Genomic DNA, 72,089 nt, shown 5'->3' with positions numbered 1-72,089 from the left:
TGCACAGGAAAACAAGCACAAAGGACCGTGCACTGTGCGGAGACACCTAATTTCCATATACTTTGTATTGCTGAATTACTCAGGTGTTTTCTTTATTTTGGCAGTTACCTCTGCTGGCTTCCTTTCAGTGAAGCAGCCTGCCTTGCATTAAAAAGCGTAAACAGAAGTTGGAGAGAGCATGAAAGACGGCTGCCTATTAGAAGCTGTCACTTGGTGAAAAATGATTCATCAGTTTGCTCCCAAATGCACGCACAACAACAGAAATCTAATCATTTCTCTGTTACCTCTCCCTTTCACAAACACCTGGGGAAAAGGCTTTTAACAATTTAACAGTTAAGCATAATAGAAGCCTGGGCACATCTTAAGTGGTGACAGCGTGTCTCAAAAATGCATCTCGAAATGCAGGTGCTGTATTGATTTTTCTTGGATATGCTCTCTAAGCCTGTCTGTTCCACATCTGTGTCTGTCTGAAGCACTGTGTCGGTCCCTTTCATCAGCGATTACACTGATGAAATAACCAATGCTCATATTGTCATATTGAGATCTCACAGAAAAAATGGATCACAGAAAGGTTTTGGGTTTTTTCAGGTCAAGCTTGTTATCTAATTTAAAAAGGTGTTTGAAAAACATATTAGTCTATAATCACAAATTCAGCTTCTCATCTTTCCTAAGCCTGTGTAAAGTTCAGATGTTCACGCCAGACTGGCTTGCAAATTAAGCGAATTATATTGAATAAAAATTATGATTGTCCCTTGTCCATGGTTTCTAAATGCTATGTTATTACAATGCCATTCATCAGAGAACTCCTGAGATGGTCCAGACAAGTGCAATTTGAGAGCTTATTGTATGAGAGAAATTTGGCGCCTTGACTGTGAAAGGTCAGTACGAACCATTTGTTGTAAGTAGCAAATCTCTGTGGAGAATACTTTCTTTAGGGCTTCAGTATTAAGTTAAAGTCCTTGACATTTAGAGAAAAACATTGTCGGCACAGTGTTTACTCCTTTGAAAATTCCACATGATCATGAGGCTTAGCTTTTTACACTTCACAAAGGTTTTGCCTGTTTGTTCATAATATCACAGGATCAAAGCTGTACCACGAGTCTGAGCGTTTTGAGAAGCCAGAGGCAAGTCTTAGGTTTTCTAATAACACTGTGGAGATAGTGGAGATACTTCTAAAATCCAGATTTATTCTTTAAAGAACATTCATTCCACAGTTTAAGTCATTTTTGGGTATAAATGATATTTACCTTTTTCGCAGACTCTGAAAACAAGACTCCATTGTTGCCAATGATTCCGACAGGGTAACCGAATACTCTTGCAAATCCTGAACAGGTGTATATTGAGAGTCAAATGTTAAGGTTGCTAGATTCAATAATAAAAAAAAAAAAAAACATAATAATGAGCATAATTTTTTGGGTTGTAGAAAAAATGTATTTCAAATACCTGTAACAAGTGTGTCTCCATAGAAAGCCTTGAACTCATCAAATTTACTGCCATCTACAATTCTAGCGATGACCTGCAAACAAAGGAATAGAGGGAAGGTGTAAAAGCCAATAACACAAAGCCAAGTAAAGGACAAGAGACAGGAAATGGTTAGACTTGTATTACAAGTTAATGCTGAGTTTTTTTCTGTTAACCTTCAATTATACTATATTTACTGAGCGCTTTACAAATAATAAAATACTGACCGTTTGCTATTTAATAACATTTACGTGTACATTTACTTTGATTACTTAAGTACATTTAATATCACAAAATTACTTCTGATAATGCAGTACAGTACATTTCAGATACTTTAAGTACAACCAAAGTCATATTTTGGTAGAATATCTGTACTTTTACTCAAGTATGGCTTTAAGGTACTTCATCCACCACAGGACATGTTACAGGGTGAAGGCCTTTGCACACTGTGTCTGAATTTTCGTATGTGTGTTTTTGATCTGTTATCAGATAATAATCATTATGCACAAAAACTTTGCACACTGACTGCAATGTGATTTATTGTTTTATTCATTGCCAAAATGTGCAATGTGGGACAAAACGGAGACATCAAGCAGTGAGGATGATTTTGTGATCATCTCTCTTCTTAAAAGTAGAAAAAGAAAATATTGAGATCATCCAATCCTGAGAAAGCATCCAGAGCAAGGAGTTTCACCTGCATATATGTAAAGCACTTAGGGTTGCCTTTGGGTATGAAATGTACTATATTATTATATTTGCCTTGCCATGCCGATAAACAAGCTGCAGAATTATCCCAACCGTCTCCACTTCCATTTCAGGATGTCAGTGATCCAGTTTGATTTGCTGCTTGCAATATACATACACTAAATAACAGACCTCAAGTTTCTGGGAACTAACTGATCCTGAACAGCTGCTGGCATTACGTTTTAGGTCGGGACACACACACAGGCGGATGCGCAAAAATGCAGAAAATAAAACCTGTTCCAAAAACCTTTGTTTCAGTTTTGGTGTGTAAATGTGATTGACACAACATGAGGTTGTGCATATTTCTGAACGTGACCACTTTGAAGGAAAAATGCAGAATTGGCGTGCAAAAGCCTTAAGGCTGGCTGTATTGCATTTTGTTACTGTCAACAAAATCCAAAGCCCCAAATCATTCATTCCTACTGAAGATGCACATTTTTTTTTTAATGAGCCACATACATATAGTTTATTTTTTAGTCATATTCTCAAACAGCTGGGTACTGTAATCTTTCGCAAAAGTTACTAAAGCAGGAGTATATTTGTGTGGGACCATTTTCAGCAACTGATTTGGTGGTACTGAGTATTTCTAACAGCAGGACAGTGTGTGTTCAACTAATTCAAAATAAACTACAACGGCCATGTTCATGGTAATGAAGGAACACGTCATGCAGTGTAACAGTGCTGCTCACTGATGTGTTTATAATAGCTTTTTGGCAACAATGGAGCTCTATGGTACAGAAGAATAAGCTACTCAGATAATACTCATTAGGTTTAAGTCATTGTTGGTTTTGGTCATTTCATAGGAACAGTTAATAACAAGAAAAGTTTACAAAATAACCAAAGTGATACTTTAAACAGCTTTCACTGTGTTGATTTAACTTAAGTGATTTAAGCGTGCCTTGTGTTGAAAAGCCTATTACAGTCGAAAAACTCCAGTAAAGTGGGAACAGCCGCTTGATCTTGTTTCCTAAACGGACTGCCAATACTGTTCTACACTACAAACAGTTTGACATCTCTGGAGTTAGCAGTAATTCTTGCTCCTGGGTCTACATCAAGAATCAAAGGCACAGGCTTCAAACCAAATGAGAACATCTGGCAAGCCCTGCCACAGAGAGCAAAAACCAAGTGATTGATGCCGGCTGTCTTTTATCGACCTAGCTCCTGACAGAGACACCTGACAGCTAAATATTGTTTAGAGTGCATTCTGAACTTGTAACCGTCGGCTTTGTCTGTATTTTTCACAAATCCTTGGTATAAAACAGAAGTGCACAGTGTGTGTATCTACTCTAAAATATTGTTTTCTGGTGGAGCTAAGGAATCATTTTAACAAACAATAATATATTTGTTTATTAAGTGTTTTACAGCTTCAAACATGTCTTAATCCACCAGGAGAAAATAACCTACATGTTTAAAAAACCGCTGTATCAATTGGTTGAAAATAATAAATATTAGAGTGTTTCTTTGTTCAAATAATATGTGAAAATATGAAGGCAGTTCTTCTTGAAGTACAGCTTATAACTTTGTGTTCTTGTCCCTTTGAGACACTGGACAGGAAACTGGTCAAATACCTCTCTGACATCAAAGTTGCGTTTCAAGTTATCTCCGACTATGCCATAGAGTTCATCTGCAGGATACAGCGGGGCTTCAGTAGGTTCGGTGGTGACCTGAAAAGCACAACATACTCCATGTCAACAGAAAGTACAGACAGCGTAAATCGGTAGACGATTAAAGGTGATTGTTGATAATTGTCATAACTGGACTGACCCCAATATTTTTCTTGTAGTTGAGGCTTCTCACCGCCTTTCTTGCTAAATGGAGTGCGTGGTTATCGTCTAAAGCGTAGTGGTCGGTCACACCAGATTTTCTGTTAAATAAGCAACAAATCAATCACTGTGGCATTATTACAGCACATAAATCATTACTTAGAAAATAATAACACTGATGTGTTTCATAAATGTAAACAGCATAATGTCATCATATAACCATGTGACGAAGCAGAGCCAGTCCGGACCTCATAAAGGCCTCAAGCAAAATTCACCTAGGGGGCCCTCCTACCTGACCCCTGAGCCATGTAAACCATTTGCCATTACCACACTGTCACGCTTGACACCCCATTGCTCCCTCTACAATTCTCCCTCCTTTGCAGCTGTTTGCTCAATCTGTTAGTCTAAGAATATTAGATCTATGAAGAACACAATGAGGTATAAAAACAAAATATTTACTGCATTGAATACTCATCCCAGATTCCTTTTACACATTTTTAAATGTAAAATACTATTTATACTGTGGCTTGGCTTTTTTTTTTTTTTTTTTTACAGGAACGCTGCATATTTACCCTCTCCTTCAGATGCCAGCAGAATACCAAGCTAATCAACATTTTACATTCAACATTTAATCAATAGTCAATGTTAAACCATTGCTTTCCATTTCGCATTAGTCTTTTTTTTCTCTTTGTTTTTAAAACACATTAAATTTGTACATGTGGACCTCTGGACTCATCTGACTGTTTTGTTGTGTTATAAAAAATACTGAGCTCTAGGTTGCAAATGATGAGAAGAGTAATGCCTGCACACTGACTCCAAACCACAATTTTATTTAAATGAGCAACGTTTCAATCCCAGTTGGGTCTTCGCATATCAGTAACACTTTGACCTGACAAAAATCCGAGTTTGAATTATTCTTTTCATCAGCTCTGCTTCCCAATAGCTTTTACATGTAATGTGCACATAATTATGCTCGATCCAAAGTGAAACACAAAGCGCACCAACAGTTTTAACTATGACAAACAATTCAATGAGGATCACAACCTACTTTGTGTAAACCCAGCCTGCAAAAGCACCACTGGAAAATGTTTGCAATTTGTCAAAATTGTTATCTAACTTAGATGGTTTTGAGAGTTGAGTCACTGCATTCTTATGGATAACCGCTTAATGTTATTCTAGCGTAGGTGAACAACCTTTCTCTAAAGCCAGGAACATGAGATAAAAAATAAGGCACGCAATGCAATAAAAAATACTGTTATTTCCTACTTGCAGTGAAGATCAGCACCACCAAGGTCCTCTGCAGAAACTTCCTCCCCAGTGGCAGCTTTGACCTATAAATACAAAAGTACAGAGACATATCAACACACGAACAACAAACAAAATACCAGTGAAGTGTTTTTTGAGAAGTGTATGCTCCCTGGGTGCCATTTACTGCACAGCTGTAATAAAATTACAACAAAGACAACATGGAAAAAATTATTATCTCTTGAGCTTAATTTATGACATTGGTAAAACTTATATTTATTATGTAAACCACCAATCGACTGTGAGGATTACAAGTCAACTTGATGCTCGCACTTTCATCCTATTCTTATATCATTTAACAGCTAAATTTGTCCTACCAATGGAGGTCCTCCGAGGAAAATGGTTCCTTGCTTCCGCACAATGATGCTCTCATCTGCCATGGCAGGTACATACGCTCCTCCAGCTGTGCAGGAGCCCATCACAACAGCAATCTGAAAAAGTCAAGAAGAAGTCCAATATTCACACTGGATGTCACGCAAGCTTGACAGGACATAAAAGTTCTGATATCAGACAAATGGCTGATCTCTATAAACAAATATGAATTGCATTTACTCCAAGGAAAACTGAGCTTAAAGAAAGTTTGTGGCTTTAAACCTGATTGTAAGAGTGGGAATTCAGATTCAGTTTCAGTTTATCACTCCACAACAGCCATGTCCTGGCAGGCTTTTTTTAGTGAAGATTAAAATTTTTAGTACCATTAACAACCCTGTTAAGGGCACTGGCAAGTGGACATATAAATTTATATACAGCAATCTAGTGGTAAATGTGGGAGTAATATTAAATTTGGCCATGGAAAAAACTTACGGAAAAGAATGACTGCCACAGAAGGAAAAGCCTAGAGTAAAATATTGTTTAATCAAAGACATTATTGGGATGGATTAATTGGCATTCGGTTTGCTGAAATTGTATAAGCTAGTGTTGTCATGATACTGGAATCTCTAAAAATTGACACTGGGGGCGTAACATTTTAAATTTCCATTAAAATCTAAATATAACAGGTGAATAATATGACAACAGTGACTTCTTTTTTCTTGGTTAGTAGCAGAATGACTTCAGTAAATACTGACAATAAGTCACAGCGAGAAAGCACAGCAGGTACCAGTGTATTGTTACTCCAGAAAAATAGTATTTAAAGTGTTTCAAATATTCAGGTCCATAGATTACTATTTTTGACAACAGTAATATGATAATATCCACTTGTTTTTATAATATCTGGGTCTACTGGAGAGTGCTAAGCGCAAGACCTGAATCCATCACATTCATCAGGTCTTACACAAACCGACTTCTCTTTGTTTTATTTTTAAACACAAGGATGTCTATTTTTCAGTAGTCAATAGCAAGATGGATTTCAGTTGTCTCCAGACAATGAAGAGATGAATAACCTACAGTCGTGCAGATCATTTAAATTGACCACCTCGGCTCTTTTTCATATAATTTTTCAGACAACTCTGTCTGCTTCTCCGAACGGATGCATTAATCAATGCAGTTATTTCAAAAACAACAAATATACCATCCAAGACAACAACAATAGGCTGCAGTAAAACACAGAGACCAAAGGGAGATGAGGAAATTCTAAGGTCACGGTAAAGTCTCAGCTGCTTTATACGTTATTGGTTATCAAGCATCACCTGCGCTATTCCCTCTGAAGACAGTCTGGCCTGGTTGAAGAAAATGCGTCCAAAGTGATCTCTGTCAGGAAAGACTTCAGCCTGTCTGGGAAGATTGGCACCGCCTGAATCCACTAAAGGAGTCAAGAACATTAGAACATTAAGAAAACTTGATGATTAGAATTAAGATCTGGCTCTCGCTCTATTCCAGACACACAGTCTGTATTATAAGGTAAATAACAAAAAGACAAAAAAACATTACAGAGTTTTCCCAAAAGGCGTTTAAACATCTGCAGATGAGACCTGGCTGATGAAATTACTGAATTTAATATTTCATAAATCACAGCAAAAATACAACTGCTAAAATGCTTACTATATAGAGTTACTGATACATATTTTTCTTTTTCTCCAGCGTGACTTTTATATCTGTAAGTTTAATTCTTGTGGTGAATGCCTATTTTCCTCCTTTTTTATGTCAAACTACCAAACTCTTACAAACACAGAAAAACTCACCTAAGTAAATGCATGGCAAGTGGTTCTGCTGTGCTATCTCTTGTGCACGAAGGTGTTTCTTCACTGTAACTGGGAAGTATGTTCCACCTTTGACAGTAGCATCATTTGCAACAATAACACATTCCACCCTGTGTGAAAAAAAGACAACTGAAATTTGCACCTGGAGCACTCAAGGGAAATCAAATTAAACAAAAAAACTAATTGCAAGTCAGAGAGAGAAAATTAACACCCCATGCAATTATCATAGACTTTTAAATTTGAATATTTTACATCTAGTTTAGGAACTTAGGATACAAAGAGGAAGAGACAGTGACTTTAAACTTTATTTTGTAGTCTGTTTTAAATATCTGCTTATTCATGGCACTTACCCTGAAACCCGGCCAATCCCAGTAAGTATACCGCCAGCTGGGACTTCCTCTTTTCCATACAATTCATATGCTGCAAACTGAGAGAATTCCAAGAAAGGAGTCCTGCAAGACAACCAAAAAAACATGTAATACAGGCTTGCAATTTAAAATAAACCATCTACATCGAGATCTTCAAAATTTTTATGCATGAAACTGTGCTGTCTGTTAGGATGGTTGTTTATTTTAGTAGTTCACAACTAGCAGTGAGATGAGAGAAAAGCAATCCTCCTCACTTTGTTCTCTGAAGTGTGTACGGCTATAACTACCTGCAGCATGGTTTGCGTAATGACGTCAAACCAGAGCACTACAAATGTTTTGCATCTGGTCTTCTGGGTGTAAACAGCCATTATTTTGTATCAAAGATGTAAGAAAATGATACTGTACCCTGGATCCAGCAGTCGGTCTATACGTTCTCTAGGCAGGAGTTTCCCTCGAGAAGTGTGAAGTCTTCTGGCTTTTTCTCCCCCACCTGGATGATTAAAATAAACAGCATGCTAACAAAAAATTTGGCAACACTTTGGATAACCCAGTGTTGACTTTCAAGTGATTGGCAGTAGCCAAAGTGAGGATTCTAACTCAAACTGTCAACATATAACCTACATACTCAAAACTAAAATAAACATTTAGTATGTGTGGACACCTTTTCACAATATGTATCAAATGTCATGAAACATATTACAATTACACACTGTAATCTACTCAAAGTTAGATGAGTATCAGCACTGAAATATAGGCAAATAAACTTGTGACTGGCAATATTTGCACATTAGAAGAGATAAGAGCTTTTTACCTTTTATAATTTAAACGTTCGTATCCAGACCCTGAGCAGTTTTATCAGAACAGATAGAGGTAGCTAAAAGGTGTTCAACACTTTAAGCACTCAGATTGCCTCAACTTGGACACAAATTCCACTGTTGGAATAAAAACAAAAGTAATGACTCTAAGTTAGCTGTACTGTGTAATTCATCATGAACTCACACCTACCCAATTTAATCTTCTCCGTCCGGCACTTAAGTTCATCAACAAGAGCTTGCATCCGCTCATAATTCTCCTGAAAAACAAGAAGAGTATAAACAGACATTTGTTTATTCATCCTGTACAATGATTTCTACTGTAGGCAATGTTCTTCCCATTACAAACAGGAGAAGTTATGACTGTGGAGCTGATTAAATTGCTCAAGTCAACACATAAGTTTAATTCCCCGTCAACACAAAATGCATTTGCCAGGAGTAATAAAAAAGTTAAAGAACATAGCTTCAATAACAATGATTTAATGTGGGACAGGATCACTTAATAGATGAGTTTATGTTAATGTGTTTTAAACAAGTTTTTCTCCAAGTTGGAAATGTGAGTAAAATGTGCCTGTGGTGCCATCAAGTGAGATTTTTTGGTTTTGCATCAGTGAGAATGAATGGGGACACTGTGTAACAATAGTTACACTCCAGGGAGAAGATTTCATTTCAACATTATTCAACATACAACACATAATTCTCTGTGTTCATTCTGTGCAATAACCATAACAAAAGCCATTCTGTGTGATAACCAGATTTACACAGTTTAAAGTATTTAATAGCCTTTCATTTATTGTATGTGTACCTCATATTTAATTAGTTTTTGTCATTGTTTATAGTTTTAATACTTGCACTGTTTCAGAAGACGCACTTTCAGATTTCTTTGTACTTGTACAAAAACAATAAAGGCTTTGTATTCTATATTAAACAGTGTATATGGAGTTCCTCAAAAAAAATTGGAGAATCAACCAATTAATTACATGCATTCTGATCATTTTTTATACACCATTTTTTTGCATCAATTTATGGTATAAATGTTTTTTTTTTGTTTAGGTTAAAGGTGACAAATGCACAAGTTCTCAGTGCTGACAGGGATGTGTCCCCTGCATAACCTTAAAATGTATGCCTATGGTTAAACTGATACACCTCATGGTTAGAATTATTATTAAGTTATAACTGCAATTGCTGAAAAGCCCCAAAACCTTTTTAGAGTGGAACACATGGAAGACAATGAACGTATTATATTATTATGAGCTTGTATCTGGTTTTGCCAACAGAAGAAGGAAATATCTGGAATTTCTAGCAATTTTTCTTGGCAATCTTGTGTTTCTCACTCTGCAAGTGAGACTTTACTATTTGGATTTTTTAACACAAAATTAGTGCTACCAGTTATTTTGAAATTTTACAACACAGTGTCATAAAAGTTATAAGGTCATAAAGTCTTATTTCAATATCCATTAAGGCCTTGTTTTAAGATTAATGAAACCATTGCCTTTTAAGACTTTTTCAGGATCCTTAGGAATCATGTAAAACCATAAACATGTAAAAAAAAAAAAAGGTATTCCTAACTTTTTTTATTTCTAGTATACGTTGCTGGTACAGGGTCGTAGATTTTGCTCTTTATGTATTTCACTTTTTTACTTATTATTTTTACTCTTGGGCAGATGTTCTCAACCCAACTGGTTATCACTTTAGCGAGCTATTTTTCTATCTCGGATGCGCTGTGCACCGTCCTAGTTGTGAAAAACGCAACTGTAAAAAATGAGGATTAGCCTACTTGAGAAACACAGAAAGTAACCATATTGGGGGACTAAAAAAACAGCATGACTACGTTTCTATACCATGGCTGAGAGTTACCAATTGACATGTTATGACATGTTGATAAAATGAAGGGTCTAACTGCTGAAAAGCATTAAAAACGTAAAAATGTCAGACAGCAGAAATGTAGCTGTGTGGCTAGTGTGATGATGCTAAGACCTTAGCTGAGCACCATGGGGTCTCAAGGTTCTGACCTCTTCCAGCCAGTTAACAAGCTAAAAGTAGCTTCTGCGTAATTAAGACGCAAAATAATATATACTCTTAATAGTCGTCAACATTATATTTGACCTTAGCGTGGTTCTGCCAGCTGTGTAACAGAACAGTAACCGTTGACATTAGCAGAAAGCTCTGTTACACTTTGGCTAGCTGACGTTAGCAACATGCTAACCTACCTGATACTCAGAAGATTGTTTATCCGGCTGAGACCCGAGTCGGGCGACTTTGTCGGCGTAGTAAGACCGTGTGCAAGCCGAGGGTAAACCCCTGCAACGAAACAACCACGGCCTGACCGTCTGGAGAAGCATGTTGGTGCTCACGTTTATCGAAACGTTCAGTTGTAAAGGACTAGCTTGCTAGCTAAACTAGCAGCGATCTTCTTCTGTGGTTAATGTTTGTAGGCGTAAAGCTCCACATCGCCACCTGCTGTTTATGGAAACTGTCTACATGTGCTCAATATAATACCAAATGTATCAATATAATTAAAATATTTGACAAAATATAGGTATTTTTATATTTGCTGTTTTATTGCTTTTTTTGCTGTTATTTTAATATATATTTAATATATTTCTCATTCAGCTTGCAGACTTGTTATTCATTTGTTTTTTATTTCAATTTTTTTTGTCGCTTAACAGTTTTTACTGCTTTTTATCATTGTTGACAGAGATCAGAGCTAGTATTTACTATTTATTATGATTTATTTTCATCATTTTGTTGTGGTTATTAATAGAAATTATATGTCCTTCTTGCCTGTATGAATATGACTTCAGGCATTGCTGTAAAAGAGCTTAATACTCTAAGTTTTCCCTGAATAAATAAGGGTTGATTATTCTTAACTCTTAAGTCCATTTACAAGCTTTTTATGAAGCTTCAATCTGCATCTCATGAATGGAGACCATAATGTGCTGCTGAAGTTTTTTTTTTAAAAAAAAAGGGGGAAAAAAAGCTAGTAAGTGGACCTTGAGTTCAGAATATTTTGTAACAATATTATTCCCAAGGTAAAAAATGAACCCACTTCAAAAAATGAAAACATATTGTCCCTTGTGGAAAAAAACACATTTAAATATAAATTTATCCATAGCATGTATACCAAAATATGGTTTCTGAAATAAAATGTATATACTTTATAGATCAATTAAAACTTAATGTTTTTAAAGCATTTAACCTTTAAATATGGTTAATTTTATGCAAACACAAACACACACAAAGAAGATGTGGAACCAAAAGGAGAGACACCATTATTTAGATTCATGCTGCCATCATGTGGATTTTTACAAGTATTACAGTGCCAAAATCAGTGCATCATCTCTGTCTTTGTGATGAAGCTTTTACTTTGGCAAGAGTGCTTTTTTGTCAAACTCTACAAAAGAAATGTAGAAAAAATGCATTTGATGAATTTGAAGGCAAAGAGTTTATTCTTCGATTCTTTTCACTATTTGCCTTAGTAATAAAGCCATGCAATAGGAATCAAATACAAGTGCCTCGAAAAGGAATGAAGAACATTTCTATTTCACTGCAACATGTTACAGAAACACTTAAAGAGATGCAGAGATAAGGCCTTGTCTCGTTTAGAAATGGGAACTAAAGTTGGTTTTAAGTGGGAATCAGAGTTAGCCTAAAAGCTTCACAACACATCCCTTCTGACCTGAGTGCTTTATTCGAGCTAGAGTACATTTGGCAGAGTATGGGCTGAAGAGCATTCAAACCAAGAGCTTTTAGTTCATTTAGTTTTAAGAGGCCTTTCTCCTCCAACGCTTCCACCTATTCCATCGGCATGCATAGAAATGTCCATGACCTCCACTCAAATGGCTGCTCCTGTTTTCTTAGGAAATATACAATCCTCCACTCTCTCTGCGAACTTAAACCCTCTCACTCACCCAGCTCTCTCTACTTTGCTGTGGCCCCTGAACCCTTCTCACTGCTGCAGCACTGAAGTGACAGAATAGATGTAGAGGCATGAAAAGCCTCTTAAAAGTAAAAAAAAAAATTAATAAATAACATATTTTGATGACTGTGAGTGGAGTGCAGAAAAGTGGTTGAAAAGCACACGGGTTGGATGAAAAAGAAAAAAGAACAGGGTATCATTTAGTCAGGGAATTTGGCGAAAATCATAGGGTTAAGTTGCTAGGCCACTTTACAGAAATATACAGGAATGTGTTTTAGGGTTGTTGGTTTTTTTATATAGTATTTTATTAGTATTTATTAGTCAGTTTTATACCACAGAGAAGCTTCTATGTTTTCTTGATTTGAAGCTAGAGCTGATACTTATTTTTCATGCTCATGGCTGGAATAAGGGCATGTTTCAAACCTCAGTACTTTTTAGGTATGTACTGAAATGTGTCTGTTGCAAAATAAATGAAAGGTGGTGTTTTTTAATGTCTGGTATCATTTGCATTTTTGCTCACTAATTTCTTTTATTTAGATGACTCCTGATTTAAATCCAGATTATCTGCCAGCGTATAATAACACCACAACTGATTCTCCCGGGCCATGCTTTCAGCTGATACCTTCCAGAGGGGTATCATGCGGATGCAAAGGTGACTTTTGGTGTTTGGATCTTTCGCCCAAAGCACAGACACACTGACTTTTTGCGACTATTTGACGACTTTGGAATGAGAATGGGCTGGGGTTTTTTTTTTTTGGGTCTTGACCCTTGCTATGGACTAAAAGTCAAGAAATCTCAGCCACTGGCAAGTCTTCAAAGTTTATGGAAGTGCTATAGAAAAATAATGGAATGCCCCTTTAATCCAATTTCAAAAGATTAATCAAGAGCCAGTGCATCCCTTTTATTTAATTAACCTTTTTGAAATGGAACCTGTTTCAACAGCAGTAATTGCTGTTTGGGGTGAACTGTACAAAGAAAAGCTGCTTCTTCCATCCTTGCAATGCAAGGCAATGTTTAAGTGTCACACACACGCACACACACACACACACACACACACACACACACACACAACACACACACACACACACACACACACACACACACACACACAGGTCTAACAGTGACAGATTCCTCCCCTGTCTTTATACAAGCTGAGCTGAAATCTCTCATCCTTCCCTTTTTGAAAAGAGATAATGATGCTCGTTTCACAGCTCAAAGAAGTCATTAATGTGTGACACAGCCTTGAATGTAGGATATCAAAGCACTGCAGAGTGTGGCCCCCTCCCGCCCACTAACGGACACAACCTCGTTAAGACGGCAGAGACATGAATTAATCATTAGTCCACCCTGTAATAGGGCAGGAAATTGTAAGCAGCAGCATCAGTTGTGAGAAATGCCCCTTTGAATTGCTCGAAACGTATAAAGCGCCTCACAAATCTTTCATCTCATTACAGGATCACCATCGAATTTACTCCACCAGATAAGCTGATGGAAGCGCTCCCTCCTATCCTACCATCACCCAATCTCTCTCACAGATGAAATGAGAATGGCAAGGTGAGAAATGGGAGGAGAAATTAGTAAGTCAGATACGACAAGGACAGATTTGTGTGAGTTCAAACGCAATACAAGGCTGTAAAAGAGAATACTGTGAGCTGTATAGCTGATATAATCCTCAAAAAAAGTACGTCCTGAATACATAACATAAACTGTCCCTGCACCAAAGAAACAAATCTCTTTTCATAGATCTCCTCCTCCCAGTGTAGTAAAAACACATCTTTGCAGCACTGCGAGCATCGGGTTTTTTTAATATTTTTTATATTTTTAGTGGGGGCAGGGAGTGACAGAAATGAACTTTCATCCTAGCGTTCCACTAATGTGAAAAGGTGGGCTGAAATGGTAGCACTGTGACAAAGTGTTCTTTTCTAATGCCATGCTATAAAATGCCACGCTGAGTTATTGTCCCGCACATTAGTTGCTTCTGCTGAAAAATCCTGCAGGTGCACATTAGCCTCAGGTTTCTGTTACTTTATTCATGTCTGAGAGCAGAGTTTGTCTGATCCTGGGTTATAAGGTAAAGTATTGTACTTGGCAAATACACAGCTAATACTTACTAGTACTCACTCGCCATATCACCGCCACCATCACCTGTGGTCAGATGCTACAGCAATTCATCTATGCTCAATATTAAAGTGGAAAAAAAACAAACTGACAGTTTCAGAATAATTGTCCTTTTTGTGCAGACTGTGTCTTCTACAGGGAATAAAAGAGTAAAGATACACAGCGGCGTATCCACAGCTGTCTCCTGTGTAACCCATCACAAGAATGACCAATGTTCAGCTGAGGTTTTATGATCAAAGCAGAGTAACTACTGAAAAGGGATGGTGTTGTTCACTAACCTCCCCAATCCTGTTATCAGGTGTTAAGGTTTTGTTAAAAAAAAAAAAATCTCCTAGCAACCAGGATGGTTACTGTGCCAAAAGAAAGAGCGCTTTTATAGAGCGGTTTAATCTGCCCTGAGAGGGCAAATAAGCTCTGCTGATGTAGTAATTGATCTGGAAATCATTTTTGATTGAACATTAACTGGTGATGAAACAGCATCTGATGTGGGTTACATTGAATGCTGCTGTAATTTGTGGTTTATTTTACTGATTAGCTCTCACTAAAATCAGCTTGTATTGCATTTGGTTTGTTTTAATGGCAACTCTGCCTATAATGACATAATTCTGAGCTTCTTCTTTTTTACATTTGCAAAAAAAAAAAAAAAAAGGTTTAGCAGTTACCTGTGAAAGAGAGCTTTGTGTTCTTTGATTTTAGCTACGTTAGCTCTGGTCTTAAGGATGACAATATCTACCTGGCAGTCTGTTTGAAATATGTCAGCAACTGATGGATCACAGATAAATTTGTACAGACCAAGAGGCAACCAGCAAAGCTGAAAAATGAAGTCAATGTGGAAGTGCTATAAAACTGCAGTTCCTTGAATGGCCACTTGAGGCTGGCTCCAAAAAGCGAGTAAATCCCCATTGATATCCATATTAATAATGCCCAACAACAGACTACAAGTCTGATCCAAAGAAATTGTTTTTGTCTCTATAGCTAATTTCAACATCCATGACAACTGTACGGGGGGATTTTTATATAACTGGCTCGTTTAAATGTTTTTGGGCGTTAAAGTTAAACATAATTCAAGTGGTGGCCACATTAAGTGACTTCAGTCTTTCAGTCAAGTCCACCCTTTGCTCCTCCACAGCTCCACTCTCTTATTCAAATATAGTCACTTCTGGCTTGTTTTTACATCCAGTTCTTTAGTTTATAGAGACGGTGCACAACATGTCATAAGCCTACCATGAAAATCACACCCACCAGGGGGGAAAACAGACCCCAAGCAGATTTGGTCCCCCCTAATGTTGACTCCATGGTTACGGACGAAGCTGAATCATTACAGCTTCACAAAGCCATTGAAACAATTGCAGACTCGTTTAATGCTTTTTCAGTGAACTGTGCTCTAAAGGACAGCATTTCATAGGCCTACTTTGTTTTGAACTGCAGAAAATATTCACTCTATTGCATCTATGGCCCTCTTCAGGAGACTCCAAAGTGTGCTGTCAGTGCTCTTAAAGTGAATTCATTAACAGCGATTCTCACAGTGCTCTGAAGTTAGCAGAGTAGTATTGTAATGGTTTTGTAAAGTGGCACTTTGCAAACATTATCCTAGCAGACTGTGAGGTCACTAACATGGTCATGACAGTTTTTGGAAAAACAACAAACAAGACAGCGGTGGTCACTAACATACATACTTATAACATCCAAGTGTGCCATCTCATTAGAAAGTAAGTCATATCTTTGCACCTTTATGAGCCAAATCTGCCAGCAAGGTGATGCAACACAAGATAGCTAAAGCCATCTTGCTATTGTGTGGCCTGTTTGTTTAATCCAACTTCTATGTCTGTCAGGAAAGTGGGCAATTTGCAAACTGCAAGTGCTCTTGATATAAAATGTTGAAGTAGGGTTGGCTCATTCCCACATTGCATCCCCACCTTTCCTCCTTCTCTCCCACTTTTGCTTGTTTGAAGTGCCGATTGGAGAGCTGTAACACGAGTATCATTCACTGTAATGGTGGAGCGTCCTCCTCCACAGCCCTCACTTAGATCACTTAATCCACTTCAACAGTCCAGCGCTGTGCTCTGCGTGAACACAGCACGTTCACAATAGGAGGTTAGACATGGACTTGCATTGACCTGTCAGCTTGCACTAAAATGCCACACTAAAACACTTGAAACCCTTGTTTCCCAGCTCACTTAATATGGATGTGGAATATGCCTGCCACAAACTCCAAGTTAATATCCAGAGATTTATGGGCAAAAAAGTTTGTCACAATATACTTTAAAGATCCAGTGTGAAGGATTAAGGGAGATATACTGGCAGCAATGGAATATAAGTATTTTTTTTAGTGTATAATCACCTGAAAATAAGAACCATCATGTGTTTGTTGCCTTAGAATGAGGCGTTTACCTCTCCATAGGGAGTGGGTCCTTGTCCACAGAGTCTGCCATGTTGTGCAAATGCAGATGTTTTTACAGTAGCCCAATGGACAAACCAAACACCAGCACTAGACAGGACCATTCCAGTTTCCAGCCACTATAGTTAGCACCCCCTCTCCGACGAGCCAAACATCAGAAAGACTCTCATATTGAATGTCAAACTACTTAATTTAGTGTTTTTATCAGGATAAAACACTGGGTCAATTTACTTTGGAGATGAAGATACCTCATTGGGTAATTCTGCTTCTAATAAAAACCCACCAAATGTATGGATATTAAGTTATCAGAGAAAAAGGTTTAGCACACCTTAGCAGGTGTGCAAACTTCAGAGAAACACAAATTTGTAACGTTAGACTTCTTATCCAATGTATTTGCTGGTTTTAATCATGTGGTCAGTTTGTTTGGGATAAGAGGAGACCTCTGTAGGTAATTCGGCTCCTGATAAAAAATCCTTGTGAACAATGAACACTGAAGGAACTCTAAACAGGAGTTACCGCTTAGCACACTGATGAAGTTTCAGTTGGTTGTAATCTGCGACGTCACCACTAGATGTAAATCCAGCACAGTGGCCCTTTAAATAGAAGAGCTGAGTACTTCTTCCACCACTGTGCATCTTTTCCATTTAAACATCAGGACAATGAATCACTGTTGCAACGCTTCTCAGAAAGCCAAAGACAAAATACTCCACACAGTAATTTAATAAAATCAACCACAGACTAGAAAAAAGAAAGCAAAGGCATTTTGTATTGGAGAAGAAAGAAAAAACTCAACTAGGAACAGGACGTTTCTTTCCACTGTAAGATTGAATAATTACATGTTTACAGTCAGCTTATAACACCTTCATGAGTTTAGTCAAGCTAAATGCTCTAACACATCATTATGTATGCAAGATCATTTCTGCATCGGGTCATATAGCCAGCTAACATAAATGAAATGAGTAACACTGAGGTTTGACTCTTGACATAACCAAAATGTATTTTATATTTTTCCATTATGAATGAGGATGAAGGTTGCACAGTGGCTATTTAGTACAGAAAGTTCAGATTTCATGACTTTAATTCAAGAGCAGAAAACACAGCTGAGCAGTCAGTGACAGTAAGGAGAACGAATCAACATTTTAATTCGAAAGCGTAAAGCTGACTGCAGCAAACACAGAAATGTTTCAGATTTAGAAATAAAGCACAGAATAAGGCAAACACTGTGAAAAACAAACCAATATCATGATCAGTCCTTCAGAATATACAGTGTCACTGTGTGTCTGTCAAAGAAAATACAAAAATATCAGTCATAGCAGTTATATCTTACATAGGGGTCCCTCCTGTATCAAACTCATGAGTTTGAAGTGGCTTTGCTGTGAAATGTCTCTTTGCATTCACACCAGTGCAGGTATTATCAGTAGTTTCTTCAGCTCATAGAGATCTGTCTGTGTCACAGCCACAAAAACTATTAATATTGTAGAGAAAATTATTTTTTTTTAAAAAGAAAGAAAAATAAACGGCAATCCTCAAATGGGCTTCTCCGTGGCATTTAACTGAACAAAAATCTCATTCTTTCCACTGCAATACAGTATCAAGTACGAAGCACATTTAAATTCATCCATTTGATCTTTCATAAGGCAGTCAGTACTGAGAGAGGGTGCCCTTGTGAAAGGTAAGTGAAAGGAAAGACTGAATTGAACCAGATAAATAGGTTTTAGGCTATATGACACCAATGATACTAACATTTAATTAACATGTTCTAGCACATATGAAACGCGCCTTCTTATTATTCTGATCTTATTTTAGTTCCATTAATCTAAAAACCTTTCTCTGTTCTTTGCCAACTTCTTGATTTTTATGTTAAAAATGTATTTTTACACTCAAAGGGTTTAGAAGTGGAAGATGAAGCTATAATGTGCAACTCCTGGGATTAAAATAACAATACAAGTGATATTTTGTACATTAATAAGTCTCATAATAACCTTGTGGTGATGCAAAATCAAGGAGGCAAGTGAGAAAAAAAAAAAAAAAAATTCAAAATTGTTTTCTCTCCTGACCTTAATGATAGAGTGGGAAAATGTTTTGCCAGAATAATCTTTCAAAGTCCTTTCATTTTTTTTTCATTTCTTTCTCTCCGCAGGTGATTTTTTTTGGTAATACTCATTACAACTACAAGCCGCAGCAGTGCACCACTAACCAATGTTTTCCAGTGTTTAACCAATTTTCTTCCAGGTGAGTATGAGTTTCTCAGTGCACTCAGAGGCAGATTAAGTTATCACATGTGTGAATGTCTGTAAAGTTTTTAAGTGTATGTGAAGCTGAAGATGAATTTCCACTTGAGTGAACAATAAAAATGGCTATTATATTCTACTCTAAACATATGGTACAGATTGTGTGTTAGCAAGTTATGTAACATTACTGCCATGTCTTTCTTTTGGCTATAAATGTATTTTATATGGTGCTAATCTGCTGTTAGCGTAAATTGTACTGATGTTGGCTGTTAGCCTGCTATCTAGTGAATGAAAAACATACTGTTCGAGGCTAACCAATAGCTACAGTTAAGTAGCAGTTAGTCAACTACAGAGCTAACAATAGTTTACTGTAATGTTAGTCATGGTAACAGGGACAATTAAGTCTTTATGGGATGTTTCACCTATAACTTTTTTTTTTTAAGAAATATAATTGCATTAATTAACCCCTTAAGACCTGATTGACATCACTTTGCTTGTATTTAAAAAATATATATGAAAAAAACAGAGGAAACTTTCCAGAAAACCATATTATAATTATCAGAATTATATAGTCAAAATTATGTTACAAAATTATTATAACCTTTTTTGTAGGTTATATCCTTGTTTGGTTTTGACTTCCCTTTTTGTATTTTTTAAGCAAGTGTCTTATCCCTTTTTTTGTAAATTTTTGGGTCATTTCTTCTTAAGTTTCTAATTGTGTTCTTCCTATGTTGAAAAAACAAAAGTAAATATCTGGTTATCCACTTTCTAAGTCCAGTTTAAATTGTTTTCACTTTTCCTTTTTTTCTGTATTTTGCACCTGAGATCCTAGAAAAATGCTCTGTCATTTTCTTTTGCACACAGATGCATTCCAATATAATATTCACTTGGCATTTTTTTTTACAGACAAAACAATATTGTGAAAAGTATGAAATAGAAAAAATGAAAAAAAGGTACTGAGAAAGACTATACTGGCAATGCATCTGTGTGCAAAAGAAAATGACAGAGCATTTTTCTAGGATCTCAGGTGCAAAATACAGAAAAAAAGGAAAAGTGAAAACAATTTAAACTGGACTTAGAAAGTGGATAACCAGATATTTTTTGTATTTTTACTCGCTTGCCTCTCAGGGCCTCCGGACCAAAAAGTAAAGTTCTATAAGTTTGTTTAGGTTAAGATTAGGGGTCGCTGGTGTCAGGTCATGTGTTCAAAAAATCTAGGAACTTGCACCTCTGCCAATAACTAGCCTACTGATGTGTTTACATACAATGTTTTCTTGCAAGTGTCATTTGGGCATGGAGTTGTAAAACGCAATAGCAATGAGAAAAAAGCTTGAAATCAAAAAGAAAAAGGACAGTGAAGAATATTGAAGCCTCAAATATTTCTGGTTAATGGCACCATGCTTTAAACAATCAGACTGACATAGCCATAGCCATGAATTGTGTATTTCACATGCACGTGTTCAGCAAAGCAGGCGACACAAAAAAAAGTTTGGTCCTGATTACTCCAAAATGGATAACAGACAATTGATACAAACTGGACTGGATAATCTGGGTTACCTTTGTGTTCCTTTGCTCATGACTGATCTTTTTCAATAAAATCCATCCTTAACTGTTGCACTCAAAATCTGTAATTTTTAAAAACCATTCCATCAACAGAGTTCACCATGTTTCATATCTCTGTGTAGTTGAACACTCAGCGGGACAAAATGGAGTCAGAAGCGCAGCAGCATAAAGGCACTGTGTTTTTTCTACAAGCCAACAGAAGTAAATCCAAGAGAAATCATGAGCGTATCGCTAACAGCTTGTTTTTCAAAGAAGTGTCCAAAAGGTCCAAATGAAAAGAAGAAAAAAGAAAAATCCAGGCAGGAAATGGAGGGCCGGTTGACCTCCAAACACCAAACAGTTTTACTGAAGTCTGACAGACAGAATCCTGTGAGCATCCAGAGGAGTCTGAACTGAGGGGGCAGAACCAAGTGCAAAGGTAACACAGTAGTGAGGGCACTGAGGGCAATCTTGTTAGTTTGTTTGTTCATCGCCCACAGGGTCAAACACACACACATACACACACACGCACGCACGCACGCACGCACGCACGCACGCACGCACGCACGCACACACACACACACACACACACACACACACACACACACACAGCTCGCGCCTAACTAAATTATGAGTTATGAGAGAGAATAAATAAAAATATTCACTTACACACATACAGAGCTGGTAGAAAATAAATATCAAAGGAAGGCTAATAACCATAATATGCATTTAAAGGGATATTAAACATTTTGGGTAATATGATTGTTTGCCTACAGTTAAATGGGAATATCGATACCACTCTTGTGTCTGAACTGTATAAAGTCACAGCCAGCAGCTATAGTTCCTGCAGGATGTTGTGATGTTGCAATTGCAACAATTAATGCACATTCAGGGTGAATTCTGAACAACCTTGCAATTCTGTCCAATCACTGCAACTTTATTCTACATTTGAGTATTTAAAACTGATAAAGAGAGCTGTGTGCCTGGGACAAAGTTACACACACAGTGACAGGGCTAACTTTTAGCATCACACAGCTAACTTTACCCTACGGTTATTAACAGGTTTAATGACAGAGTCAAGTTGTTTTGGTGTACGATTGTTGAGATTGTTTAATGACTTGGTGTCAGATTCTAGCTGCTGCTGTTGTGTTGGTCCATGTTAACCAGGCAGAAAGAGTGGTGAAGTAATGAGTCCTAAAATGCAGAAGTCTGTTCGCCTCTTAGCACTCCCGGTTCCCTAGTCTTAAAGTCTATGGGTTTTTTTAATGGGTTTTCGGTAAAATGCCCTAAAAAAGGTCTGTGGTTAACACAGGCTAAAGATATTTAGACATTTTGTTCTGCAACGTAAAATACATCTGCTTAAATACGATTTTCGAACTTTTAAGGTTTTACTCGTCTTAAAAAATGGCAGTTGCTAACAAGTAGCTAAATGGGAGTACAGTGTTTGTCTGGGACTATAGACGTCATCACACCAAACACAGAAACTCATTAAACCCAGTTGCCCGCCGTTATGGCTTTACAGACTCGCACTCGAACTTGTACATTTATCTGTTTATAATATTTTTCAATCATCTTTTAACGTGTTTTTAAAGTGTTTGTAGTGGTGACGTTTAATAAGTGCGACCACGATGTAGTTCGTGCATAGCCTAACAATAACTTTTTGCTTCTGGTGATTTAATTTACGCTTCAAAACACACAAAAGTGGTGTTCATCTGTGAAGATTATCACGCTGAACAAAATGTGTAAGTCTCATAAACTTGTGTTCGTCACAGAGCTTATTTATGGAGATAACTGAAAATCCCATTCAAAAACCCCATAAGGTTTTTGATGAGGGAACCAGTGCGATGCGTTAAAATACATTATCCCTTCACGACTCTATTGAAGATGGTCCTTCAGCGCTGCTTTGAACAGCAGCAACAGCTGATTGTCATGAATCAGCTGTAAGCCCCCATGCAATCCCAAACCATCACAAACAGAAACAAGGGGAAACAGCCTGGCATGTCAAAATGATAAAGGAATCTGCTTAACAGCTCCTCTAAAGCTTACTAATTTTGTATCTAATTTGTTCAGTAGCTATGTTCAGCATGCATTTTTTCACGAATTAAATTTTGATGTTTTTCACATGACGAACGCTAATTTACTGATTTAGACAAATATAACAAGAAGTGTCTTAATATCTAAAAAAAGAGGCAGATTTGGTATGAGGTATTAACAGACAGTGCCTGAAGGCAGGAATGAGAGAGCCAAAATACAAAAAACAACAATACTGCATTCAGAGCTCATAAATAAAAGCTGTGCAGCTCAATTAAAACACAATTAGAGTTACAAAAATACACCAGAAGTTGTCACTGAATAAAGCCATGGGTACACTTTTTGAGTTGTTTCTTTTTCTTCCACGTGTGCATCTACAGAAATGAACGCTGCACACCTGAAAGATAAGTACATACTTGGTAGTGGCAGTACATCAGGATGTGGAATTAGGTTAGCAGGGCACTTTGAACGCATCAATGACATAAAGTTTTGAAGAGAAACTTGATATTTACATTAAAGGAGCAGCGTGTAGGATTAAGTGGCATCTAGCAGTGATGACTGCTGATTGTAGCCAGCTGAAACTGTTCCTGTTTGCCAAGCCTTCTGGTAAATTCCTTTAGTGTTTATTGTTCAGGAGGCCAAATTATCTGCAGAGTTCTCTTACTATCTAAAACAAACGGACCAGGTGATTTAAACTAGTAAAATTACTGAATAAAGCTGTTTGATGGTAAAATTGGTGTTTTTCAAATGCTGTTTGGCTTGTTGTGGAGGGGCTGCTAACTACGCACAGTGGTGACGCATAAATGCCCCATAGCCTGTGAGTGTGGTTACATGTACATGAATAACCTGTTTATGAGGCTTATCCGGTTTATAATCATATTCAGGATCCAGTGTTTAAATGAGCACAGAGAAATTGGGTTATTCATATTTAGCGTATAAATCCCAGTTTCTTTTAGAGTTCTTCCGTTAGCATATTTGGGTTTCTAATGAACAGAATATGCTATTTACATGCTAAAACACATAAACGGGTTACTCCAAAGGTTAGGTTATAAACAGGGTATTCATGCCCATGTAGATGTACACTGTGTTTGGTTTGTCCATTCTGGGCTACTGTAGAACCATGGCAAACTCCATGGAGTAGGATCCATGACATAGGTAGATATAAACTGCTCATTTTAAGGAAACAAAAATGCGACTTTTTTTTTTAGGTAAATATACACTTAAGAAAGCATACTTATTTTATCATATTTTATTTCTGCCAATATCCCCCTATCCTACACACTGGACCTTTAACTCAATAATAACCATCTCAAGTTTTGTTATCTGTTTCTGTTGTGTAAAATCTAAAGTTATCAGAGAAAATATTCTGGGAATGGTCCGGCCCCAATTCTTTTTAAGCCTTTAGGTAAACACAAAGTATGAAGGCAAGTATGTTATCAACGATGCTCATGGTTTAGCTGCTAGCACGTGCAAACGTGCTGGGGGAAAAAAAAAAAAACGTAAAAGTGTAAAGGAATATTATCTGGCCAGCGCTGTCTCAACAGCATCCTCTCAAGATTCATTGGACATGGACATTCACTCCTCCTCACAACAACACAAAGATACTCAGTAAGAAAAAAAATCTCTGTGCTTGGTTCTGCTTCTTCGTTTTGATCCACGACAGGCTAAAAGGTCAAAAGGTCTCTGTCCCAGAAAGACTCAGCGGTTTGGTTCATTCCATTCAAATCCGTTTTATACATATTAAAAATTGTACATGGGTAACGGAGACATGGCCAAGTGCCTGGATGGAGAGGTGGCCGTGCCCTCCTAGTAGTTGACCTCGTAGACAGTCGCTTTCTTATCTCCCGAGCCTGTCACAATGTACTTATCATCTATGGAGATGTCGCAGCTCAGCACTGAAGACGACTCCTTTGACTGTAAGGGGGAATAAAAGATTTGAGAAAATGTGAAAAGTGCTCTTGAGACTGAAGAAGAAGCCAAGAGGGGGCGAAGGCCGTGTGTGTGATAGACAGGTGTTGAACAGAAGATATGATTTATTTTTCTGTCTAGACCACAATATCTGCAAAAAGTGCGGGGACACACTCAGCTCCCACTGCAACTTCATCTTTTCTTTCTGAGACTCTGACAAAGGCTTCTTGTTCAAATGTTTGTGTCCTCGATATACAATGAGTTTTACGTTTAAGATTTCTGAGTTTACTGTATTCACCGCCTTCACTTGTGTTTTCAACTTTTTTTTACAGACCGTCTTCCTCATAAAAGCAGAAAGATGTTTGAGATCTCGCAGAGATATTTCCACAAAATCGGCAACCTCTTAGCTACTGGACTGTACCATTTTGGCCCTTGCACTTTGTGTCGTCCGTGTTTATCTTGTTTTGATTCGTCCTTTCACACTTACCTGGAATATGCTGGCTCCATATGGGGTTCTCCATGCGTTGAGCAGATTGTCTTTCCCTGTGCTCACAAACCACTTCCCTGCAGAGGATGGCAAATTACATTAGGCCACAATCAAGTAATAATATTTGCTCCAAATTTTAAACATGTCTCAAATACTCAAACAACTCAGATTAGTGGTGGTTAACCTCTGGTCCACAGCATCTACCTTTACTTGTGTGTGAGATTTACCTTGTTGCACTGCTGCAGCTTGCTGCTGCGGCACCGCTGCTGTCTGCAAGCCTGACCTTCCTACATTGAGTTTGCTTTGATCGATGATAATAAAAGCGTGTTAACAAATTAAGGGATTCTGTCCACACAGACAGTGGAGCGCTTTTAATTTCAAGAAGTGTTTAGTTAAAAACAAATGTTTATACTTTAAAACTGTAGTGAAATATAAATGTAACTAGCAACAGATCATTTTCACTGTCCATAATTTTTGTGAGCTGCACATGTCATGCGCAAAATAAACGCCAAAATCGGAGTGTAGCCGGATCCAGATTTAAAGCATTAAGACTTTTTTTTAATTTTGTTATATTTTTTTTTCAGTGATCTTATTTTTGCACAAAAAGTGACTAATTTTCTATGGAACAAGAGCATTTTTTTGGGAGCTTTTGCACTGTAAAGGCTTGCTGTGCAGAATGGACGTCATAATGTCACGACAATGGAGGACCTGTTCGTTTTTGTACCTGTACTATATTACAAATTATTATTACAAAGCTGTGATAACACATTCCAAAATATGTCCAAAACCGGCTGTCAGCTCCTGTATGAAGCAGTGGGACTCTGTCTCTTTCTCTACCTCATAAAAAGAGATGTACTCAAAAATCCTGTTTTGTTGAGTGAGGAGAAGGAGGAGGACAAGGTCATCATAAATGTATGATATTGAATCCACTGGGTTTTATTTTGTTATTTTTCTAAAGAATGCACTGGCGTGACTCTATTGGAACCTTTTTGACATGAAATATTCAAAGGCCAGTATTTGGTATTTTTATGTTGTTTTTTAGTCACACCCCCTATGTGTTTAGGCCTCCAGTGGGAAAACATACAACACCAGCATATAATGCTCAAATATTGACAGCATGGACAGGCAGTTTACTTTTTTCTGTCTATTATACTTACATAAATACAAAAATATTATTATGTTGTGATATTTTTAAAATATGGTATGACTGTATATTAGCTATCTATGATACAGTGCTGGCAGACAAAGCAGCTTCAAATAAGACAAGTTGGGAGAATGGCCACTTCAAGAAACTATGAAGTGATGATAATGCAAACATCAAAATCATTTATTGTTTCCTGCGGATACTGTATACTACTGCTCCATGCTAACACCTGTTGGCTGATTCAAGCTCATCCAAAACTCTAAATCTTCACTATTAGAAAGTCCTTATTGCTTTGCATTTTTACAGTCCTGCATGATTTCTGGCTATGTAATGCTCTCTTCTGAAAATCGCCTTCATTTACATTGTAAATTTCTGTAATCACATCTCCTACACAAAGATGACACATTTAGTCGCATTCCCATATCCTTCACTTACCATGCAGCACTATAAACGTGCTACAAACTGAAGCGTTCTCTGGTGCATATTAACACTCAATATAGTTAAAGCTAAAGCAGCAGCTCTCATAAATTAATTAATTGATCAACAAGTCTATTTCCCCAAGACTCTGTACATACAATAAATTCCTTCTTTTAAGACCCTTTTAGAAAGATGGATAGGAACATGATTCAAAGCAGAATTGTCTCCATGGATTTGTGTTTTCTTACCACAGTGAGCAAATCTGAGTGAGAGCACGCAGCTTTCATGCAGGTGGAGCTGGTACTTGTCAGGTTTGGTGACATGTAGGACCTCCACATTATTGTTCTCCATCCCCACAGCCAGCCACTCGCCCGTTGGACAGTATCCCAGTGAAAAAATCTGCAAACAACAGTTATATTTCTCATAGTTTATGAAAATGTAATACAAAATAATCATGTCTTGTATTAGTCTACTCTTGATTTTTTTCAGTGCATGATGACTGTGTTTGTGTGTGGGGGTGGCTACTGACATTAACATATCTATGGATGCTGGCAAAAGTTCAATGTATGCTTTTATACACCATCATAAGCATTTCATACTAATCTGTCAAAGCAGATGGCTGTTTCAGTTTCTAAAATCATATTAAGTATGCAACATTTCCTGCCAGCAGGTCTGTTGGAAAAAGCAAGTATACATCATGACATAAGGTGGGCGAACAATCTCATTTGGGAAACAAATCATAATATTTTTTTTAGCTGATGATGACACCTGATGGCTTGATGAACCTGCTAAACACCATTGTATCTTTTTCTTTGCCAATTTGCTGGTGTTTAACTCACTGGAGCTGTTAAGGGTTAGAACAGATATTATTGGACAGCATTAGCTTTTTGTCGGCCATGTCTCTGCCTGTCTGCCCTGCTCTCTTTAATGCACACTCACCTCCTCCTGTGCACACTGAGCTTGTGAAATGGGTCTTTTCCTGAAAATTGCACTAATGGGCTTTTATTGCTGATCTTTTCCTCACCTAAAAAAACTAAATTCTAACTGCCAGTGTTATTAGCGTTAAAGGTATTTGAGCAGAGGGCAGAAAGCCGGACCTCAGTCCGGCCTTCATGGTGGGTTAAATGTTACAAACTGAGCTTGTACAGTAAATTACTGCAATAAAGAAAAGCCTGAGAGTGTAATCACGCAAACTGTAAATGGCTGTAACTTGTACTGGGATGCACATTTTTTAACAATCTGTCCATGTTACTTTAACCACCAAATAATAGTGATTAAACTTGTGTAAAATCAAACTTACATGCAGCTTACACCTACAAAGTAATTCCACTGTACTGCAAAACAAACTATGGTCCTGATCCATATGGATTTTTTTACTCCTACCTTTAGACCTTTGTATCAATACAAATTGTTCTGGTGTGAGTTGCCAAGTGTTGGAGATATCAGCCACAGAGATGTCTGCCATCTAGTTTTATTAAACAAAATAGAAGTTCCATTATATTCTATCAAAGACAGATATCTCTACAGCTGATATTTCCAACACTCAACAACTCACATCAAAACAATCTAGACTGATAAACAGCACTACAGGTAAGAGGAAAAAATGTGTATTTTTGATTTTGGGGTGAAATGTCCCTGTAACATACATGCAGTGTAAAAAGTGTCTTGAGTACCTGGGAAGTGAAGTCGTGCTGCTGCAGCTGTCGGCCCTCTCTCAGGTCCCAGGATCGCACAGTGTTGTCCAGGCCTCCAGTCCACAGCTTGGTCCCGTCATTAGAGATGTCTATACAGCTGGCTCCGTCTGTGTGGCCCTGGAACTGCCTGCAGAAGAAACATAATCAGACAAACCCATACCTAACAGTGGAGCATTCACCATCAAATCAAAGCACACCTTTGAATATTTGTATTTAATCTTGGAGAGAATCTCTTAAGACAGCAAAGTTACAGTTTCAGTATGTCGGCCTAACGTTGTCAGATTTGTTGTTCAAGTTGGTTAAAATCAGCTGAGTCAGCTCTCAAAGCCAGTTTGAAGGTAAATTTGGAGGAATTTTGGAGGCACAAGAATGTACAGAAACACATCCTGAGCACAAACCATAGACTGACTGGCAGCACTTAAGTGAATAACACATTAGCACGAGGAAAACTTATCGCTGATCCTGCGGGATGGAAAACTGACTGGCTTAATTTACACTTACACACTGTCAAGCATTCAACATCAGACATGGGTGTGAAATAGTGCTCTACGTATGGCAGTGCCAGTTCAGACAGTGACCTTCGCTGACACATTACCATTTAAAATAACTTAACTTCCGATATAATCATAAAAGGTGGGCATTTTCATTAAGAAAAAAACTGTGAGAACATGTCAGATTAAGTCAAGATTTGGGGTTACACAGTAAGAGCTGCTACTTGTCTCCTCACCACACACACACACACACACACCCACACCAATAAAGGTATACATAAGGGCATATGTAATAAGAAATTGTTGCATGCAGTGGTACAAACAAGGACAAACAAGAACAGTAACAACAATTGGAATATTATGTGCAAAGAGAGTAAAAAAGCCTAAGAACGCCCTATTCATTACCTAAATATTATAAATCAATATTAAAAATGTCAAATATAAACATAGATTATGTAAGACAAACATATTAAATGACAAAAATTAACTTTATAATGCAGAGAATGAAAACTGTACAAAAGTTATCCTCATTTTTATTATTTCGATAACTTATTGCTCCTACCTGCATGTTTGCACTATTGTGCGTTTTTTTTTTTGGTGTATTATGTTATGTGTTTGTATGCAGCTTTGCTGTTTTTGAGCGAGTTGGGCAATAAAGTCAATCTAATCTAATCTTTTAGACAAATTTCAAGGGTATGTTCTCTCTTGAGTAAAAAAGTGAATGATGTGTTTGACCAATCATTTGGGGACTTCTGGACTGGACTGGAGATTCAGACATTTGTTAGATGCCATTGGTTGTTTTGTTTTTTCAGCTTAATTGTAGGGGGTTCTGGCAACTGGTTTTAAGTTGGTGAGACATTCAAAATGTGGTTCATCAAAACTGTCACACTGTACACATCACCCTCCCCAGCTCCATACCTAACCAGAGTCTGGTTGTGAAGATCCCACACGGCTATGTTTCCGTCAGAGCAGCAGGAGAAGCAGACCTTGGAGTCAGGGCTGATGGCCAGAGCGTAGCAAGCAGGTGCTGATGAAGTGAGTTCAGCCTTGATACGTGGAGTTGGTGTAGCCAAATCCCAGATTGACAAAGTACTTGCCTCGCCCCCGACAATGAGAGTCCGCCCATCCGGAAGTAGCCGACAGGAGCGGATGTAGTTATCTCTGTTCTGATGTGACAGATGCACAGAAGTGGTTTTGTACTGACATTAAAAAAGTATCACTGCATAAACTAGTTGCTATACACGGCAAAATAACATGTTCTGTGTTTCAACTACATATGAAGTAACACGGCAGTATCATATAAGAAAGGCTCACTGCACTCACAAGGCAGTCCAGCTGGGATACAGGAGTCTTGTTTCCTGGGTGACTGATGTCCCACACCTTGACGCAGCCCTTGCCCCCGGTGTAGACATGACGCGTTGGGTTACTGATGGTGACAGCACACACCACCTCCCCATGGCTGAGAGTATTGATCTGCCGTGCGTGGCGCGGGATGCCGGGGCCGATGAGCGCGTCCGGAGGAAAAGGCACAGGCTGCATTTGTCCATCAGCACTCACATGAAAGGAGTAGGCTCTAAAGGGAAGAAAAGGGACATGTGGAGAGAAGAGAGGTGGAAGTATGGGTAAAAGGACATGCAAATATGACAAAGAAGATTAAATAAATGGTTATTAATTAACAGAAACAAGACATACGGTTTTCCACCAGGAATGCCAGACAGGTTGGGAGGAAGGCCAGGGACACGTATGTGGTGGTGAGGATCAAATCCAACCTAGAGATATTAGACAGAGAGTTAAGAAAACAATTTAATCATTAACAAATTACACAAAAAAGTATGAATATAGCATTTTATTTTGCCTGTTTAAGTTGTTAATGACAGTTTTTTGGCAGTCTTCTGCAGGCAAAACTTATTCATTCCATACGCTGACTGAGTATATTGGCATGTAAGTGTACAGAGACAATGTGAATATGTTTGTGCATGTTTGGGTACCACTTGTGTGCGTCCGTAAGCTGCCACTGCAGCAGCAGCCACTGCGCTCATCTGTGGAGAAATGTTATGCAGGCCGGTGTATGCTGCTCCGGCACCACTCAGTTCTCCATTCATTCCCGGGTGGGGAACCATTCCAAACGGACTGGGGTACGAGCAGGGCACCGCCAACGGCGTACGGAGACCTGGAGCTGCAAGACAAAATATGCACAAAATATTTAGCTTTTTACCCTTATTCTAAAAAAAGATGATATTCCTTCTAAGCTGTTTATATGTCTAATGAAAATGAATACTGCACTAATATTCCCTTTTTCATGCAACAGTGCATACTCTGAGAAATATGCCCCAAAATGTTGTTTATCACATCAAAATATGGAAAAGCTGAACAGCTGGAGACACCCGTGCCATTTTATGTCTTTGTATCAAAAAATACATTTTTCCATCTTCGACTGTGTGAACGCTGCTTCCTTCTTTCTGTTCTTCAACCACCTCTCAAAAAGCTCGCAATTGTGATATTTGCTCAAATCCAGAAACATATTTAAAGTAGTTGTGTTTACCCTTATGACCAAAAATATGGGGGCTCTTTTTTGGGGCATGCATCTCCACACCACAGCCTTTGTGTCCATGACAACACAGAGCTGACCATAAACAGACAAAGGCGATGTGTTGCAAACTGCTGCAAAACCCCCAGTTGAGATGCATATTCAACATGCACTGCACACATACCCAAAAAAATGCTTCTAATACCTGAATAATACCAGCATATCCCATGTCTTAATTGGAAAATGCTATTAGTAATAAGGCAGAATTCAGAATATCCAAACAGAATACACTGTTTACATAACTTGTATCAAATTAAGAATACTGTCTTATTTTATTTTATTTTTTTAAATGCGCATGTAGACAAAGTCACTGATACATGTGAAGAAAGTTTCTGCTTTGTTTGAAACACTCACCCAACGTCTCGACTCCTGGTGGCTTACTAGTTACAGACCTCAGGCCCGGGGTGGAGGTGCTGCTAGGTGTTGGGGCGTCAGAACGGGATGTGGGGGTGCTGGACTTAGACACGGGCGTTGTGGACTTCTCATTCTATCACAGAAAAAAGGCTCAAATCTTAAGCACAAAAGCTTTTAACACTAGTGTAAACATTGACCTTGAATGAAGCTGATAGCTCTTTGTGGAAGGGTTTTTTTAGACACATGCAGCCATTTACAAATTTAATAGCAGAGCAGAAAGATTTAAATAATACAGGAACTATTCATGCAGTGACTCAGTTTATGACTCATAAAACTGATAGGCTATAAAAATGTATTAAGTGTTAAACGATTTCTGCACTTGAATTAATCCTACATTTTGCCATTAAGTTACAAACCAAACCTACATTCTTTTCTATACTTTACTTACAATAATGACATTTTTTTCTGAATGCCTAAAATTAGAAAACTACCCTGAGAAATGATTAAAAGAAGATCAGGGGCTTTAATTACCCCAATGACTCACCAAATTAATCTCTTTGGATTTGGATGAAGGTGTGCTGCTGGAGGAGGCGATGGAGGACGGACTCAGCGGAGCGTCCTTCTTTAACAGGCGACTTTTGTCCAATCCGTTCTCCCGAGGCGAGTGGGCAGGACTTCCTCTAGGAGATGCAGGATCCTGTGGGTGAACACAAACAAAGATGAGAGAGCGAGATGGAAATATTTTTTCTGATCAGGTAACAGAAATGACAAATTGCTGCCTAAACTGTTTTGTACCTCGTTGGAAACGTCCACGACCAAGTTGTCATCACTCTTCTCTCCATCACTTTCCTGTGAGGAAGACAGCAAAGGCACACACTTGACTTTCACTCCTTGGTGAAAACATTTTGAACCTTTTTTGTGCTATATTTATATACACTGTTACAGAATAAACTAGTGCAGTTGTTCCCATCTGCTCCATCCACTCGGTCCAGATTTCTCCTTAGTCATTAGTTCAAGGTCTGCACATATGAGAAATTACTAAATTTTCAAGTTGTTTTGACAAATATGAATAACGTGGGCTTTAAGAAGTAAAACATATTGCAAGAACAAAATACAATTAAGGAAAAACTAGGGGTGTTTCTAGGATGTTTCTTCTTTTAAAATTTTTGGTGATTTTTAAAGAAATCATGCCTTCCAAACCTGTAGGCCCGTCAAAATAGAAATCATTGCATTTTCAAATTTCCAACAGTCCTTTAACATATAATGTGTCACAACACTCAAGGAGGCTCGGGGAAGAGTATTTGTAGCTTTCGGGAGTGTGGAAAAAAACACAGCCACCACCCTTCTCTGTTAAATGAAGAACAGTCCTTCAGGCCTAAACACACTTCAAAATAAAAGCTCTGTGCTGCAAATTCAATGCACTTTAAAATGTGTTTTTCACACAATTTGACATGGTCGCCAGTCACTTGCGATCCGCAAACCACCAGTTGGGAACCATAGAACTATGTGTGTATGTGTGTGTGTGTGTAAAATTTGCATGTGCACTTAATGTACACAGAATTGTGTTTTATTTTCAATAAAATGGACAGATGTCAGTGGTAAAAAAAAAATTCCAATGTCACCCTTCAGAGGTATAAAAAATATGTATAGATGTGCTCAAATATGTTAGTGCACCTCCACATTAAACAAGGAAAGCATTTTTTAAAAATAAATTAGCCTTTTTCCCTTACTATGAAGCATTATTTCAGTGAGCTGTTTCGCTACCAACAAACCTGTGCAAGACTGTAATTAACTTAATGCTCCATCACTAAAAATACAGATAATCAGGGCTTTTATCAAATTCAGTATCCCATTTATTTTACACATACAGTCATAAAAAGGGCGATCATAAAATCAAGGTTTTAATTAATGCTCTAAAAGAAGGCAGCAAAGGCTATTTTAATCATTCCTCTGGCATTTCTCCTTTTGTATTTTCGCTAGTTAATTATCAGATAGTAGTGGTCGAATGGTTCCACTGTGCAGCATCCAGATGGCTCATCTGGATGAAGAGCAAGTCATAAACTGAAACAAGCTGAGTTCAATTCCCAGCTAAGACCTCTGACATGTTGGGTCTCTCTCTCACTGTGATGTCCAAAATAAAGAAAGCGTGGGTTTGAGTTTGGCTCACGTGAGATAACTCCTCATACTGTCCACCAGGCTGCTTTTGGTTTGTTGGGTATTTTGTATTTGAAAGTTGGCATCTCTCTTTTTTCTGTAAAATGCTTGAAATTTGAGCCTATTTTCAATTTTCACTAAAAGTCTAGGTAATGTAGTTATGAACACAAAACAATCAAATAAAGAACTTCCCCCTTTCCATTCTCTCAGCCTCAGAATTATCAAGTCAGAAAAGGTAAAATTTATGTTGACTCACGTAGCGTGTAGAGGCCAGCTCCTTATCATCTGTCTTCTGTTTCTTGCTGTCGGAGGAGTAATCGCTTGAACTCCTGTGCTTCTCTCGGGTACGAAAACTGGCTGAGGGAGACACTGATGAGCTCTGGAAGACACAAGATGAGCTAAATACTTAGAGAGGCATTCAAACACTGGAAAGATAGTCTTTTCATAAAAGTAGGCTGTGTATGCTGTATAAAGAAACAAATACTTTTGAAATTGTTGCTACATCACCAGAGAAACTGAGAAAAAGGACTTTGGCATTCACTTTGGCTCAAGAGGTAGAAAACCTACAACTACCAGAATGAACTGATCTTCACCGTTTGATCCAAGTTTTACAGCCTCTGTTTTCACACTACAGGAAACAGTTTGATGCCATCGTCCTGTTCACAAACTCTCACTATTGTAGCCACACAAGGCCCCGTGTCTGACCACATTTTAGGCAAGAAATAGGTAATGCAGTAACATAATCTTGGTTTATATTTGGCATTGCCTCGTTTTAGCATTTGGACTGAGTTCGGTCTGAGTTTGAGAGATAGAGGCAGGTCTGTCTCTTGATCAACTTTTAGGGAATACAGCCCGTAGAGCAACAACCCGAGAACCACTGAAACTCTACTGGATAATGTGTTTTGAGAGGAGAGCAGTAAAATCAAAGAACTGGTTAGATGGTGGGAAGTTTACCACATTGTTATGATACAAAGCTTTGTGAAAATCGATGGAGTTCTCTAAAAATGTCCCTGGACTAAGGATTGTCTTTTACAGCGCAAATTACAATACATCAACTTTGCGTGTACAGCATGACAACGTACGTGACCCAGCTGCCATGTTGGCTACAGTTAAAGGGGGTACCAAACACCGCCCAGCAGCTAGACCAACGTTCTCATTTTACAGCTGAACAGTATAGTAAAATATGATTTCTGAAGACATTTGAGGCGAGAAATAAACAATGCAGTAACAGAATCATGATTCATATTTGATCAGTGCTGCCTCGTTTGAACTGCAGATCACGGAGTGATTGACATAATTGAAAGCTGCGTTAGAGTCTCCTTTGCACTGATTGGTTATTGCTGCCGTGTCACAGTCTTATTTTAGCAAATGCCATTAGAGGCAAAAGAAGGGGGTGGCGAGACGATTTATAGATGTAGTAACTCAGGCTCCTGGTGAGGGAGGTAGAGAGAAAAACAGAGATGCTGCCTCGCCATAGTGTAATCTATATCAGCTGTGCACACGCACAAGAGAAACATGTCGGAGAAAAGTTCACATAAATGCTCAGACGGCCACAGAAACACTATTGGTATGTAAATGTTCTTATATTTTTGCTGAACAGTAAAGTATGGCTGCAAGTTTATTCTTTATGTACTGCACGAGCTGTGTTGATATGCAATTGTAAGCAGTGATCCATTCATTCATTCATTTATGCCATTTAATTTCTGTGATTTGTGTAAAATTATATTTCAGAGCTTAGGTGTAAATAAAATGATGTACATTTATTTTTACAAATATTTGATTAAGTGATTCACTGATGTGCTTTATGATTGAGTCATAAGCACTGATAGATTTTGTTTGGACTTACATTATACATTATTTCAAAGGAGCATAAGTATTATTTAAGGCAAACCATAAATATTTAAAAAATTGCATTGCATATGTTAAATAAATATGTGGCACACTATGGTATTGATAAAATGAAATATGGTATTCAACATAACATGATGTTTACATTTAATTGTTTGATTGGAATCAAGTGACTTTATTTAAGACATAGATTGTTTGACGTACCTGACATGATTTATGTTATTCAAGAAATGAATTTATTGGCTGAATTAACTAGCATGATTTGTTTTTCACACACTTCTACTTCAATCATCATCATTTCAATAAATGGAGTTGAAATGAATGGAGTTGTCCTCTGTGGTTTTCTACGCGGGGTCGAGTTCAGGCAGGCATTGAGGCTTTAGTGCTGTCATCATTGTAATCATATAAAAGTATGCACAAGGTCTCTTAGGTGAAATTATTATTTATTAAAGTTAATTCTGGTAGATAACAGGTCTCATTTGCTTACAATTTAGAAGAGGAGGAATGAGGAATTCTACAGAAAGACATACCAAAGACATGTCCTCTCTGAGTGGCTCTCTGAAGAGGCTCTTTAGTGGATGCAGTCTGAGAAACTGAAACAACTGAGCAATAAAACAAAGACGTTCTTTTCCTTTCTAAACGCTGTAATAGGTTGAGGAAAATTACTGACATTTTATGCCCAGGACAGGGTGAAAAGCACAAGTACAACTTAAATGCTGCAAATCCTCTGAATGTGTCAAGATTTTGAGCTAAATTAGGACCAATATCATGCAGCCAGATAGAAATACAAACAGCACAAACGCCACTCGATGGCTTAAAAACTTGTCCTGTCAAACCATTTCATTTGACTGCATCTCACAGAGCAGCGCTGCATCCTTGACAGTTTGACTACACCATCATGGCTTGAACTCAGCGGCATTATTTTTTGAAATGTGGGTGAAGCAGAGGGGGGAGTTGGTCCACTGATGTCTCTCTTTTGTTAATCAAATATGGCATCCTTTAAATACCATTACTGAAGGATTAATCCTCTTTGAGAAGCAAAGATCAAAATAAGGTCAACTAAACATTTCCCCTCTTGCTCGGCCCGTCCCTGCTGATCTCTCTCCCTCTCTCTCATTGGGAGGCTCTCCTTACCCGGAACACGGCGGACAGAGAGAAGAAAAATAAAGCAGGACCTTTAACTCGACCTTTCCACTAACTCACGCTTGTAACCTTTCCGCTGCCCTTTGCCGTGCTGCAAGTGTTGATGACAAAGATTCTGTGGGGGAGGAGTGATGTCCGGTGTGTGTGTCTGTGTGTGTGTGTGGTTGGGCAGCACTTGTACCTGTTTACACTTTAGTACTCCGTATGTGCAAACAATGTTGAGATGTCAGTGCGTGCACAGGTGTCTCTCTTTGAGTGAGACAGAGCAGGTTGAGCCCCCCCCCCCTCTCTGTCTCTCTCTTTGCAGACTGATTAGATTAATTAGCCTGCAAATTAGCTCTTTGAAAAACATCAAGGCAAATTAATTTTGCTGCAGAGACAAATGGAGCCTCCGCTGGCAGTACAAGCACTGAGTGTGAAAAAGCGTGCGGTGTGACTGGGTGAAAGTATTAATTTACCAGCACATCATAATTATATTTGCCTCCCCGTTTCAAATTGATTCTTCAAGTCGTGATAATGATACCTGTAACCTTCACTGCTTTGCTCAATTTCAGGTTTCATAATGAAAGGCCCAGAATGACCAAACTTCTCTTGCATATATTAATACTGTTAAAGGGAAAGCTCACCCCATAATCACAATTACACATATTTCCCGTTATCTGTAGTGCCATTTATCAATCTAGATTGTTTTGGTGTGAGTTGCAGAGTGTTGGAGATATTGACTGTAGGGAAGTCTGCCTTCTCTCCAAAATAATGGAAGTAGATAGCACTCGGCTTGTTGTGCTCAAAGCACTAAAAAAATAAATCTGAAAAACTCAACAGCGGTGTCTCTTACCAGAAATCATGACCCGGTTACTCAAGATAATCCACAGACCTTGTTGTCAGCAGTTTCGTGTAGGAACTATTTTAACCATATTACTGGTAGACTGTAAAAATAATGGATGTAGCTACTGTGAATCCAGCATTTCGGCAGACGTCACCTTGTTTTTTTGGAGCCATAAGTGACCATGTTTGGACAATAGGCTGGTGCTGTGGGGGAGCAAGGGGTAGATCTGACTATGAAGCTGAGGACACTCTCAGCAAACATCCTGTCACTCAAAGCAGCCCGCCCTTAATTATGCAGAAATTTGTGCCTTCAATTAGTGTGTTAGTGTTTGGTGAGCTAGCAGTTGGCAGGCGAAATATGAGAGAAAGAAAATAGATCCTACATGAAACTGCTTGCAACAAGGTTTGTGGATTATCTTGAGTATCTTGAGGTCATGTTTTCTGGAAAGAGAAACTGTTGAGTTTTTAAAATGTATTGTTTTGGTGCTTTGAGCACCACAAGCCTCGTGCTATTTAGTTCCATTATATTCAAGAAATGGCAGACATCTCTACAGCCAACATCTCCAACTCTCTGCAACTCTCACAAAAACTATCTAGATTGATAAACAGCACAACAGATAAGAGGAAACATATGTATTTTTGATTTTTAGGGGTGAACCGTAAGTATCATGAAGTCAAGGAATCCACAAGGTGGATATTTGGGCTGCTTTACACATTCAGAACAAATCAGAGAGAAGAAACTCAGTGTGTCTGTACTTTAACTGTAGAATTTCTTATGCTTTATCTATCCAGGGAGGTATCACTGATTGTAACACTCTCCTTTTATGGAACCTCATACTCACACAGCTCACATCTAAAAGCAGCTAAAGGGATATTTTGTGAATTGTTAACCAGGTCTGTGGTTCACACCAAAAAAAACAAACCTTTTTAACTGCAAGTTCAATTCAGTTGATTCTCTCTATAACCTCTGATCCTTCTGTCCGACTCAATTTGTTTCTTATTCTGCAGCCAACACAGCATGGAGGGTGCGACTGAACACCGCAGACACAGTTTTAAAAAGAGCATCCCAGCATTAACAAAAAGACTGACTGCAGCTTAGCAGTGACAAAAAAAAACTACGGGAACAAAGTACAAAAAAGAAGTGTGATGGCCACCACAGCTAATAACAAGCTGCAGTATGTTAACTTTCGACATGTGACTCGTGCTCAAAGGTCAGTCTAACCCTGAAAGCAGCCTCATTAGGAAATCATTCTCCATCTTCTTCTAAACATACAGTACATAATCAAGGATGCAAACTTTGTTAAAGAGGGATTTTACCTCAGATCATTATTACAAAAAAGCAACAATCAATGGCACTGACAACTGAACAAGCAATTAGCTTCATGAGATAGGAGCGTCTGATAGGGCTGCGGAGTACTTGAACATACCACGACTACACAATAGACCGTCTGTACTGGCAACAATACACAGACACATATGACGGTCTGCACCCACATAACTTTATCAGTGTGCAAGGTGCAAACGCCAAGGACATTAAGGCACAGATGTTCATGCAATTCAGACACACTGTACCCCGTGGACTGTTGCCAAGGCAACTGTAGACCACTGACAAGGGGCTTATTGGTTTCATGAAGTGACTGTTGGCTGTGTGTTCTCACAGGGTGCTAATAAAAGGCATTCATCATTCTGGTCCCTCTATCTTTACCACTGGTTTCTGATGCCCTCACACACACGCACACACACACGTGCGCGCGCATGCACGCACACACACGCACACGCACACGCACACGCATACACACACACTGCTAATCGCTCCCATCATGGTGCCTACAGCTGTGTGTGTGTGTGTGTGTCTGTGTGTGTGTGTGGAGGAGGATATACTACATGGGGGGCACAAGATAACATATTAAACATTCCTCCCGTCTCCACCTCCTCCAAAACCACCAGAGAACACCCACAACCTGCTTAACTCATTCATGTGTGTGTGTGTGTGTGTGTGTGTGTGTGTGTGTGTGTGTGTGAGCGAGCGAGCGAGCTGCTGGAATAAAGAAATGCTAATCTGCTCATTGAGTATTCACCAAACCAAATGTTTGCCTTGGGAAAAAAAGCTCAGTTTAAGGGACTAATTACTACAAGTGCTGGATGTAATGTTGCTCTGTTGAACTGAATCTTTTTGCCCCCTCCTTCTCTCACCAGTCAGACATGTACTTTTATCTTTTCGTCTCTTTTTTATGCGCTTCTTTTTTGTCTCTTTGTTTCCATTTGCACAGATGAGAATGTTTTAAAATACATGATTTTTTTTTTCAGGGAATGTGGGAATACATAAATGCCTAGTGTCAACGTTTTGATGACTGACTGCCAATTTAGGGAGCAAGCATGTGATTAAGAGCAGCACAAGAAAAATTGCATACAAAAAAAGCAATTTTATTCTCTCACTTTCACATTAAGCCGCTGAGCTGTAAACCAAAATTGCTAACTTTAGCCAGCATCATGAGCGTCGATGACAGAACATAATTCCAGATACGCTCGCGATGTGAAGCCAGTGACCATGCAGCCAGTACCTTTATACAAGTTGACATTCCTCACCTAACAGCTGCTTATTCCGGTGGTGCAGTTTGACGTAGTAGCCAAGTATAGCATTAATAAAAATAACTTATAAAAGTGAAAACCAGTGTTTCAATATTACATAGTAATAATACTTTGTTCTAGTCCTGTTCTTGTTCTGTATTTTTCACGTTTACTCCAGAACATTTCCTAAATAAAATGTACACTTTGACTCTATTTCTACTAAGCATCTTTGTTACTTACTACAAAATATAGGATGGTAGGAAGAAAGATACTTAGATACAGTAAATATCAGATACTTAAAGACTTTTAATCTAGTAATATTCTAATAGGTGACATTAACGTCTACCAAAGTCATTTTCTGGTAAGAGATCTGCAGTTTTACTTAAGTATGGCTTTTAGGTATTACATCCACCGCTAGTGAAAAATTCTAATGCATGCATTTCATGTCATGTTCAGGGGCCGCACAAAATGTTTTTGAGGCCTAAGCGCTGTCATTCTTAAACTTTTTACACTGCGTACCAACTTAGAAATATTAGGCTCTTCAAGTAGCATCACTATGAACCACGCTAACATGCAGTAGCGTAGAGGCTTACGCTTTTCAGCTATGTAGAAAGCAGGTTTATTCCTAATCAGAGGATTATTTATCGTTAACTGTTATCAGCCACAATGTACAAAGGTTAGCACTAAAACTGGCAGTCTTCCAAAATCTTTTATAAACCCAGAGGACTAGCCCCACACCAGGTGCTGTGGAGACTTCACTGGAACTGCTTAAGTAGCCAAGTAGCACTTAGTGCTCAGTTGATTGTCATCCACTCCAGTTTAAACAAAGCTGCTCGAAATATTTTTCTCCTGATCTGCACAGCTCCTTCTAATAGTCCCCACTTGGAGCAATGATTGCAGTGTACTTAAACCATTTTTTTTATTTTTTTTTACCTGCGCTTACTATCTTGCCTTTACAGTTTAGCTTGTAACTAATCATATAGAAATGTGTGTGCTATGTTCATGAACAAAATAAAATAAACTTATTTTAAATCAAATTTCAGAAATCTCAAAGTATTATTATTATTCGAAATATTGTACAATCTCAATACCAATACATATGTTTAAATTATTATCACTATTTTCAACTGTATGCCTCAACTGAACATGCAGTAAAATCTATAACTATATAAAAGACAACAAGTTGACAAAAAACATTTGAATTACTTTGACAAGGAAATCATTAGCATATCATATTAATCAGAGCATGTTGGGACTCTGGTTTTGTCTCACGTTTTCCTACATAGTTGACACAGTTTTGCAGGAAGGTAAGTATCATTTATCAGACACACTTCATCCGGTTCATGTCCTTTGCATATGATATCAAATATTAGTCTTTTATATTTTTCAAACTCAGTTGAGTGAGAAGAAATGAAACTCTGCTACACAAACACGTCAGTATGTAACAGAAAATAAAAGGAAGGACTTACCTTGACTGAGTCTCTGTCTGAGGAGGCGGAGGGCAAGAGACAGAAAAAAAGACTAATTAAGGCATATGATGTGTGAGCAATAAGTGCAATAGTGCATAAAGCAAAGAAAGACACAAGGAAAAATGGACACCTACACACACACACACACACACACACACACACACACACACACACACACACACACACACAGAAAGCTGGAGAGAGAGGAATACAGCTAATGAAGGACTGTCACTGATTCTCCTGCTTGGGGATGATATTACCTGATCTTTCATTAATGCCAAATAAAGCTTAACATATATTAACTTAGAGCTTTTATGTTTCTTTTTACATGGAAGCCTTCAGCATGTTAAGTCAAATGATATGATGGAAAACAGACGCAGAAATACATTTTTATACTAACTCAATATACTTTGTCGGAATACAGTGTTTGCATGAAGAAAAACATATACAGCAATGCAGCAGCATGCTGGCAGTTTAAAGCTGGCCGTCAATCGACTCAGTTCTGAAAATATTTGTAAAAGGCTGCTGGAAACCTGCAAGAGGTTATAAATAGGGTTGCACTGGTATGAGGATGTTGTCAAAAAGGTGCTGGATTTGTAAATTAAGGTTTCCAGGAAGTCAAAATGAGACTAAATTTGTCAAAGTGACCTAAATGGACACGGCATGCATTAGAACAAAGACATGCATTCAAGATATCAATCAAGAAAGCTTGTTTGCCTACATACTGTACACGCTGATTCACAGGAAGTCAGCTGAAGGAATCAGGAATTATTGATTGCTCCTAATGGGCGCAAGTATTACCTGAGTTAGGAGTTGTTAGCTTTACTGCAGCTACAGGGCAAGGTTAACTGCTCTACTGCACTGTAAAAACCCTCACAGTCATTCTGCAACAGAGTAATTAAGAGCTGGCACACAGTGTTTTACACACACACACACACACACACACACACACACACACACACACAAACGGTCTCTATGTACTGTAATTAAATGCTTGAGCTGAAAGTCAGCTCGCAGAAGAATTAGAGGCGTTTTGCGTGTACAAAAGAAAAGAGGCATCATGGTGGTTGTGTATCACTCTCTATTAGGCCAATTAAAACAGCATAATGACAAATCAGTTTTTAATTGCTTTAACTGCAGTTCATTCAGAGCACCAACAATCAAGCATCAGCCAGTAGAAGTGGAGGTATAATTCATAACTTTGACTGAATATTCCACACATGTAAAATTAGTTTGAGATCATTAACTGAACCAAAGATAAAAGCTTCAGTATTTATGTCTATTAAACAAAGCTGTTTATCAATGACATAAAACAGCACAAGTTTGCGCAATTTGTATTGCATTTTGACATGTTAAATTGGGTTGTCTGCATTTAAAAAAAATCTCAGATAAACAGAGCAAACATTTTAGACTAAACTTTATGTAGACACATAATCTGTCAGTGGATATGAGAAAGAAAAATGTAAAGCTTTACGCCTTATAAAGCTCTTATTTTAAGTTGTACAATGCAATAATGTGACATACTACAAGTGTTAACAATAAAAAAAATGAAATGAATGAAAAGACTAAATGAAGCATGGAAGATGTACAGTTTATTGCTCTCTCATATGTCTGCATTAGTGACTATAAGTAGAAAAAAGCAAATGTTCGCATTAAATAAAAATGGAAAAAGGAGGGAAGTCACCAAACAAAAACAAAACTTAACTTTATGACTATAAACATCAGCAAAGCATGCTGAGACTTTTTGCAGACATGAAGACGCCAACATCTGCACACACACAAAGACATAAACACTTAAACACCTACTGTACACACATGCAGAGGAGGCCTCACCTCTTGGGTGTTCGCTGTTGTTGTCGTGGTGTTTCCTCTCATCTTTGAGCGGCAGTTGGTGGCTCAGTGCGGAGGACAGAGCCAGCAGGCTGGCAGTACCGGCCCCAGGGGGCAGCGGGGGCTGGAGGCCCGCTGGGTGTGGCGTGAGCGGGACGGGGATGGCGTGGCCGTGCGAGAGGTGCTGAGCGTGGAGCTGCTGCTGCTGAATCACACAGAAGTAGTGATTAGTGTGAGTTCTGACTTGATGCTGTCTGCATGGTCGAGGACAAACAAGAAGCTAGGAGAGACAGACAGATAGACAAGAAGGAGGACTGGAAGACAAAATAAGAGCCGGGAAAGGCTTTTAAGTATCTGGACACCTGAATATGTGACAGGTGTGTCTGAGGAAAGAACAACATGAATAAATATGAAAAAAACAACGTGCTTACTACTGGTATATTTATATATTAACAATGTATCAGTGTGTTCCTGATGGAAGATTAGAGCCAGCAGTATTTTTATAATAATTTTTACAAAAAATCTACATATGAAAATATCACCCAAGTTTTTTTGTTTTTGAGATGTTTATTTAAATAGAGCCCTGTGGGTTTGGTGACGGCAGTGTTTCTGGTTAAACAAAAAGGATCTCACTCTTAAACAAGAAGGTTTTTTTCTGTAGGGATCTTTTCCATAATGTTGTCAGACACTTACAGAATATGATGATACTCATAATCTGCGAAAAAATAAAACGGCCGGTGATATGAAACCAACTGTAGAAAGCAATCAACAGGTGCACTGACATTAAGAAATACTGGAAGGTCTATATTTTACATTGTACATCTCAATATTTAGAAGATGATCCAGGATTTTATATGGACCAGTTTACTGAATTTTGGTGACAGAATAAGCTACAAATATGTCAAAATCTGTCATTTTTCTTGTTAAATGTTCATGTCGATGAACTCTTCCTATTGGCTTTAACTTAAGTATTGTTTTTAAAATGTATTTTTCTATTACTCTCTCCGTATAACCTTTTTCTCTAGTAGATCTGTCTTGCAGCATCCTCTACCACTATGTCTGTTCATGTGTGTGCGTGTGTGTGTGTTTGCAATACACCCACTCCTATGATGGCGTTGAGTTCAGCCATGGTGACCTGCTTGGCCCGCTCCACTGCCTGCACCACCTGCTGCTGATGCTGGAAGAGAAACAGACAGAGACGATCAGACAAAGTGAGACATCGAAGCCACAGTTGAGACAGAGAAAAGGAACTGTTAAATTCTGGATTTTTAAAGAGGGACTACGTTGGTTATAACCTCTATGGACAAACAGAAGGAACAATGACAACAAATATAAATAAAGATAAGACTTTGTGTACACCTCACATTAAAGTGATGCTTTTTCCATCTGTAGAGATAAGTCTGCCTTTTCTATCAAACCTAAATCACAGCTAAATGGCAGCTGTCAGTCAAACACTGTTACATTACACAGCCTGACACACTGTTATCAATCAGCAGTGCACTGATAATAAAACCTGACAAACTGTGCACATCTCATTACACCAGCCATAAATGTTCAAGTTTTTCACAATGGCCACTACAGTTAGCAGCCCTTCCACGACAGGCAATGTCAGGAAAACACAGATTTTTTTAACATCAAACTGCTTTATTTAGTGTTTTCACTGGCTTAAATCACTGCTTTTGTTTGTTTTGAAGAGGAAGAGGCCTCGCAAATAACTCGGCTACGGGTAAAAACCTCCTGACTGTGTAGATTTTTAGATTTTAGTTATTATAGAAAAAGGTGAGCACACATTAGCAGGTGCTGGGCTAGCAGCCCATCTACAACATGCTAAGCAGCATCTAAGAAACACTGATTTATAACATATAATTGCTCTATTCAGGGTTATTATTATTAATTATTCTTTTTTACCAGTTTTAATCACCTGGTTTTGTTACGGAGAGAAAGCAGATAATTCGGCTCTTGGTAAAAAACACATAACCATACATAGTTCACAAAGCACTGCCAGAAATTCACAGAGAAAATGTGCTGCTCTCATCTCCCAAACAACTGAAGCAAATGGTGACCAGGATTCAAACTTAAAAAAAAACCAAAAAAAAAAAAAAACCATAATGAAACAACAAAATGTCTCCTCAGTGCTCGTCCAAAGTAATGCAAGTGTCCTGAAGCCCCGACGTGCCAAGTTGGTTTGAAAAATGTCACTGGCACCATCTTTTTAGCCTTGTTGTGTAGCCTGTAGCCTGTGGCACCTAGTGTGGAAGCCGTGTTCACGTACACGCCCGGACAAGACCAAAGAGAGCTCATGGTTTCTGCGCACCAGTGTTTACATGCTACCCAGAAACCTTCCCCACACACAGTAGTTTCTAACCAGACAAGAGGTACCTGCTGCTTGCTGTTAACTCGGGAAGTCTGTGTCTGAACGTGTTGGAGGCTTCCACAAGCTCTCGTTGGTCTTGCTCACGCGCATTCATGAATGTGGCTACCACACTAGGAGCTACAGGCTGCAGGCTACAACAAGGCTAAAAGCCTGACGCCAGTGACATTTTTCAAACCAATTTGGCACGTTGGGCCTTCAGGACACGTGGATTACTTTGGACGAGCAGTATGGAGACATTTTGTGGTTTTATTATGTATTATGTTAATGTTTGAATCCTGGTCGTCATTTGCTTTAATTGTTTGGAAGATGAGTGCAACGCCTTTTCTCGTGAACGTCTGGCAGTGTTTATTGGACTATGAAACTTTGCCTGACTTTACATCAGCAAACGGGTGAATAGATATTGACTGAATTTTCGTTTTTGGGTGAACAATCAAATTTCACTTTCAAATATCATCAGAAAAGAACCAGAGAAATCTCCCTGTTTGTTAACACTGCTCTTTGCACTTCACTTGGAAAACAGATGCCCCTCCTCACAATTTGATGTTCATCAGTGTGTTCATTAAACTCGCAAAGAGAAGAAACGAGCAGCTAATTAGGGTGAATTAGTTGGTCAAGTGTAACTTACACAGGCCAGTTAATTCCTCCTTTGGGGGACTGATTTTTTTAAACCAAACCAAACCAAACAAGTGGAGGCCTCATGGGACAGCTCAAGGTCTATGTTTGCAAATGTGTCCAAGATACATTGTAACAGAAATGTTCAAACATGTATAAACACCTACAATATCTTACAAGAAGCCAAGTGTGTATGCATGTAATTATGTACAATGTGCTGGAGATGATGTTTTACTTTTGTGATGGTAAAACATTTTCAATCCATCAGTTTTTCAGTTAATGTGGTTATGGCATAGCAGCTACAATGTACATAGTTTGTTTTCTGCCCACACGTCTCAAAAAGGTGTACCTGCAAAAACATCAGAGAAACAGACAGAGAGAGAGACAGAGAGACAGACAGCTAACAGGGCAAAGTCATCCAAAGGGTAGAGAGCGAGAAAGCCAGTGAGAGGGAGAGCAGTAAAGATTCATCCAGGAGCGCAAAACATCAAAGTAGAGATGAAAGAGCTCATCCAGTGTGGAAATGAACCTGACCATCGAGTTCAGCCGCACCTCTGCAGACTAAACCTGCCTGAACGTGACTCACACACGTGAAAAGATCCATCAGTCTGATGAATATTGGCAAAGAGCTGCTGAACCATTGTTATCAATAATTCTAATAATTGTCGACCTGGACACCAGATATTCAATAAACAACAAATTTACTTTTCCAGCAAATCAGATGCTTTTCATTTAATCAAATTGTCATTAGAGTTTCTGTTATACATGAAGCTTGAGGCAGAAACAGCTATCTGAAACACTGCTTTATTGGCGGCCCAGATTTATTAAAACACTGTGCCTATGTGTCTGCATTAGCTTAAGGGAGATGAGCACAAATTACTTCAACTCAAATGAAAAACAAATGCAAAAAAACCCTGATAATGTTACTTTGGTCATACTTTTGTTAAACGTCTTTATTGTTGTTGTTAATCTAAAGTGAGTGGATTACTGAAAGGCTCTGTCAATATCAAAAGTTTCCTGCAATCATTACAAAAACTTTGTAAAATGATCGCAAAGTAAGATATTACATTGCACCATGCAATAATGGGCTAGTAATTGTCACATTTAAGCAGACATAATAACCAAAACAATTAGATCACTCAGCTAAATTATGCTGAATTTAAAGCTGGATTTTTTTTTTAATCTAATACCAGTGCCACTATGATAACTGTGGTTTTTAATTTGCACCGCTGGAAGATATTTTGCTCATTCTCTGACTCGAGAAGGGCTTTAGACATATAATTGTACAAAATTGTAGATGTTGAATTACAATTAATAAAATGCTTCCCATTCTCCAGCTGTTTGAATCTCTCCTGTACGCGGGGGCAGATGTAACATTTAACAACTAGTGTTTTATCAATTTTGCTACGACCAGTGGTTGTAGAAACTGATGACTGTTAAGAAGTAGAACACAGATGCAAGTCAGCTGCATGAAAAAATGTATCCTAATAGTTCAAGAGGTTAAGAGTAATGACAGCAAAATCAAAAAGTGTCGCCATGAACTTCCTGTTGCAGTGACAAAATGACCGAATCCTGATGCAAATGAGAAAGAGCTGGTATATATAAAGATGCTATGTCAGTTTTACCACTGATAAATACTTAAAGGGGAAACACTGAACTGAGCTTTAAACACTAAAACATTAATTAATTGAATTCCATTATCTGCCAGACACAAATACTTCTCTTTAAAAAAAAAGACAAACATGAACAATAAATTGCTTTTCCAAGAGAAAATGCTGTGTACATTTAACAAAATAATGATTTAAGTTATGACATATCAGATCGAAGAATTTAAAAGGAATACTTCACCCCCCAAATAATCATTTGTATAACAATTGTTCACCCCAGCTTACATGACTTCAGAAGGAAAACTTTGTATTTCTCAATTGTGTCCACAATGAACAAAAAAATGATAAAAAGCAAACATTCTTGATGAATTGAAGTAAAGGGTTTTTGAGTTTCACAACAGCAAATCCAAACATCTGTTTACAAACTCTCACATAACTAGTCCAGTGTAATCCAAGGCTTAGTTTTACAGTCATGTGATCAGTACCATCAGAAACACATCATATTCGCAAAAATTTTGATATTTAAAACACTTGTGTATAAACATGGAAAAGTACTTGCGCTGTTTATGTTTAAATGTTACCATTTTCACAAAAAATGTGTCTTAATGTGGTTTTGCTGTTGTTATACATGGCCCCCTATTACTTCAATTTCTTTCACTGTGGAGGCATGAAAAAAATGTCTTCACCAATTCAAATTTACCATGGAGTGAGTAACTGACATAATGATAATTTGGGGGGTGAAGTATTCTTTTAAGGTGTGAGACATATCCTGTCTATATATGCACAACTATATTGAGTCCTTATGAGCACATATACAGGTCGACTGATTCATTATCCTATTAGTGACAACAATGACCCTGTCAAAGAAATTCCCAAACGACAAGCAGTAACAATATCAGAAAATGACAAAAATAAAAATAAAAACAAAGAGCTCTCACAGACAAATGCACACACAGTCGACATGATTTGCTGCACAATAATAATATGATTTTTGTTACATTTCATATGCACACCCTGTGAACGAGGCTGTGCATCAAAACAAAGCAGTAAAAGCCGTTTCCTCTCCCTGCCTCCCCTCTCTGCGGGCCTCAGGGCTGTGTAGCAGCGCCACAGTCTAATGCCATTATTCCTAATCCACCCTAAACCCTCCTAATCCATGGCTAATCTGGAGGAGAGCTTTGGAGTCCACACTCACTCCTTCCTGCTGTTCCCACCCCTCAACACACACACGAACACACACACACACACAAACACTTTTAACTCCTCCAGAGAAAGGATTTACCAGTTAAACACACAAACACCTAAAGAATCCATAATAAACATACTGTATAAAACACACCCACTACTGTACGTGCACACATTTACAGCGTATATAAAATGCATGCAGGTGGACAAATACACAAGCACACAAAATGAATCCAAACACAAAAGAATTTTCTCACACACACACTCACACTCAGCCGCTGGCTCCTGCATATGTTAGTGGGAGACATTTAATAAGTTCAGAGCATATCTGCCTATCCCGAGCAGGGAGGATTAGCCCAGGATAATCTGTGTGTACAAGGTTGTGTGCATGCATGTGTGTGTCTGTATCTGTCTGTTTTGCCCCACAATCCACCACACACTTCTCCTCCTTCTATGGTTCCTATCTGTCTCCCTTCCTGCGTCTCTCTCTCTCTCCCACCTCCGTCTTAACTCACAGCGACAGGCATTTTTGAGTCTTACCTCTTGAGAGAGGAACGGGATGACTTGGGCGCAGATTGCGTTCAGCCGTTTGACGATCTCTGCCTGCAAGACAGAGAGGTAGGTGCAGACAATACAATCATCTTCAAATTTACCAACAGACAAGAAGGCGTCGTCCTCTGCACACAACCTACAAATGCTCACATCAAGTCAGTTTAATACGTTAAATTAAAGCAATAGCCCACATTATTTTCACATAGTGGCCAGTAATGTGAAACAAATGATTCATTCTCAGTTGATGAAAGCTTTTACTGGTGTTTTTTTTCCAAGAAAAATCTTTAGCTCATGAAAAGCCAGGTTTGCAAACGTATTCACGAGGATCGAAATGCATAAAACACATTTGTTAGACCTCAAGGATTTACAAAATGCATTTTAATAAGTAAACCTGAATGTAAACATAACTTTTGTTTGTTAACAAAAAACTCCACAGGGTCTCTTTAAGTTCAGGATTTTAATGAAAAGAAGACGACGATGAACTGGGAGGATGGCATGAGCAGCAATGGCCATGAAAAGAGCAAAACCACCAAAAACTAAAACTTCATCTTCAGAGAAATGGAAGATAAAATACATGAAAGTACCGCCCACGTTGTGTGTTTTAAAGACGATCTCTGGGAAGTGCAGAGCACAGACAGCTCTGTAATGAGCGCTTAGCACCAATGTCATCAAAACAGAAGAAACAAACCTCACAGAGAGGGTGCCCTCCGAAACTTTTGTGTGATTTTTGTAACAAAGATTGCATCTGCCAAGAAGTCAGACTATAAAGACAGAGTGTCACTTTTTAGACCTAAACAAAAATGTAGGTAATGACATGGAAGGATGATTAATTGATTAGTTGATGGACAGAAAATCAACCAGCAACAACACTGATTGGTTAAGTTATTAATCAAACACAAATGCTTAATGATATCTGGTTTCTGACTCCATTCCCATTGCCAGGAGATCAGAGCCGTGTACACAGCTCTACAGCAGACAAGTATGCCCTTCTATGTTTTTTTGTTTTTATTTTTCTAATGTGTCACATTAGGCATCTTGGACAGGCCAAAATACAGCAGAAAACAGCATAGAAATTGAAATTGTACCCTGCCTACATCTTTTTTCATATCTCTTAATTATTGTGTTTCTCTCCGTGCAAACTAAATTTTGAAAGCCATTTGAGCACTGCATGGAAAAGAGTGGCCGGTAATTTGTGTCACATTGCAAAGGGGCAAAAATTACTTCCCTCACCACTGTTCAGAGCAGACCAAAACACGAAGACACGCAGATGCCAAATAAAGTGACTTCAACATGAAATTCACAGGTTTCCAAAAGATGTTTAAACAAAGTTTTAAAAAAATTAAATTACATTTATCCTTGATCCTGCTACATCTTTGAAGTTGAAGGATGAGTTCATTGAAATCAGCAGCTTCTATGAAAAATTCCATCCAGTTGTTTGGGCATATTGCTGCTGGTGGCATCATTTAATTCCTGCAGTGCATTTTTTGAATTTGCTTCAGAGTCTTGTGTCCTGTCGGCTCTGAACAAGGTTCGCCCATCCATTGCAGCAGCTTGATCCGGGATGTTAGGTGTTAATCATGTCTCTGTGAAGATGTGTGCAGAGCAGTCTCTGATTTCCTGCTGCTGAGTGAGCCTCAATCACATCAACTTTTCCCGATGTTGATAAGTGCTTCTCTATCATAGAAAAGTCGTGCTTCAGCAGAAGGGGCCATGGAGTCGAAAAAATAGAAAAATATAGCAAAAAGGTAGCAAGGATTTGAGGAGCTGCTGGCTGCTGCATGTGCATGCACTGCCGTTGTCATAGCAGCTGCTAGCTGTTTTAAAATCTTGTAGTATTTATTCATTGAACTCATGCCTCTTCAGATAATTAGTCGTCTGTCCCATAAGTTTCAAGCAAAAGTGATTTTGTTAATTTATTAAAAACACTGTTGCAAGCTATAAATATTATGTCATCAGTGTCATTTGTGCCAAGATAACTTGGCCTGTGCATCCTGCTGCTGTCAAAACCATTTGAGACAGGATACTGAAACAAAATAATAGTCTGTTCAACAAAAGCCAGAAACAAAGAACAATGTGTTTTGCATGGAGAGTTGTCGACTTTTTTATTGTCCTTCCTTGAAAAAACCTTGTGCCTACATTACCCAAAATGCAACCTGAACACTGACAGCTCAGTCAGACATTTGGGTGTCATTTCTAGATACAGCTAATAGTCGTAGCTGTTAGAAGTACCAGCATCATCCTAAAATTATCAGGCTGTACTATTTAGCCTTTAGTATCACTGTAAGTTATTCTACTACTGTTCTCTCTGAACATCAATTAACATCAGTCTAATGGATGATTTGTGAATGTAATACCAGGATTTGGCCCTCTTGAGAGTTTGGAGGAGTACAGAGAGAGGAGTCCACTTGAGCACACAGCTGAAGGAAAACATGAGATTCTTCTCGATTTAATCAGCTAAATTAAGAGATTACTGCTGAAAAGATAATTCAACCAAGTCCAAACCAAATGCAAAAACAGTTACACGTCAAGCGCTTGTTTCATGTATATAACCTTGACAGAGGTGAACTTTGCTCTGGTATCAGTAGTAACAGAAGCCTCCTGAGGGTATGGGGGCAAACCTGCAGACACACACTGATACAAGCCCTAAAGACAGACGCACAGGCAACACTGCAGCACAACACACAACCATTTGCGCACAAGCTCAAGAAGATACACACTTCCACAGCCTTCTCTGTATTCATCAGATGGTTTTACTGAACCCAAGGGGTGGCTTTTAAAGATTATACTGCACTCTCTCTCTCTCCACATCAGGTAGGATTTTTTTTAACAGGAAATTGCCTGATCCACTGTCCCAAAGGGAGTGCTAGTAGTGCAACTCAAATCCAAACACAAACACAGAAAGAAGACAGACTCACACAGTACACAGTGCTAAACGTCACTCTCTTTATTTGTAAGACTAAATACAAACCACTACAGAGCAGAAAATCTGTCTTTGAGAGAGAGGTCACGTGACCTGCAAGCACAATAACTAGAAGACTCTGGGGCTTTTCTCAGATTTTATAAATAATTTGACTTCCAAAAATATTTTCCTTGGTTATACAAACTATATTTGATGTCAAGCAACAGGGATCTGTTGACTTGACGATTGAAATACAATCAGCAAAGCGAAAAACTACAGGATGCAAACAGCACTGCAACTACTGATGTTAGCACAGAAGAAGTCGCATCCATTGTGCTACCTAAACAGTAAGTTTTCCTGGAGGTGGTTGTCACTTACAAACTAATGTGGCAATGTGTAACAATCTGTTAAAATAAAACTCAAGAAAGAATGTGATGCCTCTTTGGACAATGTGAGGGATTTTGTAACTAAAGTCAACAGAGTACAAGGACCGTGAAATGCCAAGTACTCATCAACGCTTCAGGGAACGAAAAACTACAGCACAAGTTTGCCCTGTTAGAGGACCAAATGTCACATCTGGGGAATTCTGTCAAGGAAGGGGAGAGAACTCAAACGCAGGCAAATACATTTCAGGTGAGCAGGTAGGATAAAGGAAATTTAATTCAAGGCACAGGTCAGGAACAGGCTTACAGGTTGGCAAAAGAATGGCAGTCAGAACAAACAAATCCAAGACAGGTGAGCAGGTCAGGTACAGAGCTTTGATTCTCTGCCAGACCTCGACTGTGCCTGGCTGTAATTTCTCACTATTCCCTTGGGCTTGAATCGGGTCGGGTTCTCGCCAAATTAACAAAACTGATGTGAACTGTCTTATGCTTAAATGGCACTTTGGCAGGAGTTTTAATGGACTGAATCAAGACAGAGGGTGGAGAAAGAGAGAAAGTGAGACCATGTGGAGATCCGGGGGAGAGAGAGAAAGCACAGGCGAGAGAGGGACAGAAAATGAGAAAAAGAAAAAGACAACTGGTTGTCAGTTTCTGCTTCTCTCTCCCCAGCAGTAGAAGAGAGGTGAACGGTATTTATCCTCTGCGTGCTGCATCACCATTATCATCACTGTGCGTCCTAGTTGGGAAGTGAAGGCTTAAGAATCATTGACAATAATGCCAAATGGTTTTCCCATTATGGAATAATGTTCTGGAATTTATGGAAGATTGGTTTAAATGTTTTCTGCCCCGATCACCACAGCTATGTCTCCTCGAAGATTAAACAGTTGTGCCTAATTTGAGTAAATATTCATGCAGAATTCTAATAAGTGGATTGATAACATGTGCTCGGCTAATTCTTTCGATGTTGGAAGGAGCCCAAAACCTTGACGCTAAAAATGTGGAAAGAAGAAATGATGGCAATAGTTTCATGTGAAAAAATGCTTGGAAAACTGACCTGGAAAAATCAGTTTTCTAAGGAGCAATGGGAGTTTCAGCCGGTATATATTAGAAGACTAGAACCTGTTCTAGGTACTGATGAACCGCACAAGCACATACATGCAATTGTGCGTGCATAATTATGCATTTATACATAATAGTCAATAAAGGTTTAAATTATAAAAAAAAGAATCACTGACAAGCTTTCCAGACACTAAAGGAAATGGGACGGTTATATACTGAGGGGATGATGAGGGGAAGTGTAAACCGGTGAGAAAGTGGGCGGGAGAGGAGTTACTGAAAGAGTCAGGTGAGTGGGACAGGTGGAACAGAGAAGGTAACAATTGATGCATCCTGAAATTATACCACAGGTCCCAAAAGTGTCGAGATAGGGTTAAAACACAAAATATTTGCACATAAACTTTATAAAATTCAAGGACATAGTCATCGTGACGTCACTTATTAGTTTGTGGACTCCGTCAGAAGTGACCATATCTAAATGAGGGCGTGAAGCTGTGATGTGACCGAATACCCAAGGACACTAACTCAAAGTGGCAATGCCCTTAAATACGCATAATTTTAAGCCTCAACAAAATCTAAACTGGTGAGTTATTTGAAAATTCACCACGTCATGAATGGGAAAATTAAATAAAGAGAGCAAAACCATCTTTTGCCAGCATCAAGTGGCCATTCGAGGAAAGAGAACTGCAGTTTTTGGTATTTTCATGTTGGCTTAATTTTTCAACCCCCCAAGGTCACAGCTTAAATTTACAACTCAAACTTTATTGATGTTTGGAACCCAGGCATTCTAGACAACACGTTTTTTCACATTCCATAAATTGTTTTCAAGGACTGACAATTTTTTACGATCTGAAAGACACAACACCTGTTCAGTCTCTACCAACCACATCGGGTGACCACAACCCATTAAGTTCTCAGCATCGATTTAAGTTTCAAATCTGAAAAAATATCAGTGATGGTGCTTCAATACTTTCCTTTGAAATGGCAGGGCCATTTACGAAGTTTACAAAAAGAACTGTTGCATTCGTTGATGAGAAATTGCAAATACCAGGTTGCGGATGGCCACAAAGGTTTTCTTCAGTTATTTCACAACATTGTACAGTAAACATCACACCTGAAAAGATTAGAAACCTCAGGATACAAAAATCTGAGGAAAAAAGTTTACTGTTGGAAAAGACGGGTCATTCAAATACAATAAGAGCTGAGTTGCAGGTGGCTAAACAAGAGTTGAATGGCCGACTGTTGAGACACACACAGAACCAGACAAAACTATAATTGTAATGGCAGCAAACAGCAGGCTACTACTTCTAAACTAAAACGGTTTGAATCCAGGGCTTTCAGATTCTATATAATATCCTTTAAACAACTGGGTCCGAGGGAGATACACAACACTTTTTAAATGTATCCCAAAGATTTGTACACATCATATTTCAACCCAGTTAATGTAATAATTTTTGCAAGGCATGGATCTGTAACCGGGGAACTGGAGGAATCTGCAAGCTCATGTTTGATATGCTCTGGCGGATACGTCTGGTTCCCCTCGCATTGCCTGGGTCAGGCTACATTAATAATAATAACATAATAATAATAATAACATCTAATATGGTGTGTGTTTCAGACAATGACTTACAACTTGCAAAGCTTTGACACTTTTTGCAGAATACAAGATGATGTAATTTGTGACTTATGCACATTTACGCTGAAGAAACGTACATCTGGCTTTTTAAAGAGGAGCGCCGTTGAATTGTTTTCAAGAATAACCAGGTGACTGCAACTGATGTGAACTTTCTTCTAAATTACAATTTTACAATTCAGATCACGAAATTGGCAAGACATATTCATGCTACACCATCAAATTTCATCTCTGCACTCTGCTGTCGCTTTACATTTGTCCGTTGCTCAGTGCTGCACCACGTTTTGTTGCTCTTATTGGTTGTAGGTCTGTTAAATTGAGTCCAGACATAGTTTGATCTACAGCCGTTAACACTCTTGGAGATCAAAAATGAACTGAGGGGTTTCAGACTTACCTGCATTTGCAATTTGGTCTAGCAATGTCATGCATATGACCTTTGTTACAAGAGCATGACACAGCAGATTTCTCAGTGTTTCTACAGGAACTGAAGACTGCATTGAGCAGGATGTCAAGAGGGAAATCTCTGGGCCCTTAGGGGATCCAATTTTAGTATTTCTGCACCTTTGGAACCTCTTTTGGCCAGCACTTGTGAGCTCCATTGATTTTCTGTCAATAGACTCATTGATTAATCCTTTCAGCTCTATACCAGAGATCTACAAAACATCAGAAGTACCAGAAGTCAAGATAATCTGCCTTTAAATGCAAAAAACGTTCACTTTTTAATATTATGTCTAACATCTCTTCCTAACACACAGTTTGCAAGAAAAAATGGATGGAGCGCAATAAAGGTGTTCAGATTTACTATGGATGACAACAACATTCAGGAAGCCTAAGGAGTCCTAAGTGAATCTAAGGAGCAGCTTTCTGTTGTTTGAGTTCGCAAAGCTTCGCTAAAACAGAGTGAAAACAAGATCATTTCAGTGGCTATGGTTACATGCACATCAATATTTCCTTATTATTTCCGACTATGATAATATTCTGTATTTGATGTGGGTCATAGAAACAGCATAATCCATTTAATATTCCGAATTAGGCCATTTTCCAAAAATTTGCATTTTCCAATTACAACATGGGATATGCTGGTATTATTGTAGAAGTGTCTCAATTGGATTTTTTTCTGCAGTTTGCGACACACTGCCACTTGTCTGTTTACAGGCAGCTCTGTGTGTTGCCATGGATACGTTATAAACAAACCAACTCAGTCCTTATGAAAGACCTGGAACAGGTTTTTTGGATGGCCATAAAAATCACAGCGCCGACTTTTTGAAGGCAGTGATGGAAGGAAAGTGGGAGTCCAACAAGTCCACCCCTGATAGGAAACTGAAAAAAAAATCCTACTTGATGCAAAGAAGCAGCATGAAGAGCGTCTCCAGCCATTCAACTTTTTCATATTTTGACGTGATAAACAACATGTTACGGCACGTTCAACTGAGTCTGTATTGCTGCATGCAAACAGGAGAGGTAGTGGAATATTCATTTTCATTAGCCATGTAAACAGCTTAGTGGGAGTATTACCTTTTGAGAATAAGGGCAAATCTGCAATATTTTGTGCATGTAAACATACACAGTCTTTTCCATGTCCTAATCAGTATGATGCTTATTTGAAAAACCACTTCCTGTGTTCAATGAGACACCGAGCAGACATCTTCATTTTGAAAAAAATGATACAATGAAATGTTTATTTAGTTGAACGTTTGCATCGCGTCTAGTTAGGCAGAGGTGTAATACTTCAGTCCAGGACTCAGAGTTGACTTTTACATGTATGTCTTTATCTTCACTGAGGCAAAAGGTGTGTTCTGACAAAAAAGCAGCACCGGCTCATGTAAATGTTTTGCGTTATGGTTTTACGTTAAAAGTAAATGCTGCAGAAAATGTTCAGCCACAGAGCAGACAGACAGAAAAACAAAGGTGCAGAAGACTTCAGGCTGAGTCTAATCCATTCTGCCGACATCTTTCAGTCATTCCTGAAGATTTGAGGGGTAATGCACTGAGGAGGTTTCACCAAATACATTGATTCATTTAGTGTTAGCGTTTCATGATTCACTTACTGAACACCAATGTCAGAAAATACCCTAAAACACATTTGACATCAGAGCATTTTCATTCTGTCTGATGATACGTTCGTATCACTGAGCGTTTTACAGAGCTTTTAAGACAAGACTTGAGAGGCAATAAATGTAGATCTTAAAAATATCTTTTGTGAGACACAGGATGTCTGAGCACCGGCTATCATTAGAGTTAGAGAACCATTTATAGTCGAGCAGATGGGGAACTCCAGGGAGGGTTGCAGTTCAACATACCTGTGATTAACACAGTGCTGCAGCCGCTCACGCTCCCACAGACAACCTAAAACACTGACATTTTCATTTTTATATTTAATGTTTATTCGGGGAAGACTTGCTTTGCACACATGCCCTTTTTCAGCTCAGTTATGCGTCACATTCATACACAGCAGGGAGCTGCCTGGTACATATTAGCTTCTGAAAAACTGTGCTGCATTAGATAATTGGGGTTTAAGTGCCTTGCTCAAGGGCGCCTTAGTGTTTGAGGCCTAAGGACGTCAGTGTTTGCACCTTAAGAAGTGAAGAAATAAAAGAAGTGCTTCCTGGGGTCTAGCATAGGGAAATGGATGTTCAAGGATGCAGTGAGTGGACAGCAGACGGCCACAGAGGTGAGAGTCAGGCTGTATGAGGTATGACATCTGCTTTGATATGAGATCGCTGCTAAGCAACGCCACAATTAATACAGCATCACCTGTGGTTAATGGACTGCATCTATATAGGACCCTTCAGCCTCAGCAGACAAAGGGCTTTACAATTTGCCGCTCATATTCTGGCAAAGCTGCCATGCAATGTGCTAGCCTTGCCCAGTGGGAGCAACTTGGGGTTTGATGTTTTGCTAAAGAAAACTTTGACATGCAGACAGGAGGAGCCTGGGACAGCCCGCTCCACTCAAAAATGTGTTTTTCTGTGTTTATGTCTCCTAAAAGATTTGACCTTGACTTAATTTTCCTGTAGTTTGTTACTTGAGAGGTGTTTTCACATTCCACTAAAGAAGGTTGCAATGTCTGCGCATTTCCCTTAAGTCAGAGATTCAAACGTGCGCCTGGCGAGCGGGATTAGGTAAATCACTACTATGAAAGCCAAATGCTGTCTAACATGGGAATTACGTATTGGAGAAGAAACCTACCTCAAGCTGAAGCAGTGTGCATGGCAGAGGCCAGATCCTGAATTTCTCAAAAAGGGAGAATCAGCAGATCTGCTTTCAGACCCTTTTTAGAGTTTTTTAACTACAATGTGGGAAAGCCATGCCAAACTAATTATTAGTGTATGTGCTCTAATATATCTCAATGCATGTAATCTCCTTATTGCATGGCACTTTGTGCTGCATTCCTTGTGTGAAAGGTGCCACAAAAAGCAAGTTGTTGTTGTTATTATTATTATAATAATAATATTATTATTATTATTATTTTTATTTTTATTCTTATTTATATTATCATTATTATTTTTATTAATGTAACTAAGGGGGAATTATGTTTCAGTTAGACAGGGCATTAAAAGAGGCAGGAGTTCTTTCAATTTGAATTTAAACTGTACCTTCTGATGTTATAACTTTGACCAAAATTAATGCAAAATGTATGCTTACTGTGATATTTTAAACAACTTAGTATCTGCTAATTGAGTCTCCTTAATAGTCTACAAATTCATTCTTAAAGAAATGAATTGAAACTGTCTGGAACACAACTATGTGGTTTTCTTAATAGTTTTTATGTAAAATATACATAATTTAGAGGTGAAACATAGTTGCATAATCAATTCAGTATTCAAGAAAAAAATTAATTGGCAGAAATTTTGATAATAAATAAGTAGTTAAAAAAAAAGTAAAAATGTCACAGACAAGGCAAGCTTCTCTTCTTGATTCATCATGGCAATGTGTGTGTGTGTGTGTGTGTGTGTGTGTGTGTGTTTGTGTGTGTGTGTGTGGTGGGGGGGGGGGGCTGTACAGATTCAGATCTCCACTAACAACTCTACAAGCTGCAGCACCAATCGATTCGTTTTGAAGAGTTGACCCTGAGATGTTGGCACAGAAAAGGAAACAAAAGCACTGGAGCAGAAAAGGAAATGGAGATGCTTTTCCACGAGGCAACACAACCAATTTCAGGTGACATTTTACATCAATGGCAGACAATCGTGACCGTCGGCCAGAGTGCAGGGGATGTCAGCCTGTTCGGCCAACACGTCTGTTCACACTACAGAGACCAAAGCAAAAAAGCAGGGCTCCTTTTTTCTGTGTCCTGCAGTTTGTGTAAACCGAGGACATTTTTTTTCTGCGGCAGACGGGCCTCGACTTCGACCTGTCACCGTCTCAGCGGTGAATAAATAACAAGAGACGACTTGCCAGAGAGTCCTCTAAGGTTAGGACTCAAACTCGGGTCGATCCATGGAGCTTATTGCAAGATTAGAGGACTCTGTGGTCACATAAAGCCCAGTAACCTCTAAGGCAAGATCATGCGCGCTGAATTTATCTTTGACCCTCTGTGTGAGTCGCCAGAGAAAATGTTCAGTTGAAAAAAGAGAAGAAAAAAAAACAGCGAGCAGTAAAACATCGTACTTATTTCATGGTTTGCCCTTTGTGATCAGATCAACAACATGCACTAAATGGTGTGATCTGACTGACGAAAAAAGGGCTACTGCACGATTTCCACTGAATATGCTTTCATTATTTACCTGAGAGCACCTACTTGCTATCTTTTAGCTTCCTGGATTACCGTACTCTCTTTGTGATAACAGGATGGTGAGCTAGCGCAGCACAAAAACAACCCAGCATAACCACTTATCGCCAAAGTTGTTGCGCAAAGGAACGGGAAAAAAAGGAAAAACAGCTCAAATACTCCCACTTTAACTCCTAACAACAAAGAAATTAGATCAGGCAGGAGCCCTGGAGTCAGATTGGTTCAGATAGAAGATCAAATGTCCATCTCCCCTGTGGAGCTTTGTAAGCACCACATCAGCACCACTTTTCACCACCAGCTAATACACCTAATGGACCCCACCATATAAAGGCTGTATTCCCCTGTGACTGTATGTGTGTGTGAGTGGGTGTGTGAAAGACAGAGCTAAATAGGTAGGGAGGGACAGAGAGGAAAAACAAAAGACAGGCTGCAAAAAGCTCGACCTGCAAAGTTAGTGCTTAATGTAAATGTTGCAGCTCTTAAGTATTTCTGTGCCTTAATAAAGTTTAAAACAAATCCTCTCCTCCTCCTGACAGGGTTATCAGTAGCAAAACAGTGTCTTGATAACTATAAACAAGACTACATTCAGTATTGACATGAGTACATTAATGCAAATAAACACGCCACTGGTTCCTTTTTAGAATAATTACTTTAAAAAGTGATGTAATGTCTATATGTGGCCAAATGTCACAACTGAATATATCATAAGTACCCTGGACCAGGGTTTCTACTACCTATGGCAAGTGAGATTTTTTTTAATGTCGCTTAGAATAAAATTTAAGACCAGTTTTACAGTAACCAGTAACCAAAGGGAAAAAAAGCATGATCTGAAAAAATAAAGAGTCCGATTTATCCCCAAAAAGAATTTACTCCCAAAAGATTTATTAAATATTCAATAAATCTTTTGGGGGTTAATGCTAGTGTGTAGATTTCTTCTGTTTTTCATATCTGTTTTTGCTTAATCCAGCACCTAGTTTTCCTTGCCTTTGGATGTGCGTGCTGCTTGAACTTTTCTCTAAAAAAAAGTATGATCTGACATTAATTACTTAAGGTCCAGGAGAATTTTATTTCATTTTTCAAATAAATATTGTAACATAAAGCATGAATTTTTGGTGATGTTAATGTGAGAGACATTCAGGTAATTTTCACTAATATATTTTAAAGATACCCAATATTTTGAGCTTTTGCAATGCAATGAGAAGAGAAAAACGATCAACAAAAACAAAAATAATCCAACTTCCCATGTCTGAGCATTTTTAAGACTTTTAAAAGGGTAATCTGAGACGTTTTAATGCCAATCAAAGCTTTTTCTTTAAATTAATGGATTTACTGCCTTTTAAGACTTTTTAAGGATCCGCAGAGAGTTTTTTGCAGCCTCAAATTCATAATTCAAGGTGCGCTCAAAAGTGACAGTGATGTCGCTGCAACATGTAAGTGATCCTAATGTTTATTTTTCAGGGCACAACTGCTGCACCCTTCTGCATTTATCATTCTACAGTAAATATGGAGGAGTAGTTGACTACTGTAGTGCAGGGATAACAAGAGCTATACAATCTGTCCCACCAGCAATATTTTAATAAAAACACCTGGAAGAGGATCAGCTCTGAATTTAAGATTACTGGTAAGCAGACGATGCAGGTTATGGTGAATTAGCAACATCAGGCAAAACATGCATTTCATGCCCTTGAAATTAGCAGAAGAGTAGCACCTGCTGCTCAAAGACGCAGCATTCGTAGGATAAGATAAAGGGCTGATTTCACCAAATTTGAACATGCAAGCTGCAACTTGTTACAAGAAAAAATCGAAATATTTATTTTAACATAAAGCATGACTTTTGACTGACAGCAATGCAAGTGGTGCTAAATGCTCAATAATTTACATATAGTTATCATTCCTAGTGTGGACGTCTCTTTACAGTCTTTATGCTAAACTAGACATTTATCAGACACATACAAGATTGATATTGATCTTCTCATCTAACTCTCAGCAGGAAAGAGAGTAGCGAACTGCTCCCTCAGTCCTCTTAGAGCCACTCAGATCAGTCTTGAGGCCACTTGTGGGGTCTTGACCCCCAGGTTGGGAAACAACACAATGCACTGTTGCGGTTTTACCCAGCATTCCACCATTTTCCGAAAACAATTTCAGAAAAAATGTTGGCACTGAGCGTTTCTGCAAACCACGGATATTTTACTTATGTACGTTCTTATGTGGCAGGTAGGTTCAAATTTCAAATTTCAACAACAATGTAGATACGTTTAGTCACAAATAAACACTTGGTTATGGTTTAAAAGTGTTTTGCTTAAAATACCCTGTTTTGAGAAGACAATCCCAGCAGCAAAAAGCAATGAAATCACTCAGATGGTGTGCTGTGCATCTCTCTCTCTCTCTCACTTTCCTATGTATCATTTTGTCATCTACGTAATTTTATTGTTCTTTGTGACATCTATTGCACATCTGTCTGTCCTGGAAGAGGGATCCCTCCTCAGTCGCTCCTCCTGAGGTTTCTACTTTTTTTTCCCTGTTAAAGGTTTTTTTGGGGCAAAATGTGATTTATGACAATGAGTTTTATAAATAACATCGAAACTGGATTGAAATTGAAATATTAACACGTTTCATGTGAGATTTTTATGTTCATAAACCATCAGAAAATATGAAGAAATAATTACAGGAGTGTCATCTAAAGTCTTATTTATTGTAATTTAAAGGTTCCAATATGCTTTTTTAATCTTGTTCTAAATGCATTTTCCAAAAGTAAGATGTTACGTGACCAAAATCCCCGAAATGAAACAAATGGGTCCCTCTCCGCTGCAGTAAAATGAGTTGTCAGACCTGGTTGGAAACACTGCCACTCTTCAGTATCAAAACGTCTTATTACTTCCTTCTTTCACCACTCTCTCCTCCCTGCTCCGTCCCTTTCCCTCGCCGTCCTTCGCTTGCTTTATTTCTCTTTCAGCCTCGCTAATTTGCAATTGATTAGCTGTCCTCCCGCAGCTCAGTCCCATGCTCTACACCCCTTGTACCCTCCCACCTTCTCCCTCCTCCCCGTCTCTCCCTGTCCGTCCTCTCCTCCATCTATGAGTCAATTTCTCTTTAACGAGGGCACCAGAGCCCTTCTCTGTAAATAAAACAGAGCCTATAGCCAAAAATCAATGGGCCTATTACCCCCAGAAAATGCTAAACAAGCAGTATTAGTAATTCGCTTGGTAGCGGACGCCGACTGCCTTAATGGCACTGGTGCTCGACACCCCCCAGACAACATCACCACCCCCTCCTCCACCCCCCGCTCTTCAATCTCGGCATCCACTCAACGAGCCACACACGTCGTATCATCATATCGAATGCCCTGGATAGAAGACACACATTAACGCCCATGCACGCTGCACGTCAAAATCATTTGCTTCCAAAACTCACACACACACACACACACACACACACACACACACACACACACACACTCTCAAAAAAAACCAAACATGCACACACACAGAGTGCTGGCAGAAATTAAGGATTCACTCTCCAAAACTGTTTCCTGACAGAAATCATTGGGCACCACACAGAACCACGGGGCACATTTTACCTCTATTATTTATTCTCCCTCTCCACCAAAACACACAGACAGACACACACACAGACACACACACACACACACACACACACACACACACACAGAGCAGACAGCAGGATTTATAGTAGTCACCCCATATTTCATCAGACAAGTCTGATTAGTGTGCCAGTAAAAAGCTGCATGTGTGTGCAACATCCACACACTGAAAAACACACAGACACACGACAACAGACTCAAACCAAGACCAACAAACACACAAGTAAAGGTGTACTATATAAGAGCGCACACAACATGCACAAATAGTACACACACAACTAAATAAACAACTACAGTGTGCATCTAGACAAGTACACACAAACCTACACACACACTAAGTAAACATGTACAGTATACATACAGGCTGTTATACAGATAGCCTGCCTCACGCATGCGCAGGCACACACACACAACCAGAGACATACACACACACGCACTTGCAGCAAAGTAAACACACAGCAAAGATACACACAAACAGAAAATCATACACACAGCGAGACAAAGGCCAAGCATTTATCACTTCCTCTCGTACTCACACACACATTGGTGCACACGCTACACACACCATTTCTCTGGAAATGAACGTGGAGCTGGTTAGCCGTGGCCCATTTAGCCTGGCAGCTGATGTGTGGTTAACACAGACATTTATGCTAATGACCCTCCACGTTTAAAAAAAAGGCAGCAGTAATGTAAAGGCTCGTTAAAGGCCAAATCCTCGTTCGCTCAAGTCATTTTTCAGCCCATTTTCGCGTTCAATTAAACTGATGAAATCATTATTCACACATGGAATTACTATTCAACCTCACAAGGCAACCAAGCTGCTGCTTTTTTTACCCTGTAAATCACATTTCCATTCTGAAATGTAGCACCTTTAATGTATATTCCGGGCTGATTGTGCTTTAACACTTGCCTTCAGTTTGTGCCGCTCATGTTCATTCAACCCACAGCTCAGCACGCAGTTTTCCTTAAAAAATAATTACCCGCTGATCTTTGAAAAACCCAGAGGGTGTTTGATGAAACTGACCGCTGCGCTGAAGGTATTCCCGGACTCTTCAAAGACTCTTCTAGCCATCTGGTTGAAAAAAGATTCTGAATGTTGCACTTTTTAACCTGGTTCTCATGTTGTTACTATATTTCCTGATATAAGAAGCCAGGAATAGCTCTTTTTTTACATGCAAGAAAAATATGAATGCATTGTTTTGCATGAAAATATAAAATATTGGAGAGAAACATAAAAAAAAATATACTGACACCGATAATACAGTTTCTAATTTGGGATGACATTGTGCAAACTAATGCAAGGAGTCATTTCTAACTATATCTTTGTTCTGATTAGGAATAAGATCTTATCTGTTGTTTTTTTATCCAGATGTTAAGTCTGAGTATTTTGGAAATAACTTCAAATAGTATTTAATGACCTTTTGGGCTTTTCAAAGATCACCAGGTATAAATTTATAGGGAAATAAGATGCCCAAATGTCAAACTTGAAAGGCCCAAACTGGAGCTAACACTACAAAATCACAAGCTGATTTCCAACGAAAAATGAATAGGTCATCATGAGAAGATAAAAAACTATTAAAAAATGTGTGTATGCTTGCAAGCTTAGGGCCTCAAAAACATAGCGGGACACTTTGAAACTTCAGTTTGAAAATTCTTCAAGTGACAGCAGTTTAGCCCTCTTATGATCACCTTATAGCAAAGGTGGTAGTTAAAAAAAAATCTCCAAATGTGCCTTTATAGATATTGTACAATTCAGCAGCAACTGCAGACTTTAAATGAAAATAAAAAAACTAAAAACTTCCATTAATCTTATTCACCATTTGCATTCCTCTGACACCTGCTGCAGTGTGGTTTGAATCAGTTTTACTTCTTTTTGACATTCGAGTAAAAAAAACCTTTCCTACCTGTTTGTGCATCTCGATGTTGAGTCCGTACGACATCTCATAGTACTAAAATAAAAAGAGATCAAAGCAAGGTCAAACAAACGTGTCTTCTCTGTTCCTCTTTTTGCACAAGCCTAAAATACTGATGCATTCATGCGTACGCACACGTGGTCAGTGAGACTCACCATGACATAGTGCCTCTGCATCTCAGTTTTCTCACTGGCCAGTTTCTCACACTCCAGTTTCAGACTGCAAGGCAGAAGGAACATGTTTTTTTAGTGTATGTTATCATCGTCACACACACGGGTTTGAAAGTACAACCGAAATGATTTATCACTTTAAATTATGACACTCTGCATGACGCCTTACATTTCTCACATGAAACAAAGTCACAAATTGAGACTTAGAGAAAATTGAATTGGAGATGTCACCTGCAAAACACTGAGCATGTAGCATCCTGTTACTTTAAATTTGCATTTCTAAATTTGAGTGCAACAAAGAAAAAGAGAGTAGCTTGGATCACACCAGCTTCTCCCTGCAGACGCAGACACTTACTCAGCAGGTGCAGTGCAGTAATTAATGGATCAATAAAAGACCACACAAACCTCATCATATATTCTTTACAGCGTGAGTGGATGCCCCAAACTGCACCATCGACAAAAAAGCAACCATATAATGAGGATCCATTTTACAACTACAAAAGCTTAACTCTTTCAAACACTGTCTGTTACTGGAAAGCATCATTAATACAGCACGCTTCTGTACATGTAATTTATGAGAAAAGTGGCAGGTAAACGGTGTTGCATAAATTTAGGATGCCAAAGTGCTAAACGCAGACAAGTAGAGACATATTTGAAAATGACTGAAATTTAAATTGTAGTATCAGCTGAAAACTTTAGCACTTTGAGATTCAAATTTTGGATCTTCAATATGTTAACACAAGCTTTTATTTGAGCTTGATGCATTTTTGACAGCGTCTTGTTGGTTTCATTAACCGAGGAGGTTGGAGAGTTTACACAGCGAGCAGTCTGAGTTGGAGGTTTTTGTTGACACAATATGAATGTCAATGATTTTTAAGATATTTAAAATTATGTAACATGTCACATGAGATTAGATGAGCTCAAAGAAAGATTTTTTTTTTTAACTTTCTTCTAAAAAAGATAAATAAAAATCTCCAAAGAAAGGAATGATGTGTATTCAGCGTGTATATCTGACTGACCCTTACTTCCTTTTTTTTTCTGAAATCAGTGCATGCCTGCAGTTTGGATTTCACACACATGCAGCAGTTTGATCACAGCATCATGCATGCAGCAGCCTCGGTTCAGCTCATACAGCTCCAGGATTGGTCAGTAGACTGGACCCACTGGTTCATCTCACCAGGTGATTGGGCAATAATTACCAGGAGGCCAGAGGTGGGCGATTATTATGCATTGGTATCGTGCTTATGGTTCTGCCCCCAAGCAATGTATTTCACACTTCATCATGTCGGGTGAAAAAGTATTTCACGCCACTTGCTTTTGCAGAGAGAGACGTGCATACCAAGGTTGATGGGGTCTACCGGTTAGTCACCAGTGATAGATGGACCCTGAGACAAATGTAGCGGCGTGTTCGGAGGGTCTGAGGAGATTTTATGGGATCTCCAGATGGATGTCAGACTAAGAATTTGATTTCTCTATCAAATCCTAAACATAAAATCAGTTTCTGTCTATTTCATGTCATTGCATCACGCATTTCCAGAAACATGTTGGTCACACTGTGTGACTTGCAGAGGAGGTCAACATCACAGACATGACCTTTTTTCCTCACACAGTCTGGCTGGTTTCAGTTCATAATATCAACTAGTGCTGCTTTTATTCTCATAATCAATCAATCTACTTATTATTTTCTCAATAAATCATTTGAAAATGCCTATAACATTAATCAATTTACTATTTTTGCAGCTCTTGGACTCAGAATAGCACACTAATCAGATATGCTATCACTCTTTAGCTCGACGCAAAGTTTGAATGTTTAATTTTTTTGTCACTTTTTTGCTTTTTTTCCATGCACCATCCAAACTCTCACCTGTGATATTGGGCTTGCAGGAAGTGGAACTCCTCTTTGATCCGGTCGCAGGACTCGGTGACAGTGAACTTTAACGGCTGTCCCGGCTGGTGGGGGACCTCAACCCAAACCAAACAGCGTGAAAGGGGGGAGGAAGAGAGGAAGAACTGAGCCACCAAAGTTCAGTGTCACCACACACAAAAACACAGGCAAGACTGTCGATGACAATAGGCCTCTGTTTCACACATGGCCTTTGGTTTCACTCAAGTCTCTTTACACGTTAACCCACGCACACTCGCAGACACACACAGCTGCAGCAGTTTGACAATGAGCGCAATTGTTCGTGCGAGCGCGCAGTGGCACGGAAACTTGATCTAAACTGATTACGCATCAGGCGCGCGGCTGTTAATCTGCGCTGTTTTGACACACTGCCTCGGCTGCTGCTGCTCTCTACTTACCGGATGCCGTGCCGGGGGGTACATCTTGCTCAGATCTCGAATCATTAAAAATGAATTGCAAAGTTCATCCACATAAACACGAAAAGCAAATGTGCGAGCACGGAGCTTTCCCTGTGCGTAAAAGCTCGGTCAGTGGCCGGTTTGCAAGCTATGTGCAGCTATCGTGGAGAGTGCAAACATCCTCGGACCTTTGGGTGGCCATCATTTTTAAGACTCTGTTTCAAAAGTCCATTCGGTGCGATACAAAAGCAGGAGTTGTCTCAGTCTTCTCCAAAAATCTCCAGCGCGTTACTCTATGCGCAAAAAGCTTAATATTATCCCTCTGAAACTAACAACGAATCCTCAATTTCCTCTGTTTTTCCCTACAAATCATCGACTTTTGACACATCGTGACCTTGCTCGTCCGCGTCTGAGGTTCTCCGTGGCGTCCCGTCGTCACGCATTTATCGGTTAATTTCCTCCAGCCTCCGTTAATGTTCACATCCTCCCACAGCGGCGGCGAACCAACCACCTTACTGACTGTAGCAGTCTGCCACCGCTAAGCCAAATTTAGAAGCAACCAGTCGTACGAGCGCAATTACATATTCACAACAATTATAGGTGCCCGTAGCGTGACGTCGGGACGTGTAGTTTAATTCATATTAGTAGATAATAAGCACTACAGATGTGCGTCTGCTGTAGAGAACTACAACTTCCCGGCTCCACCGCGAAGCCCCACAAAGCCAATGGTGTGTGGTCTGAAGGAGGAGCGGCCATTAAAGACAGCCAATAGCGACGTGTGAGCGAGCACACCGCGCGCCACCTCCTGCCACTCATCGATATGTTGTCCAATCACCTCCAACAGGATGCAATTTATGCAGACTCCCCACGTGGGTGCTCGGTCTGGTACTAAAAGATGTCACAGGGATTAATCTGGAAACTATCTGTTGACTTATGTGTTTTTTTATGGAGACTTCCAGGCAGAGGCGAACATATGGCCCCTAGGTGTCTCATGTTTTTCCTGTTTTTTTAATTGAATCGCCCAATAAAACAGTCTGCTATTATGTCCACAGATTGCACTCACAGCCCTGCAATTAAATTCTCATTGAGCTCCCTTGTAGGTACTTCTGCCTGCTTGTAAAGGATTTAACTCATATAGGGGGAGACAGACTAATGTAAACACTTAATTAACCTCCGTTTGAATTATTATTTCTGCTAAAAAGGTGGTTTATATTAGGTTTTTTTCAGCTGCCTTTATATTCTTTCTCTTTTTTTTAAGGTTTTCGAGATTGTTTCTGTTGACATTAAGACTTTTTCTGTCTTTTGACTGTTGTACCTGTAATTTGGCAGATGCAGAAGAAATACTCTGATCTACTACTCAAGCAAAAGTAGTTATACCACAAGGCAGGAATACTCCAGTACAAGTAGAAGTTATGCATTTAAAGTTTTATCAAAGTAAAAGTACAAAAGTGTTGTAACTGGTTACGGTACACATTAGAATTTGGGATTATTTTAGGAGGAATGATTCTAAATTATTATTTTGGATTTACAGAGTTAATTTGTATAATACGTACAGTAATTATTCCTTTCTCAGTAACAGCACTTGAGCTGTTATTTTAATTATATATTTTTATATTTTTACATGTACCCTTAAGTTGTTTTTTAATGTCCCCTATGAGTATGCTCACTGTCCCAAACGCTCAGACAGAAATTGTGAAAAGGGCCTCGTACTCTGCACCTTCAGCCTGGAATGTTCTGCATAATGAATACAAACTCAGGGAGCTGGTGTACTTAAATGTTTTAAATCTAAAATGAAAGACTTAGCAGCAGATTCTAGATGTTGATGGGGTTTTTTTTTATTCTGACTCTCAGAAAGCTCTCTTTTGACTCATAGATAGTTGACTATAACCATCAGAATTTATGTGTTGACTGTATGCAGAAAATTGAAACAAGTATAAGAACAATGTGCAATACATTAGAGGGAAACTTTGTATTTTTCAGCCTGCACCCTATTTTCCCTTGGTTTTGTGTCTAAGTGACTAATGGTGACAGGAGAGAGCGCTGCAGCCAGCAGCCACAAAACAGGCTGCATTGTAGTTCCTTTAGGCAATTTGTGCACTGTAAATTTTTGCCCATTAAAAGTGGATTCTTTTGCCACTGACAGGCTCAGATTGTTATTCTGTCTGACAACATTATGGAAATAATCCCTTCAGAGAAATAAATGTTCTTTGCAGATCACCAAGCTACACTTTTTGTACTTCAGCAGCACACTCTTTTTGGCAGTAAGAGTCACTAATGTTTCCAAAATTGTTTTTCTGGCAACAAGTCAGCTCTCGCAATATTTCAGATTGAGACTTCTCCTTGAGCGAGACTTGGTTACAATAACGAGATCATTGAGAGGCAAAGAAAGGATCAATGAAAGGTAAGAGAAAACATGTAATTTCTCATAGTCATTTCCAGAATATTGTCAGACACTTAAAATAATGAGCCTGTCAGTGACAAAAAAAGCACTTTAAGTGGAGTAGATTGAAACATTTTTTCTTTATATTTTGCTATTTGTTTGTTATTTTGTGTAACCAAGTACTGCTCAAGGAGAATTCTCGTTAAATAATCAGTCATGACAATGAAAATCCTTTACATAACACTAAGCTTCACTTTCTGTACTCCAACACACTCTTACCAGTACTCCTCTCTTCAACTCTCACTTATGTTTTCAAAGCGGTTTTTCCTGCAACTAGTCACCTCTTGCGGATTTCGTTGGCTTTGCTTTCTGTATTCCATCACAAACTCTTTCCGGCACTCCTCTCTCCAACTCTCAGTAACATTTCCAGACCAGTAAAAAACAAAGAAATATTTAATTTCTCTGTATGGTACTTTCTGTAATGAGTCGACAATCTGGGACGGTCAGTGGCAAAAACAAGCACTTTCTGTGGATGTAAATTAATGGTGCACCATTGCCCGTAGGATTTACATTGTAGCCTGTTCCATGGCTGCTGGCTGCACTGGTCTCTCAATACTGGACCAATTTTTAAATTTTTTTAAAAAATGTTGTTTACATTAGTCACTTAGACACAAAAACAGGGCAAAATAATAGGTCGAAAAATGCAGATGTTTCCCCTTTAAAGGAGCACAAATCTAAATCAATTTACAGATTTTTTTGTCTACAATCCAATGAAGACACATATTGCTGAGTAAATTGAAATACAGTCTGTTATAACCTGGACTCACTAAGTCTCTCTCTCACACTGTGAGGCAATGAGTGCATATGTCAGCCTACATTTGCAGCTGTGAGTAGATATTTAGTGTGGGTAGATGAAACACGCTGTTGCTGGGTCAGCAGCTC

The 72,089-nt window shown here is 38.7% G+C and overlaps 2 protein-coding genes across 4 annotated transcripts in view; both read right to left on the bottom strand.

Moving 5' to 3' along the window:
* The window catches only part of mccc2 (methylcrotonyl-CoA carboxylase subunit 2), a 21,323-nt gene extending 10,324 nt beyond the window's left edge, over nt 1-10,999 (bottom strand). The window contains exons 1-12 of the mRNA XM_042488296.1: nt 10,802-10,999; nt 8,785-8,851; nt 8,185-8,269; nt 7,762-7,863; nt 7,394-7,521; nt 6,902-7,014; nt 5,591-5,704; nt 5,235-5,299; nt 3,970-4,069; nt 3,774-3,869; nt 1,444-1,516; nt 1,248-1,324 (exon numbers count right to left, since the gene is read on the bottom strand). Coding sequence (XP_042344230.1) covers nt 1,248-1,324; nt 1,444-1,516; nt 3,774-3,869; nt 3,970-4,069; nt 5,235-5,299; nt 5,591-5,704; nt 6,902-7,014; nt 7,394-7,521; nt 7,762-7,863; nt 8,185-8,269; nt 8,785-8,851; nt 10,802-10,933 — 1,152 coding nt within the window. The 5' untranslated portion in view covers nt 10,934-10,999. The remainder of the gene's footprint in view (nt 1-1,247; nt 1,325-1,443; nt 1,517-3,773; nt 3,870-3,969; nt 4,070-5,234; nt 5,300-5,590; nt 5,705-6,901; nt 7,015-7,393; nt 7,522-7,761; nt 7,864-8,184; nt 8,270-8,784; nt 8,852-10,801) is intronic.
* Nucleotides 11,000-23,865: 12,866 nt separating this feature from the next.
* LOC121944316 (transducin-like enhancer protein 4) lies at nt 23,866-69,250 on the bottom strand. Of its 3 annotated transcripts, none has more exons than XM_042488059.1 (20): nt 68,768-69,250; nt 68,331-68,428; nt 66,452-66,515; nt 66,288-66,332; nt 50,068-50,130; nt 44,852-44,926; nt 43,753-43,954; nt 41,920-41,936; nt 34,323-34,445; nt 32,708-32,761; nt 32,457-32,609; nt 31,913-32,045; nt 30,960-31,147; nt 30,664-30,740; nt 30,295-30,544; nt 29,890-30,137; nt 28,460-28,607; nt 27,035-27,185; nt 25,226-25,302; nt 23,866-24,744 (listed from the first exon to the last, which is right to left on the bottom strand). In XM_042488059.1, the coding sequence occupies exons 1-20, from the start codon at nt 68,810-68,812 to the stop codon at nt 24,637-24,639; spliced, it is 2,319 nt and encodes a 772-aa protein (XP_042343993.1). In that variant the 5' UTR covers nt 68,813-69,250; the 3' UTR covers nt 23,866-24,636. The 3 variants fall into 3 exon arrangements, with proteins under 3 accessions (XP_042343993.1, XP_042343994.1, XP_042343995.1); XM_042488060.1 differs by having other exon boundaries at nt 43,753-43,951; XM_042488061.1 differs by having other exon boundaries at nt 68,331-68,416.
* Between the last annotated feature and the right edge of the window lie 2,839 nt (nt 69,251-72,089).

Source organism: Plectropomus leopardus, chromosome 6 (genome assembly GCF_008729295.1).
Source record: "Plectropomus leopardus isolate mb chromosome 6, YSFRI_Pleo_2.0, whole genome shotgun sequence".
Taxonomy (NCBI): domain Eukaryota; kingdom Metazoa; phylum Chordata; class Actinopteri; order Perciformes; family Serranidae; genus Plectropomus; species Plectropomus leopardus.
Note: the sequence above shows the minus strand (reverse complement) of the source record. Positions and strands in the feature narration are given on the sequence as shown.

Coding starts and splice junctions, on each gene's coding strand:
- LOC121944316 (XM_042488059.1), bottom strand. CDS start 68,812: ATGATTCGAGATCTGAGCAAGATGTACCCCCCGGCACGGCATCCG. Junction 43,955..44,851: donor AACTCAACGCCATCATAGGA/GTGGGTGTATTG, acceptor TGTGTGATTCAG/CAGCAGCAGCTCCACGCTCA. Junction 24,745..25,225: donor ATGGAGCCAGCATATTCCAG/GTAAGTGTGAAA, acceptor TCCCCCTTACAG/TCAAAGGAGTCGTCTTCAGT.